Source organism: Patella vulgata, chromosome 8, assembly GCF_932274485.2.
Source record: "Patella vulgata chromosome 8, xgPatVulg1.2, whole genome shotgun sequence".
NCBI classification, from domain to species: domain Eukaryota; kingdom Metazoa; phylum Mollusca; class Gastropoda; family Patellidae; genus Patella; species Patella vulgata.
Window position 1 is genome coordinate 17,698,279 of NC_065886.2, and position 61,588 is coordinate 17,759,866.

The 61,588-nt window shown below is 33.8% G+C and overlaps 2 protein-coding genes across 3 annotated transcripts; one reads left to right on the forward strand and one right to left on the reverse strand.

Annotated features, from left to right (window-relative positions):
* Positions 1–27,471: 27,471 nt before the first annotated feature.
* Positions 27,472–60,711, reverse strand: LOC126829776 (39S ribosomal protein L28, mitochondrial). The gene is made up of 8 exons (XM_050559897.2): positions 60,603–60,711; positions 58,399–58,558; positions 57,316–57,432; positions 56,610–56,751; positions 56,097–56,240; positions 30,180–30,312; positions 29,024–29,054; positions 27,472–27,783 (listed from the first exon to the last, which is right to left on the reverse strand). Exons 1-8 carry the CDS (start codon positions 60,625–60,627, stop codon positions 27,723–27,725), a joined length of 813 nt encoding a protein of 270 aa, XP_050415854.1. The 5' UTR covers positions 60,628–60,711; the 3' UTR covers positions 27,472–27,722.
* LOC126829775 (uncharacterized protein DDB_G0271670) lies at positions 34,492–50,007 on the forward strand. 2 transcript variants are annotated; one of them, XM_050559895.2, is made up of 3 exons: positions 34,492–34,946; positions 45,595–45,668; positions 47,495–50,007. In XM_050559895.2, exons 1-3 carry the CDS (start codon positions 34,913–34,915, stop codon positions 49,544–49,546), a joined length of 2,160 nt encoding a protein of 719 aa, XP_050415852.1. In that variant the 5' UTR covers positions 34,492–34,912; the 3' UTR covers positions 49,547–50,007. The 2 variants fall into 2 exon arrangements, with proteins under 2 accessions (XP_050415852.1, XP_050415853.1); XM_050559896.2 differs by lacking the exons at positions 34,492–34,946; positions 45,595–45,668 and adding an exon at positions 46,567–46,873.
* Positions 60,712–61,588: the final 877 nt, after the last annotated feature.

Here is a 61,588-nt window from a genome sequence, read left to right on the forward strand (position 1 = left end):
AATTTTATGTTGCTTTAGAAGATAATCCGGACGATTTACATTTTCATCTGGCACGTGCAGCTGACTATTAAAAATGGCCATTCATTAATAAGAGTAAATACTTTTACAAATACCGGTATAGAAGTAATAAAAGTTAAAATTATGGTCAACTTCGTTAGTTCGTTGATATCATTGAATGAAGCTGTGTTTAATTATGTTCTCCTGATTTTGATTGTTTCTGTGTGTTTGAAGTATATGTTTGTGATATGCGCTTAGAAACACTTCACGTGTAATGAAGCGCTATATAAATCGAACAATAATAATAATGATAATAATAATAATCGTGGATATTTTGGTCAGGTCTTAAACATTTTCTTAATTGGAAATGTATTTTCACTTAAATAATCATTACCAAAGATGTTGTTGAATGTTTTTAGTGAATAAAAACGACAAAAACAGACGGTCTATTGTGGATCATATTCTCCACGTCATGAAAAACAAACCACTGTCAATTTTCCACCCGGTTAATCCCAAAGTACAAAATAGGTTCATTGGAGCTGAGGTAACCACAATATTGTTCAGTGACACAAAGTCCATTACCACCATATGGCTTGTACGCACGGTTTAAGGTTCACTTTTAAAAAAAAAATAAAAAAATATGCTAATATTTAATGATATATTCATCCCTTTCTTCATTTTGATTGATTAACTTCGTTTTTTATAATCAACTTTTTATAAGAATTAATCGTTTGAGTGAATACGTGAAATGAAATATGCATAACTTAATACCAATAATGCTTTATGTTTTGTAGTCTATCATTAACTTTACGGACTATGATTTCCTTAGTATAATTTTTTAAATATATAATTGTATAACCCATTAAATTTTAAACATCTCCAGAGACTTTGTTGAAAAGATTAGTTCGATACTTGACTTATATTCGGGGTATTTTTTTAATCAGATACTGGTTTCGTTTTCTTATTGATTTATATCAGAAGAAAGTGCTTCTTTGTCTATGTCGAATAAAATCGTTATACTTATTATAATATTTGAAGAACTGTCATATGACACGTGTTTCTATTGTTCGTTTCACGCAAGCGCGTGCCAGATGTAACGTCCCTCAGTCGTTCAAGGTGTAATATGTTTCAAGACGACAAAGTCCACTAAATATAAAAGTAAAAATATTTAGCCTCAAATATTAATAATATCAATAATAGAATAATTTGACAATAATTGTGAGTTAAATATAATATAATGACTAGATTATTGTTGTTAAAATAGAAATTTCTATAGTTAAAGTTTATCTTATTCTAAATCTCTTGTTAACCTTTCATTCATTAGGTCAATCTTTGAAAGTTGCGACCAGTTGACCATTGTTAAATTTCAACAGTTTTCAACTTTTATTTTTCTGTTTGTCAGCTTCTTCTTTGTCCCTTTCCGTTCCACGTGGAACATACCGTCTTCTTATATAGAGTTCTAATACTGCAATCTGTAGAAGAGAAGGGTCATACATGAATTTTCCGTCCGTTTCATACGGTTTGTTTCCTGGTCCGTCCACCCAAAAAGCTCCTGTCCGTACCTAACCTACTAGAGTCCCGTACCCAAACTACTAGAGCCCCATACCTAACCTACGAAAAGTCCCGTACCCAAACTACTAAAGCTCCGTACTTAACATTCTAGAACCCCGTACCCAAACTACTAGAGCTCCGTACCTAACCTTCTAGAACACCGTACCCAAACTACTAGAGTTCCGTACCTAACCTTATAGAACCCCGTACCCAACTTACTAGAGCCCCGTGACCAACCTACTAGGGCCCCATGCCTAACCCACTAGAGGTCCATACCCAACCTACTACAACCCCATACACAACCCACTAGAACTCAATACCTAAACTACGAAAGCCCCGTGACAAACCTACTAGTGCTTCATAGCTAACCTACGAAAGCCCCGTGACAAACCTACTAGTGCTTCATACCTAACCTACGAAAGCCCCGTGACAAACCTACTAGTGCTGCATACCTAACCTACGAAAGCCCCGTGACAAACCTACTAGTGCTTCATACCTAAACTACGAAAGCCCCGTGACAAACCTACTAGTGCTTCAGAGTCCCATACCAACCTACTATAGCCCCATACCAACCTACGAAAGCCCCGTGACCAACCTATTAGAGCGCCATACCCAATTTACGAAAGCCCCATACCCAAATTACTAGAGTCCCGCGCCTTACCTACTAGAGCCCTGTACTCGCAACCTACGAAAGCCCAGTGACCAACCTACAAGAGCCCCATATCCAACCTACGAAAGCCCTGTACCTAAAATACTAGAGTCCCGCGTCTAACTTACTAGAGCCCCGTACAAAAACTACTAGAGCCCCGCGCCCAACCTAATAGGGCACAGTACACAAACTACTGCAACTTCGCGCCCAACCTACCCCAAAGTTGTACCGACCCACAACATCTTTATTGGTGAATTTGCGGTTTGACAAGAGGCTTGTGTTTTGGGTCATCTGGAGCATATTGTTGTACATCTGTAAAATGAAATAGCCTTGATCAGTTTCATTTTAGCTTATCAGAAAAGTCTTTAAATTTTAAGCTTTATGTTCAGGGTGTTTATCAGTGACCCAGTTGTGTAACGCATACCCTTTAGACGTGGTGTCGATGCCAAGCTTGTACCTAACAATGAATATGATCACATGCCTAACCTCGTGGGTTTTCTCCCACAGCTAAAGACTATCACATTTTCCATACGGCCGTCCCGAAATGTCATACAAATATATAATTGAGAAACTCCATAAACAGTAGTTGTCGGTTTCATTTTGGTAAGACGTGGATGCTAGTTTTAAAGATAACCAAAATATCGTTACTAGAAGCATCCATTCTGCCATCAAACTTTTAACTTAAATACCATATAATCATATGGTTGAAGTGTGTCGTAAATTAAAATGCTGGGAATCAACACAGACACGAGATTTTACAATTGCACCGTGGAGGCTTTTGAAATCATGAAAGAATATCGGGGACCCATGCCATGGCGAAGCACTTAATGATGTTGCTCGCCTACTGTGAATAAGGTCTCGGACTCGTCTGTGTTAAAAAAAAATACGAGGCCCGCGGCAATGGCGTCCATCAGTGTGGAAATTGTAGGCGTCAAATGCCAAAATTTGGTGGCTCATTTTCTACAATTCCTTTTGTCTGTGATTACATAGGATTTATGCAATAAATTACATTTTCTCACTTGCTATAGTTGATATTTGTAATGAATTAGTCTATGGAGCACCTACTGAGAAGATATGGAAAAGGATGGGGTGGACAGAAGTAGCTGGTGGAGGACCTACTGAGATGATATGGAAAAAGCTGCGGTGAACAGATTAGCGTTATGCTCATATACCTTCATCTTTCTTAGCCAAATGTAAACCCTTTGTAATCCCTGTTTTTAAAATTTGACATAATTATATATCAGACTATATTGATTCCTTTTACTACGAAATCGTGGATTAAAATAACCAGAAATATGGAGAGACTTAAACATGATATTATGTAGGACGTTAAACACTATTTCAATTCTGTTTAATAAAGAATACCCTTTAGAATAGGTATGGTACATGGCCTGGTAAGGGGCCGTGTCTAGTCTCTTGGATGGGACAAAAAACCGAGTCCCTGTGTACGCGTTGACCTGCACGTAAAAGAACCATTGCCGGTTGGCAGTCTAATTAGTCGTAGTCTCATATTGTTCCCTACATGGCGTATGCCGCTTTACAGGTACAGATTGAAGTCATAGTGCACCACATAATGTACGCACATCTTTCATTAGCCCGGTTGATGCAGAAAACCTTATTTCATTTCTGTTTTATAAATTATGCCCCCTGGAATAGGAATGGTTATTTCAGCTTTGGTTAGTGGTTATAGTTTTGTTTTGTTTGTTGCTGGTCTCTAAAGATTGTTCTGTTGATAATATAGGACTTGTTTAATTCTTGGCTTAATTCGTGGCAGCGAAGGAGCATTCAGACTTAAAGCTCATCTAATACCGATTTAGCCTATAGGCCTACAGACCCCTTGACAACATTTAAAAAGTGCGTTAATCTTCACTGTTTCAAGAAAGTTATTATACAATAGTTTTAATCGCCTACCACTTTAACCTTTCTAATTAAAGTGAGGTGTATACTTCAACATGCCAAATTTTCCAGTTATTCTTAAAAATTAATTCACTAGACTCTTTAGTGCAATATCTTTCCACTTTGTTGATTTTAAATAGTAAATACCCTGACAGTTGATTATAGACAATCTGTTACGAGTTTCAGGATTTGTATAAAGATCTGATCTGTATCTTGTATTGAGTAGCCCCTTCTCATGTAATCTGATTAAGACAGTATTATAGTCAAATATGTGCTGACAGAAGGGGTAATCGGTAGCAAGAGAAATTGGGAAAGACACCTGAATGACCAAGTTCTTTAAAAAGTAATTTGGGTGCGAAAATGCATAGAAGTTTATTGTAAGCCTTTTTGATCTTGTTTGCAAGAATTGTTCATCAATCGACAGATTGGTCATTTGGTAACAATCGTCTGAATTCATTTATTAGAAACGATTATTGTAACGTGCTGTCAGGTAAATGTAGTTCGGTCGTAGTAGCATTATTAAGAAAATTAACCAATTTCTGATAAGGGGTTTGCAAGCTATATTTATTTCATTCAAAACATGTTGCAGCCCTCTTGTAATAACCCTGTTAAGTTTAGGGTATTTAGTATATCGGTATATTAATAGAATCGGGGCTACATTATTTACACAATACACGATTCCTAAGTCTTCCCCGCATCTGATAAAATTTAGAACAATCACACAATCGGCATTCGTTGATAAATTCCGGTGTATACTCTTTTAGGGGTACTTTAAATAAATTATCTATCGATCATTTATTGGTGGAAAACGTTTTGCATAGTCTAGTAATCATGGCGATATACGTATGCAGATAGAGATGTAAGCATGGTGATTATTAGACTGTTGTATTGAATGACAAAATCGGTGGTTATTCGTTTAGTGTAGTGAATGACAAATCGTAATGGGGATTCGTTGGTGCTGGTGGATCTCAATTAATTGATTATTGAGCAAAACTAGACATGAATCGAGGACAGGGGTCAGCTGGGACGGAAACTGTGAGTATGGTAGTTTCGGGGGTTGGGGGCTAAAGAAGTTAATGTTGGGGGGGGGGGGCTTTTAGTTTGGAATATACGTCGTTTTTGATGAATTGACAAATAACGCAGTATATAGAAGGTATATACTTGTGATATACTCTAGAGAGAACCATTTACAGTCAGGTTTTCAAATATTGGCGTGCGCCCGGGATGAAAGAACCCCTACGGTGGGGTCCCTAACGGGCCAGGTTCAGGGACTTCTGATCTTCGGTTTTTCATAATTTGAAAGGCCAGAAAATGATAATAGAATTAATCCTAGCATTATATTGACGAATAAAAGGTTGCATAAAATAGTTGAAATATGGAGTGTAACATATTTAAACTAGACGAAGATCTCGCATATGGTCAATTAAAATGTCATGCGATTTGCTCATTACTAACTTTACTGAAGAATAATATCATCAATTACTAAAAACGGCACCGGCGACATTAATAATAAATCGGAACCTGTATAAATTTTAGCTTCCACCAATTAAAATAAATAACGGTTCCTTAATTTTAAATTTTTCTAATGAAAAATGAACAACTATTAAAGATTCAATCATTCAAGGATTGCGCTTCAATAAAATTATGAACGCTCACTTTAAAAATCTAGAACCAATCACAGCCTAAACTATTTATCGCCTTTTGTGCACTATCGTGGGTGAAGGCCGTTTCTTCTCTTTTGGATTTTTAACTTTAAAATCCGATATTTCACTGAAATGTTTCAGACACTGGAGCTGATATCATGGGTGAACTATTGACCTAGCGGTGATGAAAGGATGATGTCAGAAAGACAGTATTTTGAGCAGCAGGCCGGTTTTTCACTCTTCTGTTAAATGCAGCTAATTCAACGTCTGTTTATTTGCTCATTATTGACAACAAATACATCCTCCATTAGACAAGAGTAACGCACGAAATATCGGTTTCTTTTATTGTAAATGTTGGGTTAAATTAACTCTCCATTCTACCAGAAACTGGCTACCTTTAAAAAGAAATTTGCAGATGGTCGATATTAGTAATGGAGACGATAGAATACGAGACTGACTGAATTTATTGTTTTTAATGTTTACTGAAAATAAGTAGGCCTCGTTGATTTTTGCAAAAACGAGTGTCGATTTCATTGAATTATATTGTTTAACTTCTATAGATAAGGCCAGGGAAGTAAAACTTAAATTAGTAAAGTCGACTTTGGCCTAATCTTCCGAAACGAAATAACATGAAATGAAATGGGGTTTAGTTTCCTACTTTTCTGCACCGACTGGGATAATGAAGACGGGCATACGTCATGGATTGTGCTATGGGGGAAATTTTCACGGACAGTGGCGCCACGGCCTACTCTGATATCGGATTACAACATTGTCAATGATTCGTTTACATGAACGCCAATGTGTACACCAGACCTTGGTTTTTCGTACCATCCAAAGGACTAGAGAGTTGGCTTGTCAGGCTCCCCGTCCTGCACCACTGGCGAGAGGGAACCATGCCGGAAATTCCCGGGGAATTTTCTTGGCCAACAGCGGGAGCGAAACCGAGACCTCCTGGTTAACGATTCAGCGTCTTACTCACTGAGTCACCGCGGCTCCCATCGTTCGGAACAAAAATTTAATTGTATAGAGCTCGCCGTATCAGTAATCGCAATAACACACCAAATTCATCTAATGACAAGTGAGATCCAGGTTTGAAACATCTAGAAGATTCTTCCCGGTATTCTGAAATTTTAGGTGTGTGACTTTCCTAATGTCCGGAGATCATTAAAGTACGTAATATCGGTTGGTCGGTCTCTGAAATTAGAGGTTACTATACTATATGTAGCACCTATTTTCCAGCAGATGGTGGTCACGGGGACCAGTTATTGTTCTTTTAATTTATCCGGTGTTTAAGATGCACCATGTTGTTATAAGCGAATAATGGATGACGTCATAAGAGTCAATGAAAGATAAATAAATATAATAGGATTTGTTAAAAAGAAAGAAAAGTTGTGAATATATTCTTGGTGATTACCGTTTAAAGGCTGTCTTCCTCTTTAGGTTAAACGTACATTGTACTTTTAAAAAAACCCGACAATTTACTTTCAAGTCTGGTAAGCTAAGGTAGAAAAGTCAATAAAATTAACTTTTACATTTACATTTGTACTGTGTATTGAGCATGACGTATATTTATTCTCGGTCTGTTGATTTAACGAAATGTATTGCCGGTTAACTTCTATCAATTTGAGTGTATTTAATCGAAGCATTGTTGGGGGATTGCATGGTTTTAGAGAAACATAAATTTGAAAATGAAATGAGATGAAATGAGGTTTAACGTCCTTGTTTCCTGTACCTACCGACCCAATGAAGACGGGATACGCTATGCGGTGAGGGTAGTTTAACCAGGACGGCGGCGGTTGCGCCTACTGTCAAGGGTTGTTTTACGTTCACGTGTATCTGGTACCCTGGGGTTTCGCTCCACCCTAAACACAGGACACTGTCCCTTGCTAGACCCTCCGTCCTTTATCACTGACAATGTGGGAAACCATGCCGGAATATCCAGGGGTAACCTCTCTTCTAACACCGGGGTCAGCCCCCAAAACTGAGGCGGGTTAGTGAGCCAGCGCCTTACTCACTGAGCCGATCCGAAGACGATCTATTGTTTGCTCACTTACAGAACAGCAGAAAAAATCCATGTTTTGTTCTTCTTCAACACAGGCAAATGAATGAAAAAACAAAATACATATTTAACATATAAAGTGTTTAGCAGTGTTCCATATTTCAGTCATGTCTAACACCGATATTTTAAGGAAAAATATTTTTAATATGCAAAGACACCGGTTCCATATTTCAGTCAGGGCGTTTCGGGACAGTTATTTTAACAATACATGTAGTTTAAGAAATAAAATATTATACCAAAAACATCCTATATCCTTTGCTTCACCATTATTTATGGCTTCTAACTCCCCCGTCTATTGAAAAAATTATATTGCCATTTAATACCTGTGTCTTAACAGAACAAATTGATGAATGGATTTTCCGGACTTTGTTATATCCTTTCCCTTCCAGACAAAATAAGACAGTTATTAAGAAAAGTCATTCTATCAAGCAATAAATCTTAAATTAGGAATCTGATTAGTATCTTTAACCACAGCCACGAGCCTCGTCGTGATTGAAATTACATAATGTTAATATAATAAAAATAAACAAAGCCACCAGAAAGTCATAAATGTTACGCCCCAAAGAATAGAACAAAGTTTTAGTGATATTATGTCTTTGATGAGATGATTATAGAGAGGAAGATAACAGTTGGAAAGTAATAGGATTATATTTATTATTACTTAGGTGATGAACATATAATTTATTACTTATTGTGAAAAATGGCACCAACAATATTTTATCTTTTTAAATATACTAACTATAAATTATAATAGAAAACTATACCACATTCTCAGTATAATCTCTCTTATCAATAGATATAGCTATGTATTGGATTCGGATAGGTTGGTGAGTTGAAAGAAAATATATTCGGTAGGAAAGAAATTGAATATTAGATGAATTAATATAACAGGTCTTAGAAATTTAGTTGAATACACAAATACATGCCTGGTACTTTAATTAAGATCAGGGCATGCCATAAATAATTCATACATTCATAAATTTTCCACATTTGTCAATGATTCGCATTTTTGTTAATCAGAAATAATGCAAATCTGATTTTGGTAGATTATGTCTAAATCCCCTTTAGTCTTAATTGAATTGCAACTTCATCTTTTTGATGACCCGTTTAAATTCAGGGTCATTCTTTGGGAGTCTTATATTACATGCGGTCAACGCATAATCCAGTCCAATACCGCATTTTTGACTAAATCCCCGTTAATCTTAATTCAATTCCAATTTCATCTTTGGGATTACTCATTTAAAATTCCGGGGTATTCAATGACGGTCTTATAATATTACATGCGGTCAACGCATAATCCAGTCCAATACCTGTATTCTATATTCTGGCTATCAGGTTCATCAGGTTCAGATTAAAGAGTCGTATTTCGGATTTTTACGTCCAAGTATCTGAATAGACGTCAAGTAATCCGAACAGAACTGACCTGGTGAATATTAAACGGACTGAGAGATAAACCGACGACTTGATCCCAAATCATGATAATCTTATTTGGGATTAAGTTTAGGATTAAGCCTCTTTAATTTCTAGGTTTTGAAACATTTAGACAATCACCTGTACGTTTTGTGTGGAGTTTGGAACAATAAGATTTTATCATTACTTGATCTTTTAACCAGGGTGTGGAGTGGGGGTGTGGTAGACGGAGTATATTGATGGAATTCTCAGATAAAACTCGAGTCAACTCCTCCTATATAGAAAATACTCCCAATAGTATCAATTGTTTCATTGTTTAAATCAACCACAATATAAAGAGGTGGTGTAGATATGTTCTACAAGTAATATTATGTTACAACACTCGTATTGAGTTGACATTGAATACAAAAATAAAAAACATCTGTACTTTCTATCGTCTCAAAACATCAACTAGACATTCCATTGTTCGGATAATGCTCGCGGTTAAAACTAATTTTCCAAACAGTATATAATTCTATTTTGACACTTATTAACTGTTAATATTGTTCAATGTGGGATAAGCACTTTACTTGCTATATTTATGTCTGTTAGACATTCATATATGTAATTGTGAATGAATTGGCAAATTAGTCGAAAACGAATCGCAATCAGACTGGCTAGGTTATTCAATAAGGTCTTAGTACAATTTGTTATATTAATATGTCTCCTAGAAACTAACTTATCTTGAAACTGAATTGATTTTATCTCAAAACAACAGCTGCGTGGTTAAAGGCTATGGGCCTTGGTAGTCTAGCGATTAGGGAATTCGACTCCGGAACAGAATTTAGACGATTCAAATCCTTTCTAGCCGAGTCGGACAAGGAAACTGTACCTGATCGTACGAAAAATACACCTTTTCAGAACTAGAAGAAGTCTAGAAGGAAACGCCGCTGCCTGGACGAACTTCTCCTCCACCTGACTATAGTAAACAAAATAACCATAGTGTGGCCGAGGCCTTTAACCAGGTTCAATTCCATTTAAGCGATTGATTGAAAGGGGACGTAACTCCGGAAAACAATTAATTTCTCCATTGACTTCCATGTTAATTCTGGTCTCTTTGCCTGAGTCCAACATTTTCCAAATCAACAATATGGCCATCATGCAAACGAGGTGTGAGAGAGAGGTGCAATAAATAGGCAAACTACAAATCGAATGGTGAAATTTAATGGTGGTCTGCATCCAATCCAAACGGTTAATATTGGAAATGAAATGGGACTTAACATCCTACTTTCTTGAACCAACCGGGCTAAATGTCACGCAGTTTGCTATGTGGGGAATTTGCCTGGACAACTATCAATGCGAAACCACGCCGGAAAATACAGAGAAACGTTCTAGGCCAGCACCTTTATCAAACCCTAGACCTCCCAAGCCGGCGCCTGACTGAGTCACGACGATTTATAAATGCATGTAATTATGTGGCTGTGATTACTGTGTTATTAAGAAACAAATTTTTCAAGTAAAAGTTCTGAATTCGCGTTCCTAAATATTTAATAAGAAACTAGTCAAACATGTCATAATATTGTTTATTAATGGGTATTACCAAGAAATTAACCAAGCGTGTTGCAACCAAAGCTTTTGATCAAAGTAGATGTCTAAAAACTGTATACGTTCTACGCCGCATACTTCATTAATTCTTACAAATCTTTTATAATTAATAATTTAAATGTCAAATGGGATAATTCTATAAAGTGAACTGGGAAAATGAAGACTAAGACTGAATAATAGAACGTTTCGATATTGTCATTGATTGTTAATAACTTGGCTTTTAGAATCATCCAACCAAACAAGTAAAAATGTTTTCATAGTCATCAGATTTTAGGTAAAGTTCATAGTGTTCGACATATCTGACATCAGCTGCTGTGGTAATTTTGTTTTAGCCAGGAACCTGAATAGGAAAATTTGCAGTTATACGGAAAAGTAATATACTGTAAGGTGCAGAAGATACATTTATAGAACTGGATTGACCAATAAGCAAAATGAGCTTGTGGTTAGGGCATCAACGGAGGGGTTCAACGCAGCGATTTTTACATTGCCGGGTATACTATGACAAAAATTCCCCCACCCCACCCCACAACAAAACAACACACAACAGCAAGCTACAAAATAACAACTATTTTGAATTCCATAAATATCGGGGCACGATTGTTTTTATTAATGTTTGGGGCCTGTAACGGTTTGGATAATTGTGACAATTTTCAAACATAAGTGAGCAGTTTTCTATACTTCATTTCGATTCCATCAATGCTGAAATGAGAAATTCAAAGGTGACGATTTCAAAATATAATTTCCATTTTGTATGGATTTTGTAACAACCTTTTGATTTTTTTGTGTGTTCATTATTCTTCCAATGCATTTTGAAATAGGCATGTTTGCATTTCTTGACGGGGGTGGGGGTGGGGGTGGGGTAGATCATAGGGTACCTCATTGCGTCGCGTAGTCTCCAGTTCCCGCTTGTACGTGACAAGGATTAGGGTTTTCTTTCAAGCTCGTGTGGTTTCCTCCCACTGCCAAAGAACCCTTTCTGGATGTTTCCAAGAGATCTATTAGGTGTACTTGTTTTCATCTATATACGAAACATTACTCTAGAATCTTGTTATAATCTTTAATAATACCAGATGGCGAGGTGCGTGTTTGTGATTTTAGAACATTAAAAAACGTACCATATCGCATCTTGATGGTGTTGTTCAGTATAATATAACCTTTGTTTTATAATTAAACATGTCAAAATCAATTAGAGGTGTGATTAACGTTATAAAGTTTTTCCACTTTTCAGGGATGTATCAGTTTTTATAGCAATATAAAGTTAATCAATATTGATCATCAAACCATTAGAGTATTTGTTATATATGGGGATCATTGTTAAAGGCGTTAAGAAGACAGAAAGATTCTTGAAATGTACTAAAATTCTTGAAACGTACTAAAATTTTTGAAATGTACTAAAATGCGAACAAAGAATCGTAGATAGAATATTAGACGCAGTTAAAGATTCAATCACTTTTCTTATTATATACATGTATACCATCTTTGAGTTTGTCCCACCCCACCCTCTTACGAAAAATACAGCACAATACAAATCAAACATACAAAGTTGCTGGTCCCAAAATTCCTCTTGGTTTGGTTGTGTTGTGATTGGAGGTGGGGGTGAGGGTCTGGACATCCGATTTCAGTCGAAGGAAGAACTTTGTGTACAGAGATGATCGTCGTGATTACGGTTATTTTAACGGATTAGGAAATTTAACACCATCCATTTCTCTTATTGTTATTATCTGATTTTCACCACGTCTTCTTGCAAACCACCAAGTCACAGTTTGATTTCTGTGTAAAATAAACTATGGCGAAGACCGTGTGGTACCTCACACGTGTATACAAAAGTGACTGGGATTCAACACAGAGACTTTGTGGATTAGCACGTTTATTAAAGAAACATGGACGAATTATTCTCAGAAAAGATTTTTAGGGAACATTTTTATGAAAACAAAATTCTTGAACTGTCGGAAATCGATTTTCACAATGTGCAAGTCACAGTTTGAATCGTTAGGAGAAAAAACACATTGTCAAATTATATGTAGTGCTTCACAAGTTTTACTGCAAAGTGGCAAACATACATTTCACTTGACTCATGGGGTTTTGTCTCGGTTATTTTAAAGAACAATAGCCACACTTGATCAAATTTTAAGAATCGTGACGGAGCAAATAAGAAGAAAAAATCATCCGCGGAATTGGAAAAAAGAAAAGAATATTGACAATATCACTTGAAAGTTGCTCTGGATAGTGGCCTATTTTAAATGTTGATGTCCAGTACATTATGTATTTTATTATGAACAGGCTGATTTATAATCAAATTATTTATATATGAAAAAGGAATGAATAAGGTGAAACTATATAAAAAGTTCTTGTATATATAATTTTATATGGTTTTACCATATATGTCTTTACTGTTTTTTTATTCTTTTTACCTTTTTATGCTTTTTTTCTTATGAACAACACGACAAATGTAAAGATATATATTATATTTCAGTTCAAACCATATCCGTAATAATATTTAATAACTGATATAACGAATTCGAATTCTTGTGGTCATTTTCGCCGATCTTGTATAGACGGGATTTCGGCAACCTTTAATGAGAGCCGTATGGATTGTGATCAATTCATTGAGAAAATTTTGGCGGGTAACAAACAAAAGTCCGCCGACAGTTTCTCATTAATAATCTAATATGAAGGCGACTATCGAAGTAAGCTCGCGAGACATTTGTATCATTGTCAACCCCTTCAACAAAGGATGGCCATAAAATAGGGGAGGAAAGCTGTGAATAATAACTTGTATTATTGAAGGGGGATAGGTGGGGATAAGGGGTTCCCAATTTTCTAGGAAAATAATGGAAAGCTTATTAAAGTAAAAGTTAGTCGACAACAGATTATGATTAATTATAATCTATGAATCGTCAGAAGACTCCACTAAAGATTCTGTCACAGTAGTATGGGTATTATTCCAATTCATTACCTAAATGAAATGTTTTATAATAAAATAGTTTGTGTGTCGGCGACATTTTGGAGAAGTGGGTTGGTATCTTGTCGTCTACAAGAGGGACAGTAAAGACCTTGATTAATTGAAAAGTAACATCATGCAGAAATAAAATAAAAACGTCAATTGTATTATTCTATTGCTGATCACAAGACATCAACATCTACAAAGTTAAATTCTAAAAAAACGGCGAGCTTTATTCAGAAGAATATAACACAAGCAATAACTGGAATGTAATGAGCGATACACCCAGGGCCGTAACTAGCTCAGAGCAACAAAGGTGGGGGGGGGGGGCAGAAGTGTTCTAAAGGTTGCTGTAAAATTGACGGACAATGTATATCTATTGTTTTTATGGTCGACAAATTTAACACACGGGGGGGGGGGGTGCGAAACATTTGCATGGAGCCCCCCTCCCCTCCCCTCCTAATTACTGACCTGGATACACCAGGGGAAGAACAGCTTGTATATTTAGGAAGTTTACACTTTTTATTGTGTTTTTGTATAGCTAATAAACAGAAAATGTGAACACTCATTAATATGTAGCTTACATTGATTCTTACAGTTTTCGCATACGACTGACTTGGAAATAAGGCATACTTGCATCACATTAAGCCAATACGAGACGTACAAAGAAAGATATTTTGTAAAATTGTTCAATAGAAAATCTGATTTAGAGAACGTGTTGTAACAAACAACTAGTCAGAAATTGTTTTCCCTTCCCTGTAATGAAACTATAAGTGTTTGTGTGAGGGTGAGGGTTCCTCTTGCGTCATACATAGGTATATCAGTCCTCTTGTGTCATATATTATGTATCCCCTCCCCCAATCTCTCGTAGGTAGCAATTTTTAGATTATTTCGCCATGCATATCTAAACCAATATAATTTTCCCATGTCAAAATAACGTTGTAAAATCTTCCTGTACTTGGTCGATAAGTCTTTAATTCTTCATAGTAAGTACCTATGGAGAAACAAGAAGAGAAATCGCATGTGGTCACGAGACACTTTTATTTCCTACATGTTAAGACCTTCTCCCAGGTCTTTGTTAGTTAATGAAAGATGACGCCATAATAGTCAATGAAAGATAATTAAATGTAACAGGATTAGTCCAAAATAAAGAAAACTGTGATTATACTCATTTTAGCGTATTTTGATGGTAGGGGGTTCATACCTAGACCAGTAAATTTCCAGTTTTAATCCCATTCAAACATGAAAACTGACAACAGCAGAGAGACACACTGTTATATAAAAGTACCCCTCCCCCAACACCCATCAAAATAAAAATGCATTATAACATTTTTTTACACTACCATTATTAATTCTGACATAATCATTGCCCAGGGTGTTGATTTAAACATAATTTTATTCGGATGTTAAATACATACATGTAGATTGTCAAAAATGTAAGGATTTAAAAAAAAAGCCAGAGGCTTATGTTAATTCATCTCTTAAGGTGTTCATTTTCAATGGAAACATTTATAACTATACTCTAGTATAACATGTACTAAATGTATGAATCTAGACACTAGATTACACCTAACTTTTACTGCCAAAACCTCGCTCGATCTAAGTGAATATAAAAACATAAGCAATCGAACATCGATTGTGTATAATTCACAGAGCCCACTAAACGATCGTGAACATTAAATGATTTAAATCCTAAATTGCTTAAGAGCCGAATATGACGTAAATCTGGGAGATCGTCAGGAAACAGGTGCAAATCCCTCCGACTGATACAAAGATACATTTTTTTCAATTCATGTTTTATTATCTAATAATGTGATATGGCCAGTTGATTCACAACGACCAGAACACCATTGATCTGAAGAATTACAATATCATCGCTTCATTTGTCATCTATAAAGAATCACATCCATATTTTTTTAGTATAACAGAGCCACATATGCCTTATACTGTAGAAATCAATACGACCGATGACCAAATCAGGTATTTTATATTCAGTCTTTTGTCAGCCTCGCACTTCATTCTTTTTTATTAGTTACTTCACCTGTCGCGAGTCCACGTTCAGTGATTCAAGTGTCACTATCCTTAAAATAGAAGTGTGTCATAAATATTATTTAATATCGCAGTTGTCCACGTAACGGTTTTACAATCACCAACCGGCGATTTATAAAATAGAATTTGAAAATTTTGCGGAGATTGAAATATTTGCATGTATTACCCACTGTTATCAAGCCCGAATGTATGCAATAGGAGAAGTATGATTATTTAAACTATTAAACGTTCTTATGCTTAACTGAAAGTATAGGAAATTTGGTACGGCGATTGAATTTGCAAGTAATACCCACTGTCATCAAGCCCGAATATATACTATAGGAGACGAATAATTATTTAAAATATTAAACATTCTTATGCATAACTGAGTTATCCAAGGATCACTATTCAAACTGATGCTGTCAATTCTTTGTGTCATATATAAATTAATCTACGGGAACACTATGAATCTATGTAATCCATTTAAGACACTTTTGTAGAGTTATAATCTGATTAGAAGTTAAGTACAGTACACAGTATCCACTCTATCTTATATTATTCTCCTTTTAGTGTCAAGGTGTGAACTTTACAATTTCTTCATTTATTTACAGGTAAATTGATTAATCTGTATTATAAGCTAAAAGATGTCTAGCCAACATACAGTTTAGTTGTTCTAAGTTATGCCAAGAAAGACCATCATGCCAGGATGATGGAATAACACAAGGGTCGCTATTTAGACCAATTTTCTTTCTCTTCTACGTTAATGACTTCACTGAATATTACCTGTTCATTAATGACAATGTGATGAAAATAAAATGAAAGCTAATCCATTTAAGACACTTTTGTAGATTGATAATCTGATTAGACATTAAGTTCTTATCTTGTTATTGAGATGGGGATTTAAAGATAGAGAACTATATATGTCAAGAGAAAATCAGGTTTTAGCACTAAAAGTATTTAAACTTATTACTAATTACAATATAACACAGATTTTAAGTACAGTACAAAGGAACTACTTTATCATATATTCTTCCCCTTTTAGTGTCAAGGTGTGAATTTTTCAATTTCTTCATTTATATTCAGGTAAATTGATTAATCTCTAAGGCGACTAAAATATGTCTAGCGAAGACGAAGCTTAGTTTTTCTTAGGTGATCTAATTAAATAGCTTTTCTTGAAATAATAAGAATTGTATCCCTACAAAATCAGATTTTAAGGTTCTCTATTATACCATGTCTATCTAAATTCTATAGAAATTTTGAATATTTTTTTTTTCAGTATGACCATACTTTTTAAAAGAGGGCCAATAAAACCTACTGGTTTTTAATGTTTAAAAAATTTATGTTCCGTTTTCAGCTGCTCAATTTAGTGTCTGTTAAAATAATTATATATACGATTGCCCCCATTTTAATTTCACTTGTTACCGTATTCATCAGATATCTTTAAAAGAGTCATAAAACAAATCGTACAAAATAAAAAGCAGTAATTTATGATTGATATAATTATAAAATACGTATAATACGATGTATTATGATTTATTACGACTAGAGGCTAGACAGGTGCATACATTTACACCTGTTTAAAGTTGATAAGTTCAAGATGTTTAAAACAAAGACAGGTATAAGAGATTCCATCACTGTATATAGGATAACAAGATAATAACCCCCTCACTTTATGTAATACAATCTGAGGGTTGTCAGTCAATATATTCAATTAAAGTAACTTTGACAATTTTACTTCTATAATTCGCTTGCGCGTAGGGTCTTTACCAATATACTTGAGTGTGCGAGTCTGGGCGTGGTTACTGTTTCTCGAACATCAGGTAACACTTCTCATAGCTAACAGCATATGTTCTACTTTGGTTATTTACACAATCTATACAAACCATCAGGGATAGTCGATATCCACCTTGTTTATAAACATACACGTGTATGAAATTAATTGTCATAGGTTAAATGGCATGGGTTACATGTCAATCTATACTTTATTCTTTATTAGAATTGCCTGTGAGTACTGTCACCTTAAACCAATGGATTAGTCTTGCACTTGCACATAAAATCGTCAAGTCAACGAAAGTTATATCATTACATATTGTTATAATTCACTAGGCCTGGACGAAAGAGTCACTCTTCCAAAAAACAAAGTACACCAGCCCAATATATTGAAGCTTGTAGAACAAAGACTGCCTACCAATTAATTATTTAAAGTGCAAATATAACATTATGGTTTCTTGCATGCCCCTACTATCGTCATATTGTTGATGAATTGATCCTATTGTTAAGAGCGTGTATATGAAATAATCTATTAAAACACAACTTTAGCAGCAACTATATACTGAAACAGCATAATGTGGTTTTTCAGATAGGGGTCCCTGCATATGTTTTGTAGGATACACCATAATCGCTCCGAGCCTTAAACTTCACATGTTACCCTACTGTTGATTGATAAGAAACCCAAGAGAATACTTGGGAAATATGTACATATGTTACTCTATTAGTTATCTTCTTATATTTAGTAATTATTGTCTTATTCAAAAGATTTTACTGTTCATTTCCGTTATTTTGTTAATTACCTTCAAAATAAATCTAATATGCCTTATTATGTGCACTTCACAACATATAACATCAACGCATTGTTTTAAAATTGACCAACTTTATTGTATTTCTCCATCTAAAATTTCGTGCTACTTAATATCTGTTGTCACATTTAACATTGCTTCTTCTTCGCCCATTTGTTTAAAACAAAGCATCATTTCAAAACAATCGCTAATGAAATAGCCTTATTGAAGAAATGGGCAGAAGAAGTATTACATGCCTTTCATACTACAGTTATATTTGCTCATGAAAATGTCAGATGTATTATACCTACTTCCGTCGGTATTGAAAATACGATTATTTTGTCATTAATAATTTATACCTTACTTTTACTTAGTGGCAACATACAGCCCAATCCGGGACCAGATAAACATCTGAGTCTCTTATACTTAAATGTACGTAGTATCTCACAGAAACTTGATCTTATACAAGCAGAATTTTCCGATAATGATATCTTGGCATTTTCCGAAACATGGTTAGGTAAAGACTCAAAAGTAGAAAACTTAAACATAGATGGTTTTCATTTACCTGTACTACGTAACCGTGATGATGGATTTGGCGGGGTGGGGATTTATGTTAAAAGCTCTCTATTTTACAAACCTAGACCTGATCTTCATATACCAAATCTTGAAGCGGTATGGGTTGAGATCAAAACTAAGATTAAAACCGTTCTCGTTGGCTGTTTTTACAGGAAACCTAGCTCCACCATTGATTACTGGGACCGAATAGCAAATAGTGTCTCACTAGCTAAAGCTGAAAACAAACCTTGTCTTATTGTAGGCGATTTTAACGTTAACCTTAGGTTAAATACACCATCCAGATTATTTGATATTATAAAACGCTTTAACTTAGCCCAACTCGTTAGAGACCCAACACGAATCACACCCCAGTCTTCCACTTTACTGGATCTCGTTTTAGTTAGCTGTCCCGATTTCGTTTACTCAACAAATGTTCTTGAAGCAAGCCTGAGCGACCACTGCCCGGTTAAAGTGTTTCTTACTTTTGATAACCCCCAACCGAAAAACTACACTAGAACTATATGGTCATATTCTAAAATTGATTTTGAAGAATTGAATAGGCACCTTGAAGCATTAAATTGGCAAAGTATTTTTGAGATAGACGAATCCTCTAATAATTTGACCGATGCCTTTTCTGGTGTGTTGATTAAAGCCATTGAAGATTACACCCCACACAAAACCGTGATAATACGCCCTCGTGATGCGCCGTGGATGAATGGTCATTTGAGGAAAATCATACGCAAAAGAAACCGTATACATCGTCACTCGAAACGTCATAACACGTATGAATCTTGGGAAAATTTCAGATCGTATCGCAACTTTGTTATTTCTGAAATTCGCAAATCGAAACAATTATACTATGATAAACTTGACCAAAACATTTCAGAGAATAATTTCAGTGAGAATAATTGGTGGCGACTTGTCAAATCAATTTCCATTAAACAAGGTAACTCGATCAAAGAAATACCTCCTCTCCATTTTAATAACACGATATTTTACGATACGAACGATAAGGCAAATATTTTAAATAATGTCTTTGTTAGTAACAACCAACTAAGCGACATAGACGATGAGCCGCCGACATTACCATTTAATGATTTCTCCATCGAATACATATTGATGACTTCTTCCGAAGTGCATGATATATTAACTTCAGTCTGCCTTAAAAAGGCCCCCGGGCCTGACAATATAAATAATTTGATATTAAAATCGTGTGCTAAAAGCTTATGCAGACCCTTAACCAAACTTTTCAATTTCCTAATTGATAACGTCACTTTTCCCAACTGTTGGAAAGAAGCCAGCGTAGTACCGATCCACAAGCATGGTGACAGACATGACCCTCAAAATTATAGACCAATATCTCTATTATCAACCTTAGGTAAAATCTTTGAGAAATGTATTTTTAAATATATTAACAATTTTCTTATTAGTCATGATATCTTGACTCCGCTCCAATCTGGTTTCAGAAGTAATGACTCTACAATTTTCCAATTGGTTGACTTATATGACCAAATTTGTCGTTCGCTTGATAACGGTAAAGAAGTAAAGTCCATATTCTGTGATGTTAGTAAGGCATTCGACCGTGTTTGGCACAAGGGTCTCATCTATAAATTAAACTCTATTGGTATTCGGGGAAAATTACTTAAATTAATTGAAAATTACTTACAAAACCGTCAACAGTCAGTTGTAATCCGCAATCAAAGCTCTGATGTCCTCATGATAAGGTCTGGAGTACCACAAGGCTCGGTACTCGGGCCTCTTCTATTTTTGATTTATGTAAACGATATTACGCGTGGAATAAATGCAAATATCCGTCTTTTTGCGGACGACACGTCCCTATACATGGTAATCGATGATCCAATAGGATGTCAATCCCTTCTAAATGAAGACTTAAAGAAACTAAGTAACTGGTCGAAAAGTTGGAAAATTAACTTTAATCCGCAGAAAACAAAAACTATTACATTCTCGAGAAAACAAAACCCTACCCGTATTGATCTTTACTTTGATGGAACAGCACTAACTGATATCAAAGACCACAAGCATCTGGGAGTTTATTTAAGTAGTAATTGTAATTGGACTGCTCATATTAATTATATTGTGACTAAAGTGAGTAAATTTATAGATTGTTTCAGAAGTTTAAAATATCGTTTAAACAGAAGGTCTCTTGAGACAATATATAAAGCATTTATACTACCGTTATTCGATTACGGTGACGTAATCTGGAATAACTGTACTAAACACGAAAGTACTGTACTTGAAAACTTAAACCTTGATGCACTTAGAACAATTACTGGATTAGTGAGAGGTACATCTCATTATCTATTGTATAAAGAATCCGGATTCACTTCGCTTGAAACTAGACGATATCGTCATAAACTAATTTTATTTTACAAAATGGTGAATAAAATAACTCCAGGTTACTTGTCTATTCTAGTTCCTCACAAATCTTCGGACGTAAACCCTTACGAAACGCGGAATTCACAACTATATAGAAATATTCTTGCTAATACTACATTTTATAAAAACTCCTTTTTACCGTCCGTAATAAAAGACTGGAATAATTTACCCGAGCATATGAAAGCATGCCCTAGTATAAAACTTTTTAAAGCACAGTTAACCAATGATGATAAATTAGTACCTAAATATTTTTACACCGGAAAGCGTTCTTCTCAAATAATCCATACAAAACTGCGTCACAATAAAAGTAACTTAAACTACCATAAATTCGTCATGCACTTAACGGACAACCCAGCATGTTCATGTGGCCACTACATAGAGGATACGGAACATTATTTATTATATTGTCCAAAATTTACCAATGTTAGATTCCAAACTATAAATACATTACCAAATATTTTTATTAACTTACAAACGTTAACCAATGGTGATAGCAATAATACCTTACAAATAAATACGCACATTTTCAATACAGTCCACACATTTATACATTTATCTAAAAGACTACAATAACCATCGTAAAATACCATCTAAATTAATTACTTTTCGGTTAATATACATCTGACGTCCACAAAACATGATGCAAGGCAAGCGTATTATGAAATAGTAAGGCAATGTAAGTGACACTAACTGTTAAATTACTTGCATGCACGATTAGTGTGAATATTAAATATTGTACCGTTAAATGTATTTGTATGAGAAGTGTATATATCACAGTTGTATTTGTAGTATACTTAATATATAAGGAGACGAATTAATATAAGCCTTGGCTTGTTTTTGAATCCTTACCTTCAGAATTGTATATGTATACAACACTTATCTTATTTGAATAAAATATTGTTTAAATCATATCCACCGTGATGCGTAATTGCACTAGGATTTCTGACGATCTGCGCTGCCCTGGCGAAGTCGCGTAATGACTTCAGCTCAAACTCCATGTAATTGTATAAACTGTTTTCAATAACAGCAATTTATTTTCCATTTATGTGTTTGTGATTTACTCTATATAATGTATTTCAATAAGAATAGGTGTCAACACAATAGATATGTTTCAGTCTGGTTCATTCTCTGACGTTAATTATTTTTTCATGATAGATACAAACACAAACTACACAACCATTTCTTGACAATTATATTAAGAGACTCGTTTGTCTACATCTCAACTCTTGTACCTCTCTTGTTTTAATTCTCTTTTAAATTCAGTTTGAATTCATTAACCATAAAAAAGTTAGAGACCTTATAAATGCTAATAGTTGTCTGACACTAATTATTATTTCATGGATGCTACTCAGTGCTTCACATCTCTCTGGAACAATTATATGGTCATTATTGACAAACCCATATATTTACATCGATAATAAATAAAGGTAGATTTAACTGATATATAATTCGTTCCAAGAATTGGTCATATCGCTGAACGTCGGGGTGGGGGGTCAGTTGGCAGAATGTTGAACTTATACAGGCGTAAATAATGGTATAAATGATGAATTTTTAATTATAACGGAGTTGTATTAAATCAGGCTAATATATATTATGCAAATATTCGTTTCCCAAAAATATATTTGATATTGATATGGAGTTCCCGATTTTAAGTGTGACATTTCTGATGACTATTAGCGATAGACGTCCTGACGTATTTCCTTAGACCCCGCTTTCATCAAAGTTCGTTCGGTTTGCGGGGAATGGGGGTGGGTGGGATCGGGTAGTGTGTGTGTGTGTGTGTGTGTGTGTGTGGGGGGGGGGGGGTTCAAGTTCAAATCCGCTAGTAACCCCATTAATGTTTATGATAGCTATCTCATATTGTTTATGAACGGACGCTTATGGCTTGACCGCAGTTGGAATTCCAACATTTTGGTGCTAATGATGATGTCATGATGTTAATTGTGGCAGGTAGATAGATAATTTTATCAGGATAATCAAAAAATTAGCTACATTAAATATCGTTTTAGTTTCACTTGATCGATAAATTACTTGGTTCAATTCCACACCCTTAAAATTGAAAACATGGCATTATTTTTTTTCTGAAAATATGACTACATCACATTTCTAGTAAATTATTTTGTTTATTTTATAATGAACGTTCAAAAAATAAAGTATATTATTCGGAATGTTAACCCACGCCGAACCGAAGACCTCTTTTCAAAGATCAAACAATCGTGAACATCGCCTTGCATAAAATACGTATCTTACTGAACATTAATCACACTTTATGGAAGACACCTTCATCTACTTTAATATAAGTGATACATTTTTACACATTACTCTAAAATCTCGTTATAAATCTTAACAATAACATATGGTTACGTGTATGTTGCTGTACGATCTCGCTTGTTGGCGGTATTGTGCATCAATCGGTATCCATTGTCTTATAATTAAACTTGTCAACATCTATTACATATTTGTATTAGACTGTGTTTCTAACAATTAACCCAAATCTGTGAAGAAGATACATTACTTTACATACTAACACATCTGTTCTAAAATATAATAGCATCTGACGAATTTTCATTTCTCTTACTGAACAGGTCTGATAAATTGTTTTTTCAATGGCATTTATTATTGAACTGGAATACAATTACTACCTTTTATTAAGCGACGTTTCGACTAGCCTTCATCACCCAAATTTCTATAGTTCCCCTTCAGGTTTTGAAACCATTAAACTAAATAATATTTTACAACACGTTTTCAATAGCAATAGGTCTTAATAGATAATTCTGTTAAAATAAGCACCAGAAATTTCTGTTAAAATTAGCACCAGAAATTTCTGTTAAAATTAGCATAAAATAATTCAATTGTTATTAAAAGTACTAGTCATTTTTGTGGTAAGCCACATGGTTTGCCTTTTGATCCCCCATTCTCTAGCCTTTGTATTAGTAACATTGCCAGGCCAAGATAATAATCAGGTGGGCTGAGATATTGTTTTAAAGGAGAATATCTTTTCAAAACGAACATCATGTTATATTGTCAGCTGTTAAAACTATTGCCTTACTACTACATGGAAATGGCTGACATTTATAATTAGAGGTGTCACCCATCTTGTTCTTCAACCTCCTGTTCAATAAATAAAGGGCTGTTTCCATTTGTATGGAATTGAAGTGTGTTAATCTTAAGTTTTCAAGTACATTATACAATCGTTTTTAACTTTTACCGTCTTCAACTCGATTTCTAATTAATGTAAAGCATACTTCAACATGTCAACGTACATCAGTTATTCTCTTTAAACACTTCCAACGTTTCTTACATACATACATTCCAATATATTCTACTTCTGGCAACAATAGATATGTATAAATCTAATTAAACCAATAATTAGAAATGTATATATGGGAAATGAATTAACGTCTTTCAAGAATAGTGAGAGCAATAAAAAAAAGAAATAAACCAAGGCATGTTATATGTTATAAAGATAAATATAACAGCAGTCACTGGAAAAAGTCATTAATTGCTTGAAATTCCTTTCTACAAGCTATAATCAAACTAAAAACCATAATTATATTATCTGCCGTCAAATGACTCTGACTTTAAATTCCTCGAGATTTTGAACGTAAACTTGAATAATAAAAGGCACCGGTGATATTGAGGCTTTATCATAAAGCATTTAAAAATCGTGAAACCTATTTGCATGCCCAATTAAAGGTATCGTTGTGATGAAATAAAGATAATACAGTAATGTGTATGCCAATCATCATCACGTCACCTGTCACGATCAACTGATTTTCACCCCTGTAGTAAAAACCAACGTGGTGCCGATTATCAGAACGATTATAGAGATTAACAAGATTAATACAAGTGTTGGCATCGTTATTTGACAGCAACCCTGATGGTCGTATTATGATCACAGATCACAAATTGCCATTTAAATTTTATTACAAAATATAAATAAATTATCATTCACATAAATCTCCCATCCCAACCAATGTATCAAAAACAGTTTTTTTTCCCGACAAAATAAGCCAAACCCGCGAGATATTTGGGCGAACATATGATTTTAAAGAAAATGACATTGTTCAATTTACAATCATAAATGGTCCGTTGTATGCCATCATGTTGGTATAATGAACGTCCATGTATAACTGTTTATATTGGAATGTAAACTTTATTCGCAAATCGTGAATAACCATGTGGAATCGATGTAAATATATGGATCAGCTTAGCCACTTAGAAAAAATGTATATTTTTATATAAATCTCTATGTCTTTCATATGTGTGATATCACTGAAAACAGAAGTGCCTCGTTGGTTCAGCTAACTCCCTCCGAGACCAACAAAATCAGGAACCATTGCAGCCTTAAAGATAGGAGCGACAACTTTTGACCCCATGAACTTCCGTCCTGTAAGCAGACGGCTAAATTATCTTGCATTGATGACAGAAGACAGATTTTCGCGGGTCATTTGACTCTTTACAAGGTCCATAAGAGAAGCATAATTTATAATACCGTCTGCTTCAAAAGGGGACCCGTAATCCACGGAATTTTCTCATTAATTATACTTGAAGACATAGACAGGATATAGGAGCTTTTAAATCTATCAGTTCCAGAAACCAGATTGTAGGATGGACCCAGATTATATTTAAATAATTACAGGATTTGGGAATATTTTTCATACCGCCAATTTGGAACCTAATTTGAACCGTTTCTCAAAATAGATCAGAAGCTCCTTTAAATTAAGACCCGAAGCTGCCCCTTTTTAAATATTAAAACGAATTGTACTGTATTCCACAGTGGTGTTCTTTGGGTTCAATAAGCTAAGTTTTATACGGATTAGTGTTTTCTGAAAGAGCGGGACAGCAATCTTATATTCATCAAAGATCTTAGTTATAATTTTAAATTAATCAAATATGATATAATGGGGCTTTCGCGTAAAGAAAACTTCTATGTTTTAACATGAAGAGGAACAAACTGAAAAGAATGGCTTATTTAAACATTGCTCTATATCATCGACGAATAATTTCCGTTTTTAATGCCTTCAAATTTAACAGGTCCCTTGAATGAAAAATATATTGAGATGTTATTTAAAACCCGAGGGACTTCCGTGGGAATTTTGAAAATAAGAAGGAGAGAAGTGAATTTTTTGAAGTGGGGCCTTCGACAAGATTAATGATCGTAATTGTGGGGTAAAGCAAATATTGTACTAGTCCTTTCTCTCAACTTCCTTCAAATCAGTCATTTTTTATTTATGGCATGTAGCCTTCATTTTAATGGACAGTTTAAAGAGTCAACACTGAAAGAATTTTTTGAAATATAGTTTTGAACCAGTAGAATAACTGCTCGCATGTTCCTATGAAATACCTTACTTTCAAAATTTGAAAAGGTATCCAATGAATTTCTTTGTGTAACCTGAGGTAGCATACATGTACAACTACATCTTTCCCTCCCCCACCCCTTCAGGGCTTTAATGAATGTATATACTTGTACAAATTCTGTGGTGGTTAAATAAGAATCCTTTTGACAAAACAAATCCTGTTACAAATTATAGGTTGGGCAGCTCAATAATAAATATAAAAGATCATGTTCCAAGAAACATTCTCCACAGTGATAATTTTCACTCAATTCATGGTATATAATAAAGGTTACCTTTAGATTTAAAGGTGTTAAAAAAAAAAACAGGTGAGGGAAGATCATTTGTCACTTTCAGTTGGTTATAGTATTACACTAAATTCCATAACTACCAGGGATAACGGCCATATATATTTAAAATTAGCGGATGTTTTAAATATATAATCTCCTATTATCAGGTTGTTGTAAAATGCCCTCCTGGTAAAAAGAAACTTGATGCGATCTAATCCATCCAAAGTTGAAAAGTTATTTGTATTCTTTACTTAAATCAAAACCCAATCTTTTCTCTAAATTTTATGGTCAATATTTGTCCCCTGGATGCACAGATTTGCAGGATTTAAATATTTTAAAAAATACTATAATTGTTACATCACAAATAAGTTCCACAGCTCTCTTTAAATATTCCAGCCTGACTAAGGTTCACCCTTTGCCACCCCCTTTCCGAGTTTTGGAAGTGCAATACTGAAAAGAATAGCCCGGGTTGTCCCTTAAGACTAAACAAAATGTGATTAGGAAGACTTTAAAAAGACTTTCTATTGGATTTTCATATTTGGCTGTTAACACGCTATATATTTTCAAGAATACACAAAAATCTTATAAAATATGTATTTATTTCATGGAAAAATTACAAATCATTGATGATATATTGAACTTGGTACAGTCTTAACATTTACTGAATTTCTACTAGACTATTATCAATCAAATCTGTCATCTTATAGTTCTTTCTATCTCACTTCAAAGGCATTGCATATACAATATTTCATGAAAATGATGTCAACACATTTGATTGTCTAAATTCTAAAAAAACTAAACCACTAAACTGTTGCATATTTCTTCTTAGTATCAGGATTTCTTCGCCTCATCTGATTTACTGAATATGTTCAGTTTATTTATCCAGGATTGACTGAAAAAGACAAAAAATTTCAAAGTTCATTACAAAAGTTACATAGGGAGGGATAAATTAAAACAAGCAAATGACATGTTCTCATGTACGTATTCATTTTTTTAAAACAATAGCAAAGGTGTCACGCAAGGGTATCCCATTTTCACCTGTCTCATTTATTGTTTCTATTTACGTGTTAATTTAATTTATGATCAAGAGGTACAACAGGGAATGCAGAGGTGTGTAATCTGTCATTTGATATTTTTACCAATTGCATGACTGAAAACATTATTGAAAGCCATCCAGAATCAAAATTAATCCCTTTAATGGTATTCCAGATGTTGTTGGGTTACCATATAACACGTTTTGTAACTAGAACCTGAACTAACTTCTTTGGTCCCATATGTACACTATTCATTAAATCATTAGACAGATAATATCCAATTACTGTTTCTTTGAGAACTCTGATACCCTAGTAAGAGATTAAGCTAAAGTTTCTAATCCTATAAAAATATATGTGATAGATTCCAACACAAATCATTTGGTATATGGTTTACATTTGTTGAGATATCATTATATCTATCTTGTGTAAGAAATAAACAAGATTAGATTTAAACTCTTGAGGGGATAAAAAGATCACAGGATTGTGTGATTCTTTCAAATTTACAAACTGGTTCCAGATGGATTTTTGCTTTACACATGTATTTATCCATTTTCACTCACTATAAAAAGGACTAATTTTTATGATAATACTATCTAAATCAGACCCATAGTTTGCTAAATTTTGTCACTTTGTGCGATTAAAATTATAATTGTATATTTGTCAAGTATCAAATATTAGAAATCTGTGAGCCCATCTGAAGTATTAATTACCAGAAATAATTACTGTTTTCATTAGCCTGCTGCATGCATAAAATTAGAATATTAAACTGCATTATATGTTATCAGACATAATTAAGTCACATTATTAATGTCACACACAGATACTTCTAAGTAAAGACAGGTACATGGAAATCAAGCGTAGAGGCACTGTACCCTCAAATGCAATGACCTGGTTTTGAAATCATGACGGTTACAATCTGATGAAGAGTAGCTAAAATGCCACTGTCTGGACAAATTCCCTAGCACTACACACTTGACCATAGAAAAAAAAATCTACCATAGGTTAGTATCAAAATGACTGAAGTATTGTGTTCTTAATACATTTAACTCCATTGATATCCTATGCAAAGAATTCTGGAGTGCATTCTAAAGAACTTACCTTTCAGAAGAATCATCATCTAAGCTTGTTTCTAGAAAAAACACAAAAAAACAACCTTGCATTAATATACAATGGATGTTATAAAATACAATAACAATATCACCGTCTTAACCAGATTTGAGGAAGCCATGGTAGCTAAGTGGGTAAGCTGTTGGTTTGCTAGCCTGGAGGTTGCATTTCGATCCCTGCATTGGCCGAGAGAGTTCATCAGGATTTTCCGATGTGGTTTCCCCTTGTCAGTGGTGCAGGAAGGAGTGCCTGACAACAAAAGCAGTCTAGTCATTCCGATGTGATGAAAAACTAAGATCCTGCTACCAATTGGCGTACATGTAAAAGATCCCTTGGCAGTTGGAATTTGATATAAGAGCCGCCCGTAGCACCGCTATCCGGGGTAAAATCTCCCTCATAGCACACTGTCTGGCATATGATCGCAGGAGCAGAACAGTAGGTTCTTAAACCCCACTTCATTTCTTAACCAGATGTAGTGGTTATAAAAATTAAACCACTATTTGACATGTCAGGTAAAGACTACATATAAACCACATTTGACATCTAGTTTGCACCTGAACCAGTGGTATATGATAATAAAACACAATCCACTGTGGTATAACAGAACCATGTTAATTAGAAAGAAATTAACATGGCTAACAGTGACATACGATAACAATACTGTTAGTCATAGTTCTCTTGAAGAGATACAGAACAAAACTTTTTTTCATGGTAGTTCAACTTCTCTCGTAAAATTGAAAATATATTTAGTAATGTTAGCTCACATACCCTTACAAAATTTTGATTTCCCAATAATCTATTTGACACAAATGCATTTTAGGTGAAAAAAGTGAAAGTCCAGATGTAATGAAGATGGGATTTTATTTATCAAGTTAAAGTAAAGATTTATTCTCATTAAAATGGATTTAAATATATATATATTAACAAGTCAAAATTTGATGATATGTGTTCAGTTGGCGTGGTACATGCTCTGACTACAGAATTAAATAAATACCACCTGTTCTTTGTATTGACATAGCTCCAGTGCTAACATGCCACAAAACCACTTAACTTTTACTTTCCACAACACCAATACACCTTGGTTATTATAATGAGCACCAGACAAATATTAGATTCATATTTTACATGAAAACTTGACTCTTCATACCTTTAAATTTCTCTGAGAGTTCATCAATGAAATATTCTTTCAATGGAATGGTTGGATTTTCTTCTGCATGTATTTCTCGTGCTTTAGTCACAGCTTCACCAGCAGGTAACCCAATCCACTCAGCTTCTTCTAACTGAAACATATACAAATCCATGTGAATGATAGTATTAGTGGATTCATTAAAAAGTGTCAAGAGAGAGAAAGAGAGAGAGATATTGTGTTTAATGTACACTTGACACAACTTAGGTCATTTTGGGACAAACATATGGTTCATTTGTTGTCAATAATTCGCTTGTGCGCCGTAGGGATTTTTGGCAGTGGGAGGAAAACTGGAGGACCCGCAGAAAACCCATGAGGTTGGACAGACGACCCTACTTCTTGCCACATACAACCGTGAAATCGAAACCACGTCAGTTGACTCAATGACAGACCTTATGATACAGTGCGCACGTGATGGTACGACTTTAGCTTACTATGAGACTACAAATCCATATAAATAAGAAATGAATATGCAGAATTCGTTTAAAACGAAATAAATTTGTCAACAAAATGTAGAAATAATACCAAATACCAGATATAAGTGACAGTCACCATGCTTCTAAGTCAATTGCATAACTTTAACATACAATTTTAAAGGTGAATATGCTTATTTATTCATATGACAATAACCTTTCAGTTTTAAAATTCCCCTTATAGGATATTATTCAAAATTCTTCACAGAATTACCAAATTTTAATTCAATAAATGTATATTCAGGAATTACATAATATGTTGTCTTTCATAATTGGAAACTGACACAATATAATCAGTTATACAGAAACAGTATTCCTAAAAGGCCATCATGCCAAGGATAATGGAATAACACAAGGGTCACTATTTAGGCCAATTTTCTTTCCCCTCTATCTTAATGACTTCACTAAATATTACCTGTTTATTAATGACAATATGATAAAAATAAAATGAAAGCTAATCCATTTAAGACACTTTTGTAGATGTATAATCTGATTAGACATTAAGTTCTTATCTTGTTGCTATATTGAGATGGGTTTTTAAAGATAGAGAACTATACATGTCAAGAGAAAATCAGGTTTTAGCACTAAAAGTATTTAATCTTATTACTAATTACAATATAACACAGATTTAAGTACAGTACAAAGGATCTACTTTATCATATATTCTTCCCCTTTTAGTGTCAAGGTGTGGATTTTTCAATTTCTTCATTTATATTCAGGTAAATTGATTAATGGGGCTAAACCATGTCTAGCCAACATGAAGCTTAGTTGTTCTAAGTCATTCTTTTTTTAGTATCATTCACTACTATTATTTTTTTAATTGTCAGGTTTAAAGCATTTCAGACATTTTCAATTATATACTTTCAAGCACACTGCTTTAATTTAGAAATGATTCAGTTATCAGAACTTTTTCCAAAATACACAATTTCAAAAGTGTACACATCTGGGAAATCAATGAGAAACAAAACTTATCTTGTACAGAAAAAAAAAATCCTTTAAGTAGCCAAAGGGATTTAGATGGAGATTTCAAAAGGTGCTACTCTGCTCCCAATAATGAATCTTTTACACTAAATACAATTAAACATAAACTTTAAAGAGCATGTTTCTATTTACAAGATAAAATGAAAAGAGAAATAAAGTAAAAATTGCATAGATACAAGAAACAATGTTCATGGTGTATTTCCTGTTTCCCAGAGAAGTTGGTTTCCCAGCACATTATCTAGGTTTATGGTGCATGAATCCTTCCTAACACTTACTTTATACACTTAAAAGGTTAACTCTAACAAGAGGGACATATACACAGGTAATTGGTGTTTTAATTTTATGACCAGATTGAAAAGTAAAAGTTAGACTTAACTTTTTGAAGTATTTCCACTACATTTGTTTTTATTGACCTTCTTACTCAAGGCTTTAACAATGATTAGCTTGATCTTAACTTCGCTGAATGGAATTTTATAACTTGTAAATTATTACCACAACAATATCAGCTTGAGCTCTTAACCCCTCGTCAAACATTTTACACTTTTTTAATGATGATTAAAGTAGTAAGAAAGTATACGGTTTATAGTATCTGTTTAAGAAAGTTAGATGACATAAATGATACAAACTTACTATATTTCTTTTAATTACAATATTATTTTTTGAGTTTGTAAAATGAATTAAAATAGACAATCAGAATGGATATGTTTTGCTATTTAAAACTTCCAAAACATAGAAATGTTTGAGGAAATAAAGTACAATAGAAATATATCATCATTTCTTACATATCATGACACATACAGTATTTCAAACCAAATAAAAGTTATAACAAAAATTGCTATTGATTGATAATTTCATAAGACAACAATATTACATAGAAACATAAAATCTTGTGGACAATTAAGGGAAACTATAAACTGTAGATTTATGAATAAACCACAAAGAGAATCAACTTTCTCTAACACCCCTCACTCAAACTGATGATGCAGCTTATTAATCATTAAAAGCTTGAAGAGGGATGACATTGAAGTCTCAACTTGAGACAAATTTGACCTCTAGCTCAATCAACAAACTAATCACCTTGATCTCAAAAATTTATACTAGCTTTTCTTCCTCACACCTTTTCTTAACCTTGTTGTGAGAAAAGTTGATCAGATTTATCGTTTTAATAAACCTAATCAATAGCTTGGTTAAATTAATTACTTTGAAGTTTGGGTTATGAGTCAGGAACACCTCCATATCTATCTGTTCAAACTAAAATACTCTATCCACAATTAAAGCATTGATAGTTTTCAATACAGTACAGGGAGGGGGGGTGCAAATCTTGTAGATATTTCCAATGTTAATTCTCTGATCGTATAATTCTCATAGGAAGATGGTGTGTGTGCTTCATTCAAGTCTCTTTTAGGACAGTTTCAGTTGGTGGGAGGGGAAGTTTAATGAGTTAATTGATGACAGTAAAACTTACATCTGTTTTTACAGTCTAAAGTAATAAAATTTATAACTACAAAAATCAGTCTATAAAGACACTGCATAAAATTTTATAACTTCTGTGCCAGACACCTCTGTTTCTCTATTCTTTCAAAAAATGCAGACTATTTCATTCTTACATAACAAGCGAGAAAATGTGTTTAGTTTTAAATGGCTGGTTTTAAGTAAATATTTTACACCATATAACCTACTAAAACGATATGGTTGAAAACAAAAATACAGCTTATAGTCTAATAGAGAGTGCATAACAACAAATATAACATTTATGATCACAATCTGGTTGTCCATTATAGCTCACAATTGTGAAAGATTTATTTTCAAATAATTTTATTCCATAGAGTTTAACATATCGAACTACACAGAATTGTGAAAGATTCATTTTGAAATATATTTAATAGATTGCTACAAGGACATAAATGGTGTAAAATTATTATCTTCTTCTATCATACTATATGAATGTCTGGTCGTCTTTTATTTTGAATCAGGAACTTGATGTGAAGCATCTGAACATAGCTGACACTAATGTGTTTCCTTGCAATCAAAGTTTACCAATACCCTGTATCAAAAACATACTAAAAAAAAATTCTCTGTATTCCTTTTGCATAAGAATTTTCCCTTTTCTCATTTTATGACCACATTAAGAGTCTAAACAAAAGAAATTGGGCAACAGGTTAAGCCTACAAATGTGGGGGGTTGCATCACCCCTGAGGATACCCCCTTCTTCTCCATGTTTATAAATCAATCTGACCAGATCACACTTGTATAAAAGTTTTAAATCATGGAATTTGTTGGGTGGATCAATTGGGGTGTCTATAAATGTAATTCAATGATCTGTACTATTGAATAGATTAGATGATTTTACTACTAAATCGGACTTGCTAGTCGGTGATAGGATTATATTTACTGCCTCATTATTTTGTCACCTTGTAAAGGATTTACAACTTAGGACCTCAACCCTTATTTTTTATCAAGCAAAAAATCACATAATAAGGTCATTTCTACTCCCTATCCTTCCCTTGAGCTGTATAACAGCTGGGGGCATAGGGGCTAGTAATAATGACAAGGGGTGAATATTTCTGTATAAACCCTTAATAAGTATGGAGTAAGGGGAACACCTTGGGTGATTCCCTGTGTTAACATCTAACTCTCTGAAGGCACACTTTAGTCTGATGGTCATAATTTTCAAGTTCAGCCAACCAAATCTAGATAAAAATATCTCCTAACTGTACAGCCAATCAGAAGGGAGTATTTGTGACAGGCCCTGCCTCCTATTGATGATGGACTATAGATTTGAAGACGGATACTATGAACACAATGGCTTGTTTACATTATGAGTTCCCTATAGACAGACTCAGGCAAAGGGTTAGTGTAAAAGCTACGTTTTCTTTGTGTAGATAGGAGTAGAAAGGGGTCTAGATTGGTCTAGAAAGGACTTTTAAACTTATCATATACCATCCATAACTAGATTGCTGGACTAATACAACTGTGGAGCTTGCTGTAACAACACATGGATTAATTGGGAAAGAAAAACTGTTGGATGATATCTGTAAATGGTCACCAAATTTGAATCTGGTCTGACCCTGTTTGTGACCTCCCACAGGAAGTGAATGTAGATTGAGGTGTTTTTACAGTGATAATGCTAGACAGTATTTATATGTTGTACATGGTGTATGTCCACTAGATCTGAAAATTCAGAAGAGTTTCACTAGTGGACATGAGCTTGAGTTTTATTGAGGACTGTCAGTTATAAAGATGATTTTGGATTCAGTTGTACCCTCTTCAACAAGTAAGTTATACCATCACTATTCATTATACTAATTAAATACTATATTCAGTCAACTGTCAACTACTAATATGATATGCCACTTATGCATTTGACATCTAATTATATAATGTACCCTTAAGGCAATCATACACCACAATTAAATATATTATACGCAAATTAAATATATATTAATAACAATGATGTCACTGACATCTTTTCTTTAACCAAGTTCACTTGACAACTTAAGCTTTTAGATGCATCACTATACAGTAAATATCATAGCTTGTCGTGTATTAGTGGGTGCCAACATTAAACACAACTGAAATATTCCTATTATATCATTTAAACCTTTATTATTGCATTCCAGCATGTATACACAATAACATTTATCTTTCTCATTAAAACATTAATTTTATTAATTACTGCATGCCAACATTTATACACAAATGGATTTATCTTAACTTATTTAATACACTTATATTATACTGTCAAAAATAATTTTATTTCAATACGGGATTCAGTAAATATGATATATCTCAACATTCAAATTTTAACAAGTTCAAACTGCAATGGCTAAACCCCCTGAGAAATGGATGAATTTTCTGATGAGAATTTTCCATCTTGTAAATTGATTTAGCAGTTACTATAAAATATCAACACCTCAAGTGTCAGATGACCAAGATTATGTGATGGAGGCCTCTTTGAGTGACCACTGTATCCAACTGTGAGATTAATACACATTTCCACACTGACCACTCTACTATTCATTCCCCTTTAATCCCATACACCACACCATAACCACATCATCACCAGGCTTACGTCAAAAAAGTCACCTCTCTTTTGCGGTTTAGCTTCAAGTGTAAAGTTTCTAAATACCCAATGATAACTGAGAAAATTAATCTGACAAAAGTACCCCACAAGCTGTTATAGGGGCGGAAAAAACATTTTTTTTCCCAAGCTAATAAAAATAGACTAAAATACATGTCCCTCACAGTTGGGTGCTAAGCTTGGCTTGAACTTTGATCATTATTTTTTCATATAAAAATGCGTCCTTTATTCTTGGGCTTGAAAAGCATGTCATTAATTTCACACTTCAGTGATAAATTTCAAAAAATCATAAAAAAAAGATATTAATATTGTTAGGGCAGATTTAATACAATAATCACCCCACTTGAATACAGAAACAGGTAATTTGTGCAGAAAAAACTAGAGGAACAATGCAACTTATCAGTACACTCTACAGCACATAAGTAAACCCACTCAGGTGTACACATCCATATATCTATATCATTAATTATTTCAAAAGACTTCTTCATGCCGACCTTGGGAATCACAATAGCAAAATTACATGTACATCTACCCAAAGAAAAAAACATACACTGCAAAGAGTTTGGGGATAATACGAGTTCAGATAGGAGTTTAAACATACAACAGAAAAAGAACCATAAATGATGACAGTGAATTCAAAAGTTGTATAAACTTATAGGGAATAATTCAAGTGTATCTTTACACCTGTATATTATGGTAGCAATTGATGTCAGAGACAGCAGAGCCACCTGCCCTCACATTCCTCCATATTCCCTCTCCAGGTATTGTTTAAATAGATGAAGCAAGGCAACCATAACAATAAGCAGTCCCTTTTATTTTCTTAACCTTTTAGCAAAACTAAATGACACTAGCCCCATTACAATTATCCTCACTCAAAGGCCCCTAAAAAAAGCAAATAAGTACCACTTTTATGTTTACCTTCAAATTGCCTTCAATTAAATTTCACATAAAAAAATTAGTGGCTCAGTAGGGGAAAATAAATGACAAATTTGATCTTAAGAATAATTACTGAACCAAAACAACAAAAAAAACAACAACACAGGGAACCTTCTGTTTGAAACCCTTGTTAACTCCTTCAGCGTCTGCCATATTTACGAAAAATATTCTGCTGTAAAATGTCTACTGCCCAAAACTTAAATTTTTTTAATTATATGTCTAACATTAGGACAATGCGTACCAACATTTCAAAACTAATTTATGCAAATTAATAAATGTCAGCATAGGGTTATTTCATAACAGCTAGACAGTATCAGATCAGGATGTAAGGTGGGCCGTATGAAACTTCATGAGTATAAAAGGGGAACATGCCACCCTGTATTGAAAGTGTGATAAGGTAGGCTGATTATCAGATGTGTAGCAAAGATAATATCAAGTTTCAGACACTAAAATCCATCTTGAAATTTATGGTTTTTCTTATCAGCTGATCTATGTAAGTTGTATTGTAACTACCATTTTACTTTCGCATTTAAACCAAACAGGAGGAGAATTGGGTATTAAAAAAAACTTGTAAGTTTCATTCTGAACTAAGGTACTGAAAATGTCAATGGGTTTATTTATCTCCAAATCTTTTTTAAAAAAGAAAAAACCTTGACCATTTTTAATATCCAAGATTTTGGACAATAGTAGCAAAATTTCCCTTTTCAAGACCAAGTAACTCTAAATTGACATGAGTATTTCATTTAAAATTAGATTTTGATATCAAATGGCTACAGTGTGAAAAATTTAACAATAATTAGATATTTCTATCAAAAGGTCACACCTAGAGTGTTTACCTCGCTTAAAATCCTCTATTTGATGTCTACCCTGAAGACAGTTTTAGGGCTCCAAGTCTCCTATAACCATATAAAGAGCCTGTAGATATTTCTATTGTCCACATGTGAAGTTTATGACAGTTACCCAAAGGTTTTCAATGCTTTGAGACAATTACCTGTGCCTTCAGCTACAATTTGTCCTTCACCTACTGAGTCTCAGACTTACATGTATACTGTGACAAATAATTCCGAGCAGTTTTACCAGAGGTGATGATGTAGACTAAACTCCTACTAGCCTCTCACCAGCCCCCATGTGACTTAGAAACAATAACTTGGCTAATATTGGACAAATTCTGACCAAGTTAGCTCACTATGTATATAATTTAGTTGGATAATTAGCTTAATTGTGACAAGATCCCTGACCAAGCTGCAGAGTTAAATTGCTACTAACTGCCATCCAAGGTAGCTAAATGTTGGGTAAGGTAGCAATTTTGGAGCCTAATTAACCAAACATTGCACAAACCTCCCTAATTATCAACACTGAGACGCTCATCAAAGTATCTTCACCAGTCCACTAAATTGGTCACAACCAAACTGTGATCCTTAATTGCAGTTTGCATTTTATAATCGAGACTTCTAAATCAATTTTAAAATTAAAATCTCATTAAACAAAATAGAAAGTAAATGAGGTATAGGCCAATCGTGAGCCTAGCTTGTGCCTGATGTGAGCAGACGTGTGTCTAGTATACTATCAGACGCAGCTTGTCCTTTAAGCGTTCAACACTGCTCTGAAAAAAAATTGAGGATAATTTCTAACAACATGGTACAGTCACAACATGGAGGTAAAAATTGTTTATTTATATATTCCTACACTTAGGATTTTTCTTCAAAGCATTTTCAAGTTTTTAAACTTCTATTTATTTCTGCTAGTAGCTACCATTTATATATCAGGAAACAGTCACTAAAAGGAATAACATCAACTCAATTGAAAGCATATTGAAAATATTAGAAATTTTTCTCTGTGTCAGACTTTATATCTGTTCAATCAGAGAAAGTTTTAAATCAACAAATTTAATAGAAAACAGAGTTGGATCAAAGGCAGCCTTAGGCTTCAACACATGGCTAACTTTTCTATGAAAACAAACACAGATTTCGGCATTAGTGGATCTTGTCTTGAAACTTGAAGACATTTTTAATTAAATTCAAGGATTTGTGTCAAATCATATCAAAAGAGTATGAAACTTAAAACTTAAGACCTACTTGGTCTCGAAATCATAAGAAGATTGTGTAGGATATAGGTAATGACATAGATGTCACATGGCCACTTGAATTTTGGAGTATGACATGCAAATGGCCAATGGGTTTTTTCTGTTTAATTGACCAAGTAAATCCCTTCTTATTAATATTTTGAAGCTTTAATAAGTGGCAAGTGGCTAGCAGACAGCCAAATAAGTTGCAACTTTATAAAAAATATATCCCACATAATTAAAAAGATGATTATCTCACTTTAAGATATTGTAAATCAATTTAAGATATAATTTCTTGTCAGATCATAAAAGTATGAGGCAGATTACATTCTAAATCACTGCCTTAAAATCTCATTAGCAGAAGTGTGGCAGCCATTCTAAACCCCCAGAAGGGATTCTTTACTTTCAGCTCTTGGGGGCCCATTTCTGTTGCTTAGCAACCAATGATAACCCTTGAGAAAAACTCTTTAATGACCTCAGATCATTGTTAATGTGAATTTCTATCAAAGGGGGCTAATCTTGTTATCTTTTCCAAAATTGAAATAAATCAGGTAGAAATGAGTTTCAGACAAGATTTTCCAAATCATTTCTCTCCATTTTATGTGTTAGAAAGTTAATGGTATGTTCAGTTGACAATTGGAACAAGATTATTAGATAGGAGAATTGACTTTGAATGGATTGTGGAGAGTTGCATTGCTTGATATCAACTATTACATGTTAAGTCCATTCTTGTTGAGTTAATTATAATCCACATGTAACAATCACCTAATAGAGTTTAAATCCAGCTTAATACACTTTTACAATTCGTTACAATCAGCTTAGATGCTTTCCAATTTCATCTCTAGACCCTATTGTAACTCAGAAGACATTGAACCAGAAATAATTCCTAAATTTCCCAACCTTTTCTAATAATTAAATGAAACATCAGTTGTAATCTATTCGTTGCACAAGAAACTGCTGGAGACTTATGCTTTACCTAAAATTATTCATTTTTAAATGAAAATGACATACTGATTTTTTCAAAGTTACTCAAAATCAACAGCACTGTACTACCACATGAAAATTAGAAATGGGGCTCTTTTCTTAATATAGTGTTACATGGACATGTATAATGAAATCGAATAGCCAAAAAGAGAAATATTATCTCAGTGATCAGGTAAGGGGAGACAACTCCATTTTATGTCTGTTCAATGTTATGAACCACATGGCTTTGCACACAGTAGGGGAAGTTGAACATGTGAAATGAAAGTGATAAATAAGATCAGTATCATCATCATTAGTAATAATGATCAATATAAAGTGTCATTAGAATGCCAAAACTTTAGTTTGTGGGGCCATCTGCATTTTAACAAAATGATGGACAGACATTCATAGGTATTTTATATTCCCGGTTGTGCATGATTAAGAGAACAGACCATCAAGATAAAATCACAATTTTACCTTGAAAAATAAATTAACCAATGGACCAATTCCAAGCTAATTTACAGATAAATTTATAATCATTTCAAATTGACCTTATTTCTTAAGGGTATCCTTTAATCGATTTGACCTGTCCACACACATAATTTATAGGACAAGTCTTGTTATTAATTTCATCCTGGTGGCCATTAGAAAAATATGATTGTCGCAAGGCTTAATTTTAAAGTAATAAAAAGGGTGTTCACTAACTTTTAATATCGTAGGACATTGTTCAAGAATTTATTACAAAGGACTAAGAATGGACAGAGAATTTAGCATGAATTTTAAATAACAGATGCTTTAGAGATCCTTTTCTATAAAATAATAGTCCGCTAGTTATTTTTCAATGAAGTATTCATTTAGAGGAAACCAGATATGGATGGCCGATAATCTTAAAATTGTTTTAAAATCCATGAGACATTTAATGATTTACTACAAATTTAACCTGATTTGATTTGAGGTTAAATTTTGCATGCTAAATTGTGTTTCAGTATAATTTGATTGTGAAATCTACATAATATTAAAGACTTAGAAAGATACAAAGATGGTTTATTCGAGGTTTAATTTTGCATTCTGTCATGCTAAATTGTGTTTTAGTATGATATTTAAAAAAGACTTAAAATCAAATTCTAAGTTTATTTATTTGGGGTTTAATTTTGCATTTTGTCATGCTAAATTGTGTTTTACTAAAAGATTTTTTTTTAAGGTTGTAAAAGCAGCCATAAAACTCAGACTGTCTGTAGTTTCACTTACTGCAATGAACTGATAAGAAAAACATCAAAGATTAAAACTAAGTTAAGGAGCCTCATTAAGTCATAAAACTCTTCCAAAAGTTACAAAAATTGTTCCAGTTTTTCACAAACTTTCCAAAGTCATAAACCACTCAGGATCAAAGGCGTTAACACAATGGTGTTATACTTAACTTTTAAAAGTTTAGTCAAACTTTGATAAGAATGTATATTCTACCTAGTAATTTGTTAATGATCCTGTTTTGTCTAATTTGATTGGTTGGATTAAAGTCAAGTGGGTAAACTTTGAATCATATAAATTTAAACATGGGTTGTAAAAAATTAAATTACCTGAACATAGAGAAAGTGGAGGACCTGGATTATTTTTCTTGTGTGAAATTCTTGGAATGTACTTGTGAAATATTGTAATTATGAAGGCATTAGTTCATCTGTGTATTAGAATAGGAAAACAAGGCTTAGGAATCTGTAAGTAGATCTGTTTAACTTTAATTCCTGCTATTATCCGACTTGCTACCAAAATAATTTATATAGATTTACTTAATTCTTCTAAATGTATTTCAATTTGATGCTTATTAATTCCTGAAATGTGTCCCTGAGTGGATTTTCATTTATTTAAACTGGTAAAATTGGTGTGAACTGAGGAATCAATATGAATTGTTAAAATTGGTGTGAACTGAGGAATCAATATGAATTGTTAAAATCGGTGTGAACTGAGGAATCCATATGAATTGTTAATTGCTGAACTAAGGAATCCATATGAATTGTTAAAATTGTCATTTTGATATCAATCTTAGCATATCAGACAGGGTTATTAATGTCCTACCTTTCTGCACCAACCTGACTAACAAATCCTGATAATCAAAACCGTTTAGTATTCTTACGTTATGGTCCATATCTTGCATAAATTAAGGGACCAATTCAAACATCTAGATCAATTTAATTGGTTATAGAACCTAGATCAGCCGTCAAAGCTGAAAATTAATTATCTAAATGATTGGTGAATACTGTCACTTGACAAATAACAAACTTGGTGTCAAATGTCCACTTCTGTCTGTCAGCGTGACCACCTAGGTTCTATACTGGCATATCAATAATATGCCTTGAAATGGACACCTTTCACAGGTAAGGTGTCCGATTACAGGTGAATGAAATTGACATCACACTACATCATGTATATTACATTGTAAGAGTATCACTGTGTGATAGACCATCTGTCTTACTATATTTACACCTACAAGTAGCAAACATTACCTGATGATAGATCACAACCTGTCATCATTCACATTTGGAACAAGAATCAAGACATTTATTATCATTTATAGCCAACAGTGAAAATAGGTATGTTATTTATTCAGAGCCTCCAATATCTACTTCACTACCAGAAATTCCAAGTTACTACACTTTTTTTGCATTATTCATAACTTTGGCTTTTCTGTACACCAAACAAATTGATAATATAGTTAATAGTCCGAATACAATGTTAAATTTCATAGGTTTTTTTTATTATCTGTGTTGATTTAAAACTGATATCACACAGCTTGTTTCCAATGGCAATATAACCATTTTAACTTTAAGCATCACCTAAATTGATAGTGTTCTTTTTAGTAAATATTTAGATCTTTGTTGATTAATGGCTGAAATTTCTTCGTCAATCATCAGCTTGTTTCTAATCATTTTAAAGACAGAAGCCAAAACATTCACCTATGTATCTCAAATATCTACTTTACTTACCATCATGTAATTGACCACAAAAAGAAAGGGTTGAATTCTATTAAAAAGTTATGAGGAGAGTTATTACTTTGTTTATATATGAGGAGAGTTATTACTTTGTTTATATATGAGGAGAATTATTACTTTGTTTATATATGAGGAGAATTATTACTTTGTTTATTTAAGACACAGAAAGGTGGCGGTCTGAAATCAATAGAAACCAAAGTAAACTTTTAAACCATAAACCTATGATATAAGTTAAAATATAACAAGCGTGAACCTTTATTATGGCATGATGAAGCTTTAAATTTCATTATTAAACATCCAATTTTAACATTATGGGATCAGTTGAGACTGAATCTGCATTAAATTTAATTAAATGCCACTTTCAAACTTCAAAACTGTACAACCATTTCTTTTGTAAAATCTTTTGATAATACATATATAATGTAGACTTAAGAACAATGTCAAACACTTAAATTCAGTCTGATACACAATGTCTACAAAAATGGACTTGTTACTCTAGTCTAATACTAGTGGATATGTTTAACCAGTGACATAATAAACTCTAATCTTTGTAGACAGACTGAGCTAATCCCTTCGGCAGTCGAGAGTTTAGTGACAGGAATTTGTTGTGAGACATGTCACTCCAAACACTTAAAATCACAAACATCATGATCTACCAATATTTATAAATTCTCTTAAACATTTGAACTTGATTCTTCTTGTGTGAGAAAAGGGAAAAACGAAGAATAATGCATCTGTCTTATCCTATGCAGAGATTTCTTCAAGATAGTTATGGTATGTGGGCTACATTAATTTTGAATTCATTTATGTATAATATTGGCGAAAATCAGGCTAAAAATATTTTAATAGTTCTTTGATTGAAAGACATAAACACCCCAGTACCAGCTAAAAGTCAATTTATCACGAATTTTATAATCTAAAATGACTATTAAAAAATGTTAATTTTCTTTCCATTAAGTTTTCTCAATTTCTTTGCCTTTAAGCATGGCCAGGTTTCTATGATGGAGATTTAATGTTGTGATAACCTTTTGATAATCTATTATTTAAAACATCAGTCATTAGCACTTTTCTCTAGACACAAAGATCATGCAGTGTTATTGTTATTGGTCAACTATTTGTGTGTATTTGCATCACCAATTCTTTGATGTTTGATAAAAGATCAGTTCTCAGTGCTCTAATTATTTTCTGTGGTCTTAAGTATTAAGATACTATCAGAAAAAATAACCATCTTCAAGAACATTCTCTTAAAATAACCTCTCAAGCATTTCACATTAATTTTCTTTATGTGTAAAATTATTTTGAAAGCTGTAAAATTTACGATAATTTCATGATAAATTTGTTTCTTGAATTAAAAAACACATTTACATGTTTGGATTTTAGTTATTTAACAAAAGAGTCAGAATTATGATAAATGCAATTTTAAGCTTTGTATTTCCATGATTTAACAAGTGTCAGAATTAATTATGCAAGCATTATAAATTTGATTTTGATGAACATATGTTGACTAATGACATATTAAGAAAGCAATTTATGCAGATTCGATCAGTTTATCCAAAAATATCCAAAAGTGTTAAGCCATCTGTTTAAGAAAAGTAGGAACATCTGCAAGAGTATGAAAATAGCTATGCCTTAAATTGTTACAAATACAACTCTGTGTACCTCCTTAACAAACCATTGTTAACACTTTATTGAAACACCCCCTTTCTATGATTGGGAATAGATTCAATAAAAATGGATCACTTTCATCAAGTAAGCCCGGACTCAACACCTTGAAATTATGGGAGGGGAATTTCAATTTTTGTTGACCCAGTGATTTCCACACTTTTTGTTTCAAAAGGAGGGTGTTTGGAGGGCAATTAACTTTTACCAAATGCCCAGGGAACTTTGAACCCAGCACAATGCTTTAACACCATTTGGTTTTAAAGTTAGAGGTTGAACAATAACTAATGGAGATTTAAACAATAACATCTAAGGCTAATCTGTAAGAATTATAAATAAAGGAAAGAGCATATAGTTGACTGAGGTGAGAGGTTGGAAGGCATATTAGCTCCCTTGAGAACCACTTATGTTGCATTTAGGCCCTGGATCAGATCCACAAGGGAGTGTAATCTAAAGTAGCTTAGTAGTTTATAAATTGTCAAAAAAGACCAGGGATTATATAATAAGTTAAAATTAGAGGGGACCAAGGGGGGTCTGGTTTAGATGGGTGATTCAGTTGATCATTTCTTCCGATTGGAGTTAGCAGTGTATAATAAGTGTTCTTCAGGATATCTTGTGTTCAATGTGGTTATATACTATACTATAATACAACCATGCAAATCTATGGATATTACAACTTATTTCCAAAAGGTAGGAAACTCAAAGCAACCTAATAATTTTTCCAAGAGCACTTTTACCTCATTAAATAACCTATTTTGAAAATATTGTGTAACTGTTAGAAGCTAATTAGGAAAGATCAGTTTCTCACACTACATGTACGTTTTATATTACAGGAAATGAGAATACCATAGGTAAAGAAAACACACACTGATATGCACCACATTTCTTGTAATTTTCAATTTTCACATTTCTTAAATTGAAAATTATATCATGCTTCAATATCCAGCTACAAAAACATAACCGGCAAAGATTTTTTTGTCAGTTTCATAACATCATTTCACAGTTATAATTTTTTTCAAGAAATCAAAAACATGGAAATTAAAATATGATAAACATCCAGATTAAGAATTAGACCAGAAACATATTAATTAAAAAATGAAGAAGCACAAAAGACAACTGAATTGTCAACACATGAAATATACAAACACTATAATAACTGAGAACAAACTCAACTAAGTCAGATCTAATCAAAGCGTTACATACACCTGTCACTCATGATTATTATCTTTGAATTTTTCAGATTGGTTAGAATGTACGATGGAGTCCGACCAGATGTCTGCAGATGAAATCTACATGGTTCTACAAGCTGATATGGTAAGTCTTAATAATGTTTAATTACTTTGATGCTTTTACCTGATGTATATCAACAAGTATTCATACTATCGTTCATTCATCTGGAAGTTTGATTATTTAATAAGAACTGGTAACTTTAGTTGGGACTAAGGTTCATTTATCTTAATATTGATAATTTGGTTTAAACAATATTTTATTTTGAGTATGAAATGAGTATTTACAATACTGATATAATGGATTTGAAAACGAGTCAAAAATTATATAAAATCATCTCAATAATTTAATAAAAACTGGGACAATCTAAACAATCCAGGTTTAAAAATCGAGTACACTTGAACAAATTGATAGTCCAATAATAATGATCAGATAGAATGAACTGATATGAACACAGCTTTATAGATAAAAACTGACAAAATTATGGAACTAATATCAATTGAAATTGTAGTGAATTATTATTTACTTTATAGTTTAAATTTGATAGCATCTGAATTATGCATTACCATTAGACGATAAGCAATTTGAATTCACAGGAACAAAAATGTTTAATTTAGGGTTTTATATTTTTTGGGGGACAAGAATTGGTTTAATATGGGGATTGATTATTTATCTGTTAAGATAAGGTTATTGAAAGGCAAGGATATTCAAAACCAGATCAACTAAACATGTCTAATAATTTGATTAATACCACTTGATGTCATTCTGACATCTTCAATTGATCTGTCCAACTTGGCAAATTTTCCTCCTCTAAAAAATCTCAACCCTAGACAGTCTGGTCACTTGTCATGTCATCTTAAACAGACCAATAAGGGAAATAAAAACTGGGATTTAAAATTAAAAGATTGAAGATGAATTGTAATATTGAAAGGAAGTGTTTAGGCTGAGTGAACAGTTGGCTAAACAGGAGCCATTTTGCCCTGTGGCAGGCTGACATTCTAAGAAAACAAAGCCATGTTATGCTTGCACAGAGAACATGCCATCACTCTATCTCAATTAGCCAATTAACAAAAACTGGTCACATGACAAGAGTTCAGTGCAAGGCTCATTAGCATATGTATAGGAGAAGGGTTAGCTGAGTACAATGAGGGCTTTGTTGAAAACTTTTGGTGAGGTCAAGGCAGGGGTTGTAGTGTAGGGTGTAAAACATTTTGATACAGTTCTTCATGGATGTTACCTAGTTTTCTGGATATTATAGGGACTATATAAATATTTATTAAGGAACTGTTGAGGTAAATTTATACAATACAATACTATGTTGTCATCTTGAGTTTATGAACCATGTAATAACTGCAATAACCCACCATTTAGTGCATCATTGTGCATGGTTGGCTTGTTGTGAAACAGAAACTGTATACACTGCGGCCATTTTGAGTTGTGGTTAGCTTGGATTCTAATGATGTGTGAGCCCAGAGAAATTTGTTTAAATTTATTTACAAATGAGGATATTGCTTCTGCACATGTTGGACCATTTAACTGAAATTTTGTGCTTTGGATTGTTATGTTTTTGAAGTAAAATAATGGTTTTGAAAGCCAGGAAGCAAAAAGTAAACAAGTTGTGACTCTTATCTGAAAATTGTATTCAGGAAAGAAAAGAGGTCTAGAAAGTGAGTTTAATAAATGACAGAGAAACTGACTGGTGTAGGAGTTATTTCCCGATCATAAAACTGCTTGTTAATTATGACACTTTTATTGTCAGGTGATCATATTTGGATAATTACTATGGACTTGCTAATTATATTAGTCCATTGGTGTTAAAAAGTGGCCATATTTTTCACACTCATTTAATTGTTTGACTACTTGACCTAGGTAACTTATCTTATATCTTATGAATTTCTTTTTTATCATTTCAGTTAAATATCAAGCAACAGGAACAAGTGTTACAAACAGAAATCGATAGTATTAAATCAAAGTTTTTGAAACTACTTCAAACAGTCGGCCTCGAGAATGAACTGCCTGTTGATTTTGATACCGAAGTGAAGATGGCTTCCCCTGATAGAGTCGAGATGACACCAACTACTACAACCCACAGAATGCACTACAGCTACGCTGATTACCTCATTGATCAACTTCTAGCCCAGGCTAGTATAACCGATTCCGAAGATGAAAGCGTCTGTACTAATGATGAAAATAATATGAACTATAATAATGTGGACACTTGTGATAATAGTAATCTGGTTTCGCGCCAGTTAGAAAATGCCAGAAAGCTTTCTGTGTTACGAGAAGTTAATATTCGTGTGTCTCAAACTCTGTCAGAAATAACTACCTCCGGCAACAGTGTTGTGAATTCAAGTTCTTCTTCCGACGGATATCCACAGACCACCACAGATGAGTCATCTTCTGAGAATCAAGTTGTACCAGATTTAGATTTAGAGAAAGAACTTGTTTCCCGTCTGCACTATTACTCTGACTTCACGATCGACCGCCAACGAAAGATTAATACCTTAACTACCAACATCATCAATGCCACACTACGTGAAAGGAGCAATATAGCAGAAACAATAGATTTAGACACTACTGAATGTCCTGCCATATCCGAGCGTCATGTTGAAGGTTGTGAAGATAATGACAGATCACCAAGATCACGAAATATTGTGGGTTCTGCATCAAACTCATCTACTTCAAGTACCCTGAGAAAATCCAAGAACAAATCATCATCTAGGAATAGCAGTCATCCCCTAGCATCATCTACCATGAGCCATAGTAAGACCTCATCATCTTCATCTCGTAGTTCTCGAAGCAGCAGTAGAAGTAGCAGAAGTAATTCTCATCCTTTGGCTTCGTCAACTGTGATGTGTGACCCATCAACCAACATCTATCCCAGCAGTACAAACTCTGAGAGTGTCTACACTTGGTCCTTAGATGAAAACACAGACCGTGTCAACTTGGAAGAATCTTACCTCCGCAGTCGAAAAAGAAATCAGAAAAATCATTCTTCAAAGAGATCCAGACATTCGTCCAGAGATCGACAACTAGAACAAGTATCAAGTCTCAACATTACCAATATGGTGTCGGCTATTGAAGCTTCTTCAGTTTCCAGAAAAGAGAATTTTACTGACAGTTTTTGTGAAGATCCTGATCTTGGTTACAAGTCTCAGACTCTACCTAGAACCAGTACCAGAGCTTGTCTGCTTTTTGATAACAAATCCAGTGGGAGTTCTTCATCTGATATCAAGACGTCCTCTCTGCCAAATATTACAGGAAGCAACAGATTGTTAAGCGAATTGCCAGCACATATCTCAAAATCCAGTCAAGCCTTAGGTTCACCACTAACAGAAAGACTTGAATTACCAGGAAAATCCAGCACTACCAGTGAAAGTCAGGAAAGTGCAGGACTAGAAGTTCACCCAGCTTCTGCCACCCAGTTTTTAGCTAGCACGATTTATGATGATTGCACACGGGTGACCGAGATAACTGGAACAGACAGTTCATTATTAGACTCTATTTTAACTGATAGTCCTAAAAGTGTTGACAGCAGTGGTATTTTTGCACCCTATAACTCTGATGCGACTGAGTCCCGGGGATACACAACTAGCAGTGTTCCCTCTTCTGATGGTAATGGTCCCCGTGCCCCCCCACCAACACCACCCACCATCAAGGCTCCAGTTGTTGCTGATCCAGTTTTTAAAGTGCCATTTAGTCCTGCTGCTCGTTCTCGCTCCAGGTCACACTCTCGCTCCAGAAAAGATTTAAGAGCATCAACACCACTACCTAGTTCTGAAGAATCTACCCAAAGTGAGCCTTTACGACGACAACTATTTTCACCCCTTGCCAACAGCACACAGATTGAGCCAAAGAGATTAGATAAAAAAGCCTTAGTTAAAAAATTCAAGAAGTTTAGCCATAGTTTTTATAAAAAAGACAAGAATGGACATTCTCAAATTCAAACTTTGGCGAATTTATGAAATGTGAAGCAAAAAAAAACTTCATAAAAAAACAATAATGTGATAAATGACACTTTATGTGCAAAGTTTTAACTTGTGATGTGTGAATATTTGCTCAGAGTAATGACTCTTGTGTGTTTTTAAGTGTAAAATATTTATATATATATACATATTATATAAGGTTGTGAAAAAAAAAGCCAACCAAAGACATCATGCCATCTGCTAGATACAGGCATATTTGGGTGCAATAATGTATGGAAGTTGAAATCTTAAGTCTGTCTTCATTTTTTCAAACTTTTTCTTCCTTTCTATCCCTCCTCACCATTCTTGTAAATAGTTTGTTTTCATATGTACAAATGTATATAGGATTTTGTTATTAAGAAGATCTAAATTATTTTTGTTCCATAAATCCAGTGCTAAGTAAGCTGTCAGAAAGATTTTCTAGTCTGTTGAAAAACTTCAATAAAGCCAGTTTGAAACTATTGAAATCTTGTTTTATTTACATTATTTATTGCAATTGGGGGGGGTTGAAAATGAAACAAATCAGGATGTGTGTACTGATATTAGCGGGAACAAACCGGTTAGAATTCGGATGTACCCACGAGAGATAGAAATGGGTTTAACTTCCACTTGTTCTTTCGGGACTAAGATATGGTTCAATTTTTAATATTTCGCTTGTGCATAGGGGTCTTTCGCGGTGAGAGCAGAGAGAAACCCATGAGGTTGGACAGGCAACCCTACTCCTTGTCACCTACAAGCGGGAAATCAAAACCAAGCCACTTGACTTACAGACGAACCTTCTGATCCAACGTGCACATGTTAACCAATCGCCCACCCAAACCCCCGGCGACATATTCATGTTTTCATACTGTTATGGGTAACGGGTTAAGGAAAGAGAGAAATGGGTTTAACACCCACTTGGCACAAGTTAGATCATTTTGGGGCTAACACATGGTCTAATTGCATGAAGTGGTATTTAGCAGTGGGAGAAAGTCCACAAGGTTGAAATGACGACTGTGTACTCCGTGTCATGTGCAAGTCGTGAATCTTGACCCAATGACAGACCTTATTATGATTTAAATATCTGGTCACCCAAGTCCCCTGTATGATTAGTGAAGAAATATTTGGGAAAGAAGATAACAAATTCATCCTCAATTATTGTACCGTAGCATCTTTGTATTTTCGTCAGGAAAAAAGACCAGATCACCTATATAAATGAAATGAATTGAAATGGGGTTTAACATCCTACTGTTCTGCTCCGAACAGGGCTAATGAAGACGGGCATACGCCATACAGTGTGATATGAGAAATTTTGCCCGGACAGCAGCACTACAGCCTATTCTTATATTGAATTCCAACTGTCAAGGGATCTTTCATGTGCACGCCAATGTATACATGGAACCTTGGTTTTTCGTACCATCCGAACGTCAGGCAAGGGGGAACCATGCTGGAAATTGTCTATATATAGTATATGTCAGTTTAGGGTAGATATATCCAACAAGGAGGTATGTAATTTAAGAGACCAGTGATAATATTAAATTCAAATAACAACTAAAAAGGGATGATCAAGACGATGTGCATTCTTTTTGATAAAATAAATATATTGGTTCTCATGAAACTTGGGTATAATTTATATCCCATGGTTGTTCAGACACTAATCTTAAATAGTTTTAAGATTAATTTGTTGTACAATAAATGATTATCAAAATGTTTCCATTAGTGCCTAACTAAATAGTTAATTAAAATGGAAAATAAAGACAATAGATAAGGGTGTAGAAGGAGCCTTGTTAATACTATTAAAACAACTATACAATAATACTTTTCTTGATAAAAGTTCAACATTAAAACAAGGAATACATTTAATCATATTGAAGTAGATTAGTGTCGAGTTTGACTACAGCTGTTGCAAATTATAACATTCGTGGATAAACACTATAATAAAAATATATCTGCCAAGCATCATATTGAAATGCTTCGTTATGTTAAAAAAAGAGCAGACTTTTTGTCGATGGCATGATACACATATAGGTGATTCAAAACATTTTGGATTTGGTTCAATTTTAGAAGATAGCATCAGCAGGTTTCACTGAGAAATTGATCAGTTAGAGACAGTGTTATATAAATTTCTGGATTAAAATATCAAAGCTTTATGTTAAAAATCTGTAGTGGAATCCTGAATTATTCATATACTTGTAGCCCATGCTACAATCTTTACTTCTTGCTAGATAGGTGATGCCATTCCATTGGAATGATGCATATAATTGTCATACAGATCAGATATAATAGCTTTTGTTGTTAGAGTGCTCAAAAGGTTCAACAAAGTGAAACAAGGGCCATAACTCCAGAAGAAATTAATGGAAAATTATTGAAATTAAATAGGATTCTTCATCTCACTAATGTAAATAAATGGTGGACTGCTGGCAGGGGCAACGGTAATATACGACAACATTTCCGTTTGAACGTATAATAATGAAACAAATACACAACTGCAAAATGAACACAAACACAACATATACAGATAGCATGTTCATTATTGGTCAGGGCTCCATGATTTATGCTCAATAATTTATGTAAATATAATGTATTTTGAGCTTTCATAAGTATTTTCTGACAAGAGTATTCAGGATTTTTCATGCCTGGTTACCATTTGTCAGATGATGTGTTTGTGTGTGTACTCAGGTACTGACAAAAGAAGTGTGTCTAGTCTTTTGGATGGTATGGATAAAATGAGGTTCATCCCCAGTAGTTTGTAATTTGAAGAAGTATAAGCAGATATGGTGCTGTCTGGGCAAAATTTGTTCTGATTATTACAAATACAACAATAAAAATACAATAGGTTAGTCTCAAAATGATGGAGGTATAGGGTTGACAAGACATCTTTCCTATCCTTTCTGGGAGTCGTAGTGGCTCAGTGAGTAAGACACTGGCTCACTAACCTAGAGGTCCAGTGTTCGATACCTGCATTGGCCGAGATAGTTCAAGGGGTTTTTCCCAGTGGTGCAGGACAGTGGGCCTGAAAAGGTACAGTGTATAGTCGTTGGATGGGATGCAAAACCGAGATTCAGCGTATAGATTGGCATGCATGTTAAAAATCCCTTGGCAATTGGAATTCAATAAAAGAGTAGATCGTAGCCCACCGTATGGCATATACCTGTCTTTATAAGTCCAGTCAGTGTGGAACAGTAGGTTAGAACATTAAAACCCATTTCATTTCCTATCCTTTCTTAACTTCAAGAAATAAGGGAGATAATTTGGAAGATTGTTGGCCAATATACATGAACACTATTAATTGAACATTCCCACTGCTATTATTTTAGCTGAAGTATTACTTTTTCTTTTTCAAACATCTAAAGTCAAAGTTTAGAATCAGACTAGAAAATAACACAAAATTCTATAGACAATTACTAAATGTGAAATATTTCTTAAATATTACAATTTTTAAATTAATCAGAACAGATTTGTTAAATACAAATTTGACTGAAGCATAAGGCCCATACAAAGGAGCATATCAGGTCTTTAGAATCAACAATCCTTTTCTAAAATTGTGGGTCTTAATAATATGTGTATGTAGCCAATTCTGTCAAAATCTCTATATAATAGAAAAGTTATAATTAAACAATTTGCTGTCAAAAACCAGATTTGATCAGTCACTTCTGCTATTTATAAGCCTTGAAACTTAAGTCTGAATTAAAAAAATCCATTATTTGTTTCCGGGTAAAAACATATTCCAGTATCAAACAAAATAAGCTAATTTTGATAAAACATAAGAAAAGGAATTTTTTTCATTTGACTGAAAAGACAAAAGCTGATAATAACAAAGCCATACCATATAAAGTTATTAAATTTTTAAATTAACAAATTTTATTCAAATGCCAAACATATTTCAAAGATATCTCACTTACTTAATGAAGAGATGTCAAACATTTCTCACAAAACTTGACAGACGGGGCTGCCTGTCCGTCTGCGATTTGATTAAGTGACAAACTGATAGTCACACTCTACATGACTGACAGCCATTAGAAGTTAATCTTTTAAGCACTCTAGTTTACAGGCCTAATACAGGGTATAATAAAGATAAATATTCTTTAGAACCATTTTACAGGTGTTTGTTTTCTATTGGGTCTTATTATTAATGGAATTAGTCTCCAAACTGATAAACTTTTATTTATTATGAAATACATACCTTTAATAAGCTCATTATCAGTACACAAAGTAAATCTTGACTTTACTAATACATTTACTTAATTTTCAATGATCTTTGCCTTAAATTTTATGATCAGATAATCCACTGGATTAAGGTAATAGATAAAGATCATTAGGCCTATCAAAGTGAATATTTTAAAGGATAAAGAATTAACTAGGGTACAATAAAAGTATCAGCCATGTTCAAAATTTTTATGGAAACGGGAATACCATACAGTGGAAATTTTTATTCTAAAAATCTAATACTTTGTCTATGGTGTAAGGTGTAAATAATCATTTCAATATATTAATTATACACAAATACACATTTAAGACGGATAGATCTCACAAATTCAAGGAGAAATCCATGATTATTTCTGTGTGATGAGCTCTTAAGATTCCTTTGTTCTAGTCCCAAACAACTATCTGAAGTTCAGTAATATATTTTCAAAATACCTATGTATCAATGGAGCAATAGAATTTGCAGGTTACTGCTACAATTTAGTGACCAAATGGGAGTATTTACAAACATTATCAAGTGGTCACAAATATCTGGTAAGTCCATAAAAAATGGGAGGCAAGCTCTCAGAGAGGGATGTAGCCCTTATTAAATGTTTGGCAATCATTTCCAAATGGCTTAATATTTCATCTGAAAGTATTACACACGGTAAATAGTCTATTTCTTCCCATTTCGGAGTTTCATAAGAATTCTTGACTAAGCTAAGCTATTCCTTCGGATGCACAGTGAACACTATGACTTCAATGGCGGTAGTCTTTCAACCAAGATCCCCTTAAAAATGGTGTAGTTTTATCTTCCATTTGTGTAGATTTCTCACATTTGAATCATGTTACAAGTAATATTTATGAATAGCAAACTTTATTGCGAAAATATATAGTTTGAAAACAGAAAATACAATTTTTAACATGATCAGAGCACTACATGTATTTTCAAGGTGTGAACACATAATTACCATATTGGTAAATCCAAAATGACTAGAATGTAGTATTATACTGCCAGGTGTTTTCAACTGAAATACTGTCATAAACGGACATTAAAATAAATTTAGATGCAGAATTACAAAGGAAGGTTAATTTTCTTTTATTTTTTATTGTTTTAATTTCCGTCAAATCATAAATAATCAAAGCTATCTATACAAAGATCACTTTAGAAATGACCCCAAAAAACTCCACCAATCATCTGTTCATTTAAAATCAATAGGTAAATCTATAAATGGATCTAATTGTAAATAATACAAGATCGCTATTAGGAGTTATCTCCCTTTCTGTACGATCCCCTTGATTCAACGTTCTTGCAATAACATAAACAGAAATGAAATGAAATGGGGTTTAACGTCCTACTGTTCTGCTCCTATACTGGGCTAATGAAGATGGGCATACACCATACAGTGTGCTATGAGGGAAATTTTGCCCGGGCAGCGGCACTATCGCCTATTTTATATCGAATTCCAACTGCCAGGGGATCTTTTAAGTGCATTCCAATATATACACGGGACCTCGGTTTTTTGTCTCATCCGAAGGACTAGACAGCTGTCCTTGTCAGGCCCTCCGTCCTGCATCACTGACAAGGGGGAACCACGCCGGAAAATCTGGACCAACTTTCTCGGCCAATGCAGGGATCGAACACCCGACCTTCAGGCTAGCGAGCCAGCATCTTACCCACTTAGCCACGTGATCCCCTAAACATAAACAGTAGTGGGTAATCAGTTGAATGTTCGCTAAATCAACTCTCATAATAACATGAATCTAGTAAACTGAGTAACTTCAAGTGACAACACAAATGATAACCAAATAGCATGCCACTACTAAGAACCCACTTTGTGTTATATGTTTGTGTTATTAATACAGATTTCATTTTACTATTTTATAAAGTCAAAAACTCTCAGCTAAAATTTATACATCTGATTTCTAAAACTGGCTGGGGAAGCAATATCAAATTTAGTAAATAGCATTGAAATAATCTCTTGCACTGATTTCTCAGATTTCCCATTTGCACCAAGCGTCATACAGAAACAACCTTAGTAGTGGCAAGTCAATACTGAGAAGGCTGAAACACTGCGATTTCCAGTGACAATAATATATGTGTCAACATGAAAATGTGGGCATTTAAAAATAGCTGCTTGACTCAAATATTGCATTGACAGGACATTAAACAACATTCTATTCTGAAATTCAGATATGAATGGAAGGCAGTCCTTTGATTATTTTGAAAATGTTCATTTCTATAGTTCATTATGGTTTGCAATGCCAGGGAGAGAATTTTGCCCCAGACAGCAGAGTTTCTGACTACTCTTCATCAAATTTAAACTACTAAGGGTTCTTTTACGTGCACAGTCATACACAAGCACAGGCCTACAATAAATATACTCACTGGTAACATGTATTTCTCATATCTTTTAAGTATTTTGCCTTGCTTCTCAGGTTGACCGTCATAAAAATCATTGGTGGCTAAAGCAACTAACATCTCTCTTTTAAATTTCATTCCAAGTTGAGAATTCAAGTTAACTTCATTGGTCTAGAGGTATAAAAATAATTTAATTTACATTTAAAGACGGAGAATTATATTTTGACAATATCATGTAGAAAATGCTTTGTGGAATGACAGCGCATTATTATCATATTTTTGATGTCACTGTTAAACAAGAAATTAATAACTAAAATGCAACCAGTCACATTAATTTCAACAGACATCAAAGTTTGGTAATGCAACTAAATAAAGTACAAATAGTTACCCTTATAATCAGCAATATCATTAGTGATACCCCCCCCCCCCACCTCACCATATACTATTTCTATTACTAAAATTGTATGGTGATCTGATCCCAACAATGAACATTTTGTATAAAAGATGTGATTTATTTTGAATATGTATTTTATAATATACCTGTAAAATATAGTGATCAAAACCATAACAAGCATCTATTAGATTTAAAGTTCTTGGCGTGACTCGAACTAGGTAAAATTTATCAAATATTTCACTGTACAAGGGTCTCTTGAATATATAGGGTAACCATAGTTTTGGAGTCCTGAAAAAGAAATTTACATGAGTCGAAATGCCAAGTAAAATCTTGAATTAGGTTATCTTAAAGTCCTGATGCGCCATTTTAAGCAATAGGAATCACTTGCAAACTACAATATTGGGAAAGATGTATCTCTAATAGGAAGGAATATCAGTCCAAAAATGGTTCAATTCCATTCAGTATTTATGCTGCTCAAGCGTAATAAGGCACTGCAACCTTTTATCGGTAGTGGAGAAACCTGATTGCCTTAATTTAAATCCGATTGAATCGGGAGATTATCTAGTGTTTGTATTTTGATTTTGTTAGATGTTAAGTGATCAGTTTGAGTTCATATTATTTAGAGTGTATTAAGCAGTGAGAAATCTGATATTTTAGCGAAAATGCAAATTCTTATTTCAGAATCCAATAGTTTGATCTTTTATGCATACACTAAACATCATTTACATTTCATTTACCCACTCTATTTGTAAGTTACCATTGGTGTAAAATTGAAATTTGAAATACTAAGCTTTTAATTTAGTTTTCTATGTTACTGTTGATACATTTAGTTTAATTAAATATTCAACTTACTTGGGGCTTAAATGTTTTTTCTTTCTATGGCCAACAATAATACCTTCACCACCCCATAAATCTTTATTAGATACTTCTGGATACATGACTTTTAAAGGAACATTCTGTACTTTTACTCTGTAAAGGAAAAATAAATGAAATGCAAATATTATGTTATGACACCCCATTAACATTGTATTACTAAAAATACCAGGGTATAAGACATAAAATATATCCAAAATTTCTCAATCCTTTTTTTAGAAATCTTTACATTACAAACCCTATTTATTCACCTTGAATTTGATCAGACTTTCCTATCTGTATTGATAATGAACGGATATTATCAAATATCAAGACGATTGCAAGACATTTCTTCCAAAATATGAGATGCCATCAAGTAACGTGATAAAATGTATTCACATATACACGAAAAACAAACTTTTGGGCAAACGCTATGTACATATTTCACAAAGAATAAATCTACCATAAAAGTAAATGTGATTGATTGTAACATATTTCTCCATGTTTTTATATGAAAGTTTAAATACAAAAATATCCTTTTATCATATTATGGCAGTTCTATATTATCAATGAGAATACAGATATCTTTTTTTAAAAACTAAAATATCCTGCTGTATGATAAAATATTATGTTACAGATATTTTTTGTCATACACTAAGGGGAAAGTTCTGCTTTGCTAATTTGACTTTTCTCTTATAAGTATTAATTCGTTCTTTGGTTGGACTCTACTGGGGGGTGGGGGGCCAAATGGTTAGCGCAAGCGCGTTGTATCATAAGGTTTGTCATTGAGTCAACTGGTGTGGTTTCGATTCCCCGGTTGTATGTGACAAGGAGTAGGGTTGTCTGTCCAACTTTGTGTGTTTTCTTCGGGTCCTCTGGTTTCCTCCCACTGGCTAAAGATCCTTACGCGCAAACAATTATTGAAATAAAATTGAACATGTTAGTCCCAAAATGACCTAGTTTGTGTCAAGTGGATGTTAAACCCCATTTCTCTCTGGACCCTACTGGACAAGCTGAATGTTAATAAGACTAGTTTTTAAGTATATAATAAAAATTTAACCATAAAACTCTGTAGTGATATACCTTTCTCCAGTTTTTGGATGAACAGTAAACTTTCTTGTATCTGGTTGCCAATGAACAGTCAAAGGATCAGCTTCCATATATTCTTTACATCTTCTAAGATAATGCTGAGGTAAGAGTTCTTTAACTTCATTGGAAAATTTGTACTGATACGGTGCATATCCTACACAAAAAGAATTGGATCAAATAAGTGAAGTAATCAGTATTTTAACAATACAAACTGATTGTTAATATTATATAAGCTGGAAGGGTTGTAAGAATGACTATATGCTGCAATGCAGATTTTTCTTCTTCTTTTAAACAATAGTTTTATTTAGGATATGTGAACCCCAATAATTGTTTCAGAACATTTTCTAGCATTTAATTCATTTCCATACATGATGACATGTAAACAAAAAAAACCCCAAGCATTTGGTGATTTTAACATCTATTTAATAAAACCATGAATGAAGGAAATTCTGTTTATCATCCTACTTTTCTCAAACAACATGGCTACTGAAGACGGGCATGCACCATGATGTGCCATTTCACTCAAATCAAACTATCTTTTTTATTCCGACAAAGTTGTTTTAAAAATTTTAGTCTGATTTTAAAAGCACTATATTAGGTGTATGAAGCAAACCTCATCATTGCCTTAATAGTGAATCTGCACTAGTCCACATCAGAGCTTATGCTCACTTTAGCAACGCATGTGGGGTATTTGTAGCTTTCTGTACCTGACACAGCATGTTGGCTTCAAATTGGATTGATCAGACAGACAATCGGGGAAGTACACTCATGCATGTACTGAAGCAAGTGCAGAGGTGGAAACAAGTTGTGGGACCTCAAGTCAGAGTCAAGTCCCAAGTTGCCACACCTCGAGTCTAAGTCGATTCCCAAGTCACTGAGCGGTGTTTCAGCTATTCTTCATAGAATTCCAACTGTCAAGGGTTCTGTTTTGAGCTAGCCAATGTGTACATGGGCCTTTGTTTTCTGTCCCATCTGAACGACTAGACACTGTTTCTTGCCAGCCACTCCATGCTACACCACCAATAAGGGGAAGAAATGGTGGAAACTTGTGAGGAACTTTCTCAGCCAACACTGAGATTGAACCTCGGAGCTCCTGGTCAGTGAGCCAGCACCTAATCACTGAACTACTATGGCTCACATGTGCATAGAAAATAAAATTCTATAGCTCAGCTACCCCATTCTAAAAACAAAATAACCTAAATGGAACTAGACTTTATTGTTGTGATACGAGATGGAATAATGGTGGATTTGGTTACAACTTCCAAACTTGCTTGGAAATCTAATTTTGAGGGGCATTTTGACATAAAGAGCAATGTATTATTATTATCAAATATTGATATAAATTATTGTGATGAGTTGAAATAATGGTGCATTTGCGTAAATCATGCTATCCCTATGGGGGTACTCGAATGAACGTTCCGGAATTGAATTCTCTCAATCTCCAAAAGAGTGACAATCAAGTGAAAAGGGGTATTTCGGGCTACAACGTATGCATCGACTGGATAAGTAAATATATCAACCAACCATGCAGCTGAAACATATTCGTTGTGTTTGATTACGTCATGATTCTACTCACACCACCTCCATAGTCGGGACTGACAGAACTGTGACAGGACTGAATTCTACGTCACTTGATTGTAATTCTGTCAACTCTGGACATTCTGGACTGTGAATCGAGCACCTTCAATATCATGTAAAAGGAGTTAACTCTTAAAGTCTATTTGGTCTATTTTTTCTGTCTACAGAAATGAATTTGGTTTAATATCCCAATTTTCTGCACTGACTAGGCTACTGGAGCAGGGGCCAATCAAAGAATATGCAATCGGTATTCTAGCCCCCTTTTTTTTTACAGGGTGACCGGTCTCGATTCTAAATGTGAAGCCAACCTTCCGCTTCTCGGGCTTCTGCTGGCATTCAATTTGACAATTTCATAATCAGCCAATGGCCATATCATTGGTCACAACATGTCAAACTGGGAATATAATCTATCACTGGGCAATTCACGTCACACTAGTATTTCAACTTGCATTGACATTGATTGAATGTGAATGATTATTATTATTAATTTTATCATTGTTATAATAATAATATGATGGCGAGTAGGACATACAAAAATGGTAATAGATTTTAGCAGAAAACCCCCACAAAAAATAAGACTTTGCTTTTACAATTTTGGATACTTAAAGATATAAACATACTAAAGGCCGATATTCTGTATGCCATAATTACGCCTGTCTGAATGAAAACAATAACTTCAAGTTCTCGCTTCTCATTAATGCCCAATGGGGGCCGCCATGTTGGATTGCAGTGGTTAGCAGACGAAAGTCATCGGTTGGTTTCGTCTCGGTCTCTAGCTTTATGATTTTATTCCTCTACATCTAATTGAACGGACAAATTTAAAAAAAAATCAAATTAGAAAAAAAGAAGAATCTTTAATGTTTGATGGTAGTGGTCTTTGTGTTACTGGATATTTAGTGTGAATAAAAATGAATTAGAAAGTCGCCAAGAACTATATCAAAAATGGAGTGGCTTCCCTTTAATCTTACACTTATTAGGATCCTGAAGACACAGCCATAGTCTATATTTCTATGGACACAGCAACTTAAAGAAATTCAAATGTCTTACATTATTTCAAAAATGGAGTGGTTTCCCTTTAATCTTACACTTCCACAGGGTCCTGAAGACACAGTCACTTTAAGGAATTAAAATGTCTTACATTATTTTGTCTAGACTACTTATATAGTGGTTAATAATGTACTTTTTATGTAGAAAGTTTTATTTCCATCCCTTCAAGTTCAAGTGCCAGAGCAGTCATCATGGATTGAGAGAGAAAAGGAGAGAGAGAGTTTAACATCAACTCAACACAAACTAAGTCATTTCAGAACTAACATAATCAAATGAGTCAATTTTATTTTTATAATTCACCTGCGCGTAGGGGTTTTTAGCAGTGAGGAATCTGGAGGATCCAGGGAAAACCCAGAATGGTAACCTCACTCCTTGTCATGTAGAAGCAGGGAATCGAAACCACACCACTTGACTTAAAGTTAATTCTGCTAGGCTTAAAGAACTGGCAAAGCAAGGATTTTTGGTAAGGGGGTTGAGTGGGTGGTTCCCAATGACTGATTATTTAAATTAATATTTAAAATCCGATAGAATTTCACTAATCTGCACAGTACCTAAAAAT

What these genes read in the sequence shown, in the direction of transcription:
- LOC126829776 (XM_050559897.2), bottom strand. Translation starts at nt 60,627, where the DNA reads ATGGCATACAGAATATCGGCCTTTA. An exon ending in CATCCAAAAACTGGAGAAAG is followed by an intron (nt 57,433 to 58,398) that starts GTATATCACTAC and finishes TTTCCTTTACAG; the next exon opens with AGTAAAAGTACAGAATGTTC. An exon ending in GATGATGATTCTTCTGAAAG is followed by an intron (nt 27,784 to 29,023) that starts GTAAGTTCTTTA and finishes TGTCTTTTTCAG; the next exon opens with TCAATCCTGGATAAATAAAC.
- LOC126829775 (XM_050559895.2), top strand. Translation starts at nt 34,913, where the DNA reads ATGATTTTGGATTCAGTTGTACCCTCTTCAACAA. An exon ending in AGTTGTACCCTCTTCAACAA is followed by an intron (nt 34,947 to 45,594) that starts GTAAGTTATACC and finishes TGAATTTTTCAG; the next exon opens with ATTGGTTAGAATGTACGATG. An exon ending in TGGTTCTACAAGCTGATATG is followed by an intron (nt 45,669 to 47,494) that starts GTAAGTCTTAAT and finishes TTATCATTTCAG; the next exon opens with TTAAATATCAAGCAACAGGA.